General features: G+C 41.6%; 1 protein-coding gene, 1 long non-coding RNA gene and 1 pseudogene across 2 annotated transcripts; 2 read left to right on the top strand and 1 right to left on the bottom strand.

Annotated features, from left to right (window-relative positions):
• Positions 1-9,406: 9,406 nt before the first annotated feature.
• On the bottom strand, positions 9,407-10,751 carry LOC131833168 (N-acetyllactosaminide alpha-1,3-galactosyltransferase-like). Its single transcript, XM_059176350.1, is given in 1 exon segment — positions 9,407-10,751. A coding segment is annotated over 1 exon segment (1,161 nt). The 5' UTR covers positions 10,602-10,751; the 3' UTR covers positions 9,407-9,440.
• An 8,952-nt stretch (positions 10,752-19,703) lies between these two features.
• LOC131833167 (uncharacterized) lies at positions 19,704-43,510 on the top strand. Its single transcript, XR_009354347.1, has 3 exons — positions 19,704-19,783; positions 20,637-20,817; positions 43,140-43,510. It is a non-coding gene; the product is annotated as an uncharacterized LOC131833167 (long non-coding RNA).
• Positions 43,511-58,506: 14,996 nt separating this feature from the next.
• LOC131834606 (actin-related protein 2/3 complex subunit 2-like) lies at positions 58,507-59,391 on the top strand (annotated as a pseudogene).
• Positions 59,392-72,089: the final 12,698 nt, after the last annotated feature.

Genomic DNA, 72,089 nt, shown 5'->3' with positions numbered 1-72,089 from the left:
TCAACAGAAGATGAGAATACCCACTTCCATATTTCACATCTCTTTTCCCTGAGAGATTCTCAACAGGAGTGACTCATACACATAAATTAAAAAGGAGGGATTGATGAAAATGTGTAACTAAAATTTTGAGGAAAGAGAATTTAGAATTGGGGACAATTTACTGCACTGTGTATTAAGGGCAAATTCTATTATTTGAGAATCAATGAGTAGGTTTGACAATAAAGTTATTTTCCAACTAATCTTCTTTTTTTAAAAAAACATTTTATTTATTTATTTGAAAGAGACAGAGATAGCAATAGAGATCACAAGCGAGTGGGGAGGAGAAGCAGGCTTCCTGTGGGACTCGATCCCAGGACCCTGAGATCATGACCTGAGCGGAAGCAGTTGCTTAACTGACTGAACCACCCAGGTGCCCATTTTCTAACTAATCTAACATTTGTGTCTGGATGGCTGCCTACAGATAGAGCAGTGGATTATTCGTAGACAGAATCAACTTCTTTTCCTCCTTCAATTTTTTTCCCTTCCTTCTTTTCCTTCTTCCCTCCCTTCCCTCCATCCCCCATCACAAAACATTTCTAGATATTCTACAAAACAACGGGTAAAAAACCCCCACAAATTTCTGTGTCATCAAGGAAAACAACAGTAATTTCAGCGTGGAAAATACAATATTATGAACACCTAACTATGTATGGATTTGCACAAATAAACTGAAGAATACCTTATTTTTAAAAAGATTTTATTTATTTTGAGAGAGAGAGAGTAGGGATGGAGGGGCAAAGAGAGAGAAACTCAAGCAGACTTCACACGGAGCATGGAACCCATGGGAGGCCAGATCTCATGACCTTGAGACCATGACCTGAACTTAAGTCAAGAGTCAGATGCTTAATCAACTGAGCTACTCCGGCACCCTAAGAGTACTTAATTTTAAGCCATATTGTTTCATTCACATCAGCATAATCTATTTTATAGTGGAAGTTAAAACTTATTTCCTAACGTTAAAAGGAGAAAAAAGCTAAGTGAATTTTAAAATATTTTAGTAAATACATGCTTTGAAGTACATAGAACATGGCAATTTCCACTATCTCATCTATCTAGAACTTAATTTTATTTTTAAGGCATCAGAAATGTAAATTCTTTAAGCTTGTAGTTTTCTTAAAGTCAACAGTGAGAGCAAGTCCCCAAACATTGCTATCACTACTGTTCACTTTACAAACATTTAGTGCTTTATGAATATTTGTTTTACTATTTAGTGAGCGATGTCACTAAGCCCAAACAAAGAGTGGGTTACCAGAAATCTATATCGGGCTCAAAGAACTAAGAGGAGGAAGAGAGGCAGATGCAAGGAAGAGAACCCAGTGCTTCCAGAAACAAGCTGAATGTGTTGTCTTCTGGCTACTGAAGAATTTCTAATAGAGGGAAAGCATTGATGATTTGTCTTGAACACCTCACAGTTGCCCTTTTAGTTCTAGAGTGATCTGGAGTTGGGAGGGAAATATATGTACATTAATTAATTTAAACTCACTGATAGACTTAATCTTGAACATGAAACAACCTAAGGATCTGAAGGTAAAATTAGGGAGACTTTGCCCCCCGCCCTCCCGGTCTCTGAGATTCCCCAGGCAGGCGACAACCATGCAGAGAGAGGAGAAGACAAGCAGTCCATCGCTGAAGAACCAGAGACCGCAGGAGGCGATGTTCCCATCATACCAAATTGCTAACCTGGTATCAGACCAGGGTTTGGGAAGGAAAAATAAAACACTTTCTTGGCATGCTATGCTGGGAACTGTGTGTTATTCTTCTTTTGCGTGTTTACTGAATTTCCTCTAAAAGCACTTAGCTCCTTCTGGTCCTTAAACACGATCTGGGTTTTCATAACCATTAAGGTGAACAACAACAAAAGGGCTGCCAAAGTTGTTAGCCTCAGTGATCAACTATCCAGATGTCGGGGGATGTTTACCAGAAATCTTCCCTAATGAGCCAGACCATTTGGCACAGGTTATGGGCGTTGCTAGAAAGGCTTTCTTGGAAATTAGTTCAGGCATATCCTCTTTGACCAAAGGGCTGGACCTCAGGCCTGAGAAGTTAAAGATTTATTTCTAATTGAGACCTTTTCAAGATTAAAAGACAAACTAAAATTGAGTCCAGAGCAAGGTAGAGTTTGAAGGATTGGGTTTTCCTGCCAGCTCTAACATATAGTTTTAGGACACATAAGAGGACTTTTAATGCATTGAACAGACTAGGTCAGTAAATAAATATGCATTGATCTCTAGAATTCATACTTTCCCCTACACGCTAATTGCAATTACTCTGCTTACCTATAGTCCTATGAAAAATATTTTAACTAAAGAAAGGGGGAGGGTAGTATAATGATTTTTCCAAGCTTCTCTGTTTGATTTCCTCGAGGAAATCTGTGTTCTCTGAAGTTCGGTATTCACCAGAATCTGCCTGGCACTGCTTACGTCTCTACCCCGCAAAGACCAGCCATGGGGTCCAGCCCAGGTATGACAGACCCTGGAGTGCCACGGAAATCCTAGAGCTTCCACAGTTTGGGGTCTCCTGGGTGTTGCTATTGTAGTACTGGGCTGAAGAAGAATTGTAGGAGAGCCGTAAGAAGGTAGGCTTTAGGGGAGACACTGGGCCAATCCGGATGCCTGAGGGCTTTTTCTGAATGGGATTAAGTATAATGTGTTTGTACCCTGTGGGTATTGGAAATGGAGTTATTTCTCCTAGGATGAGGTAAGGTGGGATTTGCCTCTGTGAGAGAGGAGGTAAAAATTGAGATGACTTGTTTCAAAACAAGGATCCGAGAATGTTTTCTCCTGGGTCAGACATCGAATTTAAACTTACTGTCAGACAGTCGGACAGTTAACTTAATTTCGTGGTTGATTTACATCTTCCTGCCTTTCAGGTAACAGAGAAAATGAGTGTGAGGGTCGCAAAAGGAAGTTAAGTGGTGCTTCTCCAACTGGGTGCTGGAGAAGAGGACTATGGCTGAGGGGTGTGGTCAGGAGTGCTGGGAAGTCACAGAAGAGCCCTGCTCAGTGTTGGGGATGGGGGGTGGGGGTGGGGACTGTCCCTGTTCTGCGAGCTGGGCGGCAGCCTTGCATCTCTTCCAGTAACACCAACTGAGACAGACCTTCATCTCTGAGCCCTTCCCAAAAGTCTTCTCTTCAACCTTCCCAGATCTGATGTAAGACTCAGAAGAAAGGGCCAAAGATGTTTTCTTGTGAGAGGAGGGCTGGATCCAGGGGACACTTTGGGCCATCCTTAGAAAACTGTAATATTAAAAAAAGTCTGAGACCCACCGTGTCCAAATCATGTAATCTGTAAGGTATGCTCTGAAGTGACAAGGCCCAGAGAAGGAGTGGTTTTCCAAATGGAAGTACCCTGTCTTTCGAGAAGCATCATCACGAAACCTAATTTGATTTTTCTGCATGTTCCCTGTGTTCTTTTCATTTCTCAGAAACCAATTTTGGAGGCAAATAGCTGCCTGTCAACTTCGCAAATTAAACAAATATCATATAATTGTATAATTCTTCACTATTTCCCAATTCTTCTTCTTCTTATGCCTCAGACTGCTGGAGGAGAGATTTATCCATGATATTAGCTTGTTGATCTAAATCCTAGGCAAGCTAGTTTCCAAAGAAATTGACATTTATATTACTTTAATATGATACTGCAAATGGGAGGCTAGTATTTATTGTGGAAATAAGTATTTCAAACACATGGGTTTATTTCCAATATCCTTTCTTCTCATTATTTCTTATTTTTATTCTGATGTCTCCAGATCATTGCAGACTTTCTTTTAAAACTCTTCTCAAGTTTAAGTACGTTCTGTGATGATTTCTAATCTTGGTCAGAAACACCAGATGAAATAGGTTTCAGGCCTTGTTTGCTTACATCGTATTTAAATATGAAGACCAATGAACATATCTTTTTCTCCCAGTTCCAAACAAGCACTAATAAACTCAGCTTTAAAATGTATATTATTAGTTACAAACTCCTAAGATTTGAAAAATGTTGTTGAAATTATTAGGTGGATTGCACAGCTGAAATAACCTCTTTGCACGAATTCTTTCATTTAATCTTCACAATGCCTCATGAAGTAGGTGTTACAAATAAGGAAACCAATGTTTAGAAATTAAGCAGTTTATCTCAATCACTCAGCTAATAGGGAGCAGATTCAAAGTTTGAATTCAGGTTTTTGGTACCAATGGTTTATACTCCCAGGAAGTCTCCTTAGCCAGAGTTAGAATAATTCATAGAGAAAGACAGTCATACCTTTCCTTAAGATTCATTAGATTTTCTTGTTTGGTTTTCAAAATTTTTTGATTTATTTAAAATTTTGTCTATATGAATTACCATATATGATGATACTTAGCATCAAGAAATAGACAGATAGATGGTGTGAGTACTCAACCTGATATCCATAACTGTTTAAATAAGTTCATAAAGGGGCACCTGGATGGCTCAGTCGGAAGAGCACATGATTCTTGATCTCAGAGTCATGGGTTCGAGCCCCATGTTGGGTGTAGAGGTCGCTAAATAAATATATAAATAAATAAATAACTTAAAAAAAAGATTTTAAAGAAATTCATAAAATTTGTCTTCCCAGTATACCTAAGTTCTAACGTGTGATTGTAACAGCATGATTAGAAATGAAGCTACACTGTGTCTACTATCATCTCGCTATTGTTTTTTTTTTCTAACTCTGTATTTCCAGATGGTGTACATTTCTTTGTCTTATGCCTGAATTTTTCCTAGGTAATTTTATGCAAAAGCCCAGGCATTTTTCATGTCTTTGAAATCCGAGCTAGTTCAAAGCCCCCTGACCTTACTAGCTTATTCAGTGAATGACACACCCCGACTACTTACAGAAACACGCTCTCTCACTCGCTAGGTACCAGGCCTCCTGAATTCATTGTTGGCACAAACCGCCAATGGTAACACAGCTTTCTCACTCTTTTCTTTTCATGCCATTGTGTTATTCCATTCTGGGTGTGTATGTAACTTCTCTGGGATTAAACATTTGATTGTGCCATTCTTTAGTTTTATTTGTCAGCCACTGAATGATCTCATTTATGACAAATCATGATTCTAATTAGTTAATGGATAGTATATATTTTTATTTTATTTTTATATATTTTTTATTTCTAATTTTATTTTTTTTCTATTTTTATTTTTTATTTCTAATTTTGGCCCAGAAAGAGAATTTAATGTTCAGAAGAGTAAAATTACCTCAACCAATGTTCAGTGCACAACACATTAGCCATTACAGTTTCTTTGGCTGCTTTGAAGTTCTTTGGATTTGTACATAGTGGATTTTGCTTTCCCACTTGCCACGAAGATCTGGGCTCATGCTGTTGAATCAAATAACCATTGTAGAAATTTAAAAGATGACCCTTGGACTTTCTATTGTATTTTATGTTATCGTTGTGCAATAAAGTTTATTTAACAGAAAAGCTAATATAGAAAAGAACCCACAGGGGAGTATATCAGAATTAAATCTCATGTTCTTTGCAATTTCCCCAAGGCTAGTTTCCAACCTACATTGTTTTCACAATAAAGCAGCTGATTTCACATAATATCTGTCGCTATGGTGACAATAGGACAATGATAGCTGGAAAAGCTAATAGTGTTATTCTAACTTGCCTCCTGGAATGTGTAGCAGACATAAAAGCAGCAACAAAGTGATTCCTGCAGGGTGAGGTCAGCGATGAGCCCATCCAGTGAGACGTTGTCTCTTGTCCAAATCAAGGAGGACACGAGCCTTTGCCAACCAATCCTTTCACGTTTCTGCTCAAGTGTCCAGCATTTCACCTGTCCGCCTGAATTTCTTGAGAAGAAATCTACAGAATAACAGTAAACAATGCTAGGAAGTGCATGATGGAAGGATGGAAGGAAGGATGGAGAGATGAAAACCTAAGTAGCACAGTCATGGCTCCAAATGATCTGAAGTAAACTCCAGGAGAGGGGGAGAAAAAAGGGAGGGTCACATCAAAGGGTAAATGGGGAAGCAGAGAAGCAGGCATGGAAAGCAGTGGCAGTTACAGCCTGTGTGACTAACAAGTTTAAAAGCATTAGCTTTTTATATGGTAATCCACACGTGCCTCTGGCTGTGTCACGTTATCTGAGCACAGATGGAAATATGGAAGGATACATGGTTACGTGTGAACCATTAGCATGGGTTACCTTGGAGATGGGGTGCATGTGGTGGAAGGCGAGAAGAGAGGCCAGTGGGTGCCAAGAAAAAATAAGATGAAGCATGTATGTGATCACAGTGTTGAAGGTCTCTAAGATTATAAAAAGATGTAGGAAGAAATGAACTCTCCTTCAGATTCTGGAGGCGCTAACTTGGCATGGACGAATCCGTGGCACTTGGTGAAAGGTGTTTTGCCTGGCCATGTCAAGGGAGGGGCTGCTGTGGACTGAAAGACAGGATGTAGGCTGTTCTAAGGTGTTCCCGGTACTCAACTGTAGATTCCTTCCCCACAATATTCTTATGCTTTTTCTGGGGAACTGGGGTGTGGGGCTTGAAGGTAGGTAGGGAAACCTTGGTGAGGTAATTTTCTGGAAATGTAGCAGAGCCAGCTTGTATCTAAAATGAAAATAAAGAAACAAACAAACATCACTGAGTGATTTGAAGAACTTATAAAAGCACTCTATTTGATAATATCTTACTTATAAATGTCAAAAATATCACGTACAGTTAGGTTAGGGGTGGTGAGTAGGTTTCTGTTCAAGGGCATCTCCATTCCATTGGTCGTCTCCGTCTACTGTGGAGACATTATAATTATATATTGCTGTCTGTCAAGCCATCCCAGAACTCAGGGGCTTCAGATGAAAATAGACGTTTATTATGACTTGGTTTCTGTAGGTCAGGAATTCAGGAAGGGCTCATGTGAATGTCTCCTATGAAGGAAAATCAGACAGTGATGAGGGCAGAGGGGTCCTAAGCAGCTGAGGACTGGAATGGAATCTCTCTCTCTTTTTTTATATCTATCTAAGTCTATCAATTTATCAACTGATTTATCCATAGATAGTCTCTCTACAAGGCTTCCTCATAGCACAGTGGTCTCAGGGTAATCGCGTGACTGAAGGCTTCAAGGACATGTATCCCACCTTTAAGAGCGAGCATTTCTGCTGAGAAGACAGAAACTGTGTCATCTCTTATGACTTAAACTTGGATGACCACCAGAGTGGCTTCTGGTACATTCTGCAGATTACTAGTGAACCACAAGCCCACCCAGACTCACAAGGAGAGGGATTAGACTCCACCTCTTAGTTGGGAGGAAATAAGATGCTGGAAAGGTCATAGGAAGGAAAGACACAGCTGTAGCCATCTTTGAGAAGCACCATCTGCTAACGGTGCTTTATTGAGAAAGGTTTCAGGCCACACCCATGGTGCATGGAAGTGCTGGAGTGTTGTAGCGTGAGGCAGTGGGTGTGTGTAGCAGGTGCTGAGGAGCCAAAGCAGCCTGTGTCACGTACTTGCCCTCCTGGCATTATGTACTTTCTTCTCTCCAGGCCTTTTGTCAAACAAAAGTGCCCTTGCTAATAATATTCCCATATATTTTCTTTTTTTTTTATTATTATTTTTAATGTTTACATTTAAACAAACAAAAGGAAATCAAGATTCCCTTCCCCTAATCTTTTAAGATAGGGCATTTCTTTAGTGTAGGATGTAAATGCTCAACTGTCCCTACTCTAGAAGGGATCCCGAAAACTTAAATCCTGGAGAGGAGCACCCTGACGTGTGGCCTTCATTTTCTTTCACGAAGTCCGCTTCTTCAGGACTTTGTTGATTTGGTTTGGTTTTGCTGGGTTGTGAGATTTTTTGGCAAGGACTGAAGAGTAGGAGGCACAGTGAAATGGTTGGAAAAAAAAATGTGGGTTTTATTTGGATCACATAAGCCCACTGTGCCCACCATGGAGCCAGGGCAGTGGTTCTTCAAATCCATTACTTAAAAATGGAAACAAAATGACCCAAACTGGAACACATGCCAACTATAAATATTCCTGCCTATGTAGATGTTGCCTCCCAACTTCCTTGACACTGAATCACTTAACTTTAAGTAATACGTAGGATTTCAGAGCTTCTCTTAGAGAAGGGGACTGCATGTTAAGCTGTTCAGTCCTGAGGATGGGGTCTCCCACTGCCATCCCCTCTGCTTCTGATATGAAGCAGATTTTATTCACTGTTGTTATTCTGGTTGTTACACTGCTTTAGTGCAGATGGGGCAGAGGAAAACGAGAGGTTGCTTGATGGGAGGGTTTTTCCAATCCGGTCTACTCATGGATGTCAGCCCTCCACTCTGGGGCATGATGGGCTAGGGGGCCCTGAGGCTTTGAGCAGGCGGAGGCCGGGCATGTTGACGACTGGCTGTCATGCAGCCCAGGTTTGGGAAGTTGAACTCTTTGCCAGCCTCTTTAGTCCACTGTGGGCCTTTGCCTACTCTGTCACCATCTACTTCAAAGCTCTAGCCACAGTACTGAGGACACAAGCAGCAGAGTCCAGCAGGACTGAATGTGACTTGGGCCCAAAGAGAAGCATCTCCATGCAAGACCACCACCCTGGTTGCTGTGGGTCTGAGGAGGCTGGAGATGGCCTGCAGGGCCTCCCACACAGCCTCCCACACAGCACCTGGATCCGTGCTGTGTTTAAGCACCAGCCCCATGCCCTGTGCCCCTCAGAGGTGGCCCACAGTGACCAGCCTCTTTTCCCACCCTCTGCCACTTCACGGAAAACTCACTATGAGTCTGTTTCCACTCCATGCTGAGCCCCCACTGGCTCATTCACATATCCTGGGACTCCAAACCTTCACCAACATGCTATCCACTGGGAATTCTCCACCAATCTTCTGTACAGAAGCCAAATGACATTTTCCTGATGGGAAAAGTACAGGGACAGCCAATGGCCTGAAGCAGTCTGCTCCTGAAACCATCCGAGGATTGCCAACAGGGACTGACTGTGTCCTTCCTCAGAGTTCTGCTGCTGAGCAACTCAGCAAGACACCGAAGTCAAGGAGCTGACCCCTCACAATTGTATCTTGTGACTAAACACTTGTGACTAAATTGTACCTTGTAGCTAAACACTTCCTTAGAACCTTTTTTTCCAGTATGTTATCTGGCATGTGCAGAGGGTTTCTGGCTTTTTCTTTGCCTGTGTAAAAAAAAAATAAAAAAAAAAATAAAAAAATTTTTTTTTTTTGGTTATTTCCCCCAAACCCAGCATAAATAAGAAATCACTGGGAATTTACACCTGACTACCATAGGTTCATTCTCCCATACTGCGAAGTTCAAAGTCACAAGGGAGAAGAGTAAGTATTTGCAGTGTTGGTGTTTTGTTAGTATTGTTTAAAAGTTAAGTGTTACTCTTCTGAGAAAGTTGCGAGAATTATACTCTCTCAAATTCAGAAGCTTACCAGCACAGTTTAAAGTCAGATATTATTTCTAACCAAATTATACTCTTTTGTCTGCCAAGATATCTTGACAGTCTTAATATCCGAAGGCAGGCCTATGTGATAATCCCAGCAGTATTCTGGGGATAAGATTTTAGTGGATTTGTTGAGAAGGAAATACTTATTTAGGTGGCTTTCATCATGCCACTTGGCTTCTATGTCATTTTTCTTGTCCTGGAGGATTCCCTTTAAGCACTCCTGGGTGATGTTTAGGACCTGAATGGGTGTGCCTCCCAAAATGGCTGCGTGGTAATAAAAATCCCCTTGGCCGAATGGAATGTAGGCTGCAGACTCCTTCCGCCTCTCGTAGGTAAACTTGTCGGGGTCTGCCTTGTACCACCAGGCCTGCAGCTGAGCCACTGAGTGGCCCAGCGTCTCCACTCCAAAGCTACCTTGGAAGACCTGGTCCACGTCCATGCAGAAGAGGAAGTCCACTTCATGTTGGATGTGGGCCACAATGTGCTCCCCAATGGTTTTCATACACATCATGCTGATGTCCTGCCACCTCTTCTCAGGCTTGATCTCAAACACTTTGAAGGAACGCAGAGGACCCAGCTCCATCAAGGGCATCCTGGAGACGTCGTCCACCATGATGTAAACTATGACTTTGTGGCCAACCATGAAGTACCTATTGGCAGATACTAAGAACTCCTCCAAGTAATGCTCAATGTATCTTCCAACAGCAAAAACTGTCAAACCCACGGTAATTTTCTGCTTGGCATAATAATTTTCTAGGATGGTGCTGTTGTAAGTGCCTTCCTACACGACCAGCGCCTTCCATCTGGTCACCGTCACCACCTCTGGATGTTTCTGTGGGTTAAACCAGTCTGATAGCTGAAGCTCTCCGTTGTTTTCCTCTCGTTCATCTTCATCTGTGTCCTCCACTTCTTGGTAAATGTGGGTCCCATTGTTAAACCAACTCGGAAACCACCAGTGCTTCTGACTTATGCTGTTACCAACTTCTGGGTTTTGGTAGTACCACCGTGATGGGACCTTTTCCCTCTCTGAATCTTGGTTTTCTCCTTTTGAATGATATATCCACAAGAAAGAGCCTTCTGGGCTGTGGATATATTCCCAAAACACAACAATCACAGTGGAGACAACCAGCATTGACAGAATCACTTTTCCTTTGACATTCATTATTTTCTCCTCATCGTCTGCTTCTCTCCCCGCAGAGTAAAAGGCAAAACAACAAAGTTCTGTTGAGCTCCACTCTGCAGAAGGAGGCAGGGCTGGGAGGAAGGGAAGGTTCAGCCTTCCGAAGCCTGATCCGAAGAGCCCGGGCGCGCGGCGGGGCTGCACCGCACCTCGGCCCCTGGCCCGGCGGCGCCCTTGGCCACCCGCACAGTCATAGGAACCTACAGTTGTAAGGCTACGGAATGCAGAGAATACCTGTGTATTTTTCGGGTATGGATTTCAATGGAGTAAACTTCTTAGACAGGAAAAAAAGAATAAGTAATAAAATTTGAAGGAACTTTATACAGATATCGAAATCTTCAGTATGACAAAAAAACACATTAAAAAGTCAGAAGACAATCAGACTGGAGGAAAGAAATGATTGCAATACACATAACAAAGGATTATATTTCAAAGAACTTCTGGCAAATGTGCAGGCAAATTAAAAACAGCCCAATAAAAATATGGCCTAAGGATATCAAAAGGCAGTCCACAGAAAAGAAAGAGAAAATGTCCAATAAACATAAACTTTGTGACCTGGAAATACAAATTGAAACAAGATTGAGCTACCATTTTTTTAATGCTTTTTATATTCTTTTTTTTCCAATTTTTAATTTTTTTTTATAAACCTATAATGTATTATTAGCCCCAGGGGTACAGATCTGTGAATCGCCTGGTTTACACACTTCACAGTACTCACCAGAGCACATACCTTCCCCAATGTCCATAACCCCACCACTCTCTCCCTACACCCTTCCCCCCAGCAACCCTCAGTTTGTTTTGTGACATTAAGAGTCTCTTTTGGTTTGTCTCCCTCCTGTTTCATTTATTCTTTTTCTACCCACCCCCCCGGTTCCATGTCCACTTCTTCATATCAGGGAGATCCTATGATAGTTGTCTTTCTCCGACTGACTTATTTCACTAAGCATGATACGCTCTAGTTCCATCCATGTTGTCGCAAATGGCAAGATTTCATTTCTTTTGATGGCTGCATAGTATTCCATTGTGTATATATACTACATCTTCTTTATCCATTCATCTATTGATGGACATCTAGGTTCTTTCCATAGTTTGGCTATTGTAGACATTGCTGCTATAAACATTCAGGTGCATGTGCCCCTTAGGAGCACCACGTTTGTATCTTTAGGGTAAATACCCGGTAGTAAAGTTGCTGGGTCGTAAGGTATGAGCTACTGTTTTTAACCATTAGCTTCCAATATTAAAAACAATGATAATATTGGGGTACCTGGGTCACTCAGTCAGTTGAGCATCCAACTCTTGATTTCAGCTCGTGTTGTGGCCTCAGGGTCGTGGGTTCTAGCCCTGTGTCTGGCTCAGTGCAGGGCCTGCTTGAGAGTCTCTCTCTCCATCCCTCTCTCTTCCCTCCCCTTGCTCACTCTTGCTTTCAAATAAATAAATAAATAAATATTATCTTTAAAAAATCATGACAATATCAAGTGTTGGCTAGGGTATGAGGAACTCACTTGCATTGCTGGTGTGATTGTAAACTGCCAGAACTTACACAAAAGTAATGTGGTATTTTTATTAGAATTGAAAATTTGTATGTCTTTAACACAGCAATGTACACCTTTGAGAATATATTCAGCAGGAAAAAAATTTGCATTTCACATTTAATACATACATTAAAGAATGTTTATTATGACAGTTTTCTTATTTACAAAAGCCAGAAATAAAATTAAAGGCTTGTCAAGAAGGTAGTGACTGAATTTTTTTAATTATGGAATTTTAGTCTACAGAATGCTAGGCATCCAAGTAAAATATTGAGGTATATCTCTACATATGTCTTAAACATATATCTATATAGAGTAAAGTTAAAAAGTTACAGAGTAATATGTATTTATAGATTCTATAGTTCATAATATGCATAACATAAAGAAAATGATAAATATATGTACATACGATTAGTTAAATAAAGGAACTACAGAGGGACTCACTTGAAATTGTTAGTGGGATTAACAAAGGGTTGTTAATGCCCATTTGGGGAGACAGGAAGAGAAACAATTTTCCCTTATAAACATCTTGATCTTTGGAAATGTTTCTGGAAGCATGTATTGCTGTTTGATCCAAAAGACTAAACAAAAGGAATGACCATTACATGTGTAGGCTAGCTTAGCTCCAGTGCAAATAACTATCTGTTGAATGAATAAACAAATTTCTTGGATCTATCCTTTCATTTATGTAAGTCTGTTTTTTGCTTAGAGGGAGCCTGGGATCTCTACACTGACATTCCCCCTCTTTTTTTTTTTTTTTTTAATCGTATGAGGAACCTGCTTATCTCAGGCAGTTAAACATTTCCTTTGGCTGAGGTCATGATGTTGGGGTCCTTGGATCGAGCCCCAAGTTGGGCTTTCTGCTCAGTGGGAAGTCTGCTATTCCTGTTCTCTCTCTCTCAAATAAATAAATAAAATCTTAAAAAAAGCAATAAATCATAGTGATAATACCTTTTATTTTTCCTGTGTGGAAGGTTATTCCAGTAAATTAAGTTTCTATTTTGATAATTCAGGCCTACATCGTTTTGTCAAAATAATTCTAGCAAAACAAAAAATGCACAAAACAAATGTAAATGGCTCTGCTGCTCCTGTATTTAGAGGATCAAAGATTTGTGGCATAGATTTTTCCAACTTGATTCAGTCCTCTGCCCAAATTAACTAGAAAATGCTCATTTCATGCAATTATAGATCTTTATTGCTTTTCATTATAGAATGTTTTCCTTAAGGAATAGACCATTTTTGAGAAAGCCTAATTTTCTGCAGTGATTAAAAAAATTATAAAACCTCATCTTTTTGAGAATTGAATTTGAACTAAATCCAAGAACAGTTTAAAATTCAATTTCCTGCCTTAGAGAATCTATCAATACCTACCATGTACCCAGTAAAAGTCTATGTTTCTACTTATTGTGTTTTGATCACCTGATTACAACAATGGCTTAGTTTTTGATAAAAAAAAAATCTCATTTTTTTCTACCCACACAATTATCTCTATGTGAACCTGATGGTGACTACCTACACTTGTTCTTTAATGGTGGAGGGCTGGGGTGGTGCCTTCTTAAATATTATTGCCTCTTTCTTAGTTCCTATTACTAATGTCCCTGGATCAGGAGTTCTTTACCATTCACCCAGCAAGGAGCAAGATCTTCTCTGCAGATAATATACGGATCTGTGCCTCACCCCTAGGCTGCTCTGGGAAGGCAGAACAACCACCAGACACGCAAGCGTCCCGTAAGCTTCTGCCTCCCCAATTTCTAGGAACCTGGTCTGGATACACTGAGGAAAGCTGCATCTCTTCAGGGAGGGAGAATTCCCTTTATTCTCTGCCTGCACACAGGGTCGGAGGGCCCTGACAGTGTAACTCAGGTGGCTTTAGGAGTGATCGGTGGCAGAAAATGTGATAAAAATGCAAGGTGGTTATGTGTGTGTGTGTGTGTGTGTGTGTGTGTGTGTGTGTAAGGAATTTATCCAGGGAGAGGGGTTTAATTTAGGAGGTCTTCACAGCTGCCAGATTGAGGAGACACGCAGCCCTCCTGTGACAGTGACAGGCAGCCTGTAGGAGGCTCAGAGAGCCAAGGGGCAGACTGCGAGCTGCACATTTTTCTCTGGGGACAGACTTTTCTCAGAGAGATCGCGACTCAGAGGGAACTACTTCAATTCTGTGTAATTAGGGAGTGAGATGGAGCACAGAAATCCAACCGATGCCATTTCAGAGTATAAGACCCAGACTTGGAGCAACTATGGGAAGCCTGAAGATGTCAGGATGCTGGTATCAAGTGTCGTCTCATGAGGAAATGACCACTCCAATGAGGCCAGCATGAAATAGAAGACGCACAGGGCACAACGCAGGTACCTGACAAAGAAAAACAATCCAGGTCAGATCATGAAAAAGATAATTCCTTGAACCATATCTGACTAATGATTTTCCTGATTCCAAATGAGAAGGGATTAAAAGTTAATAGAAAAACCACAGGATATTTAAACTGTAGTTTTAATATATTAGCATATATCTTCATGCCTGAATTACTTTTTTAAAATAAGCTTTACATAATTCTCCATTTTTGATGTGGAATTATGCATTGGTATCTCCCTCGTCAGGTGTAGATAAAACAGAGACTGTCACAGTTGAGAAAGTCCCGTGGGTACTGAACTCCTAGAGGAATCACAGCATCATACACGTTTGTTCTACAACAGACTGCTGGTCTCACCCACACTGGGCCCTTGGCACTGCCCAGTGTTCCTCTCAAATCTGGTCACTATGAAGTCCCCTCGTCCATTCCTGACCTACGTGTACGGGCTGGAGAATATAGAGAAGTGATGAAATCACAGACAATTACTAGCCAGACCATACTGACTGATCCACTGAGGAAATAAGTCATAAAATTCAATTCGAATCACATTATACATTCTCTAAGGCCAGATTGCAAAGACCCACTCTTGGAAATTGCAGATTCCAATTCAGTAGTAATGGGAGTCTGCAGTGGGAAACAGAGATGAGCCTCTTACATAAGAATCTCGCGGGACTCTGATAGGGGTGGTCCATGGCCCATCATTTGAGAAATGCTGCCTGCAGGAAATTCTGCTTCCTGAGCTAAGCAATTTGCGTATCTATTAGTGAGCGAACAATTAAAATTTCATGGCAGCTATTTGCAGTGTATGTGTGTAGAAATGAGCTGAGATACAGGTGTTGGCAAGAAGCAGAGTATTTGGGTGCAGCTGGCCTGTCACTCTTCAGACTGCTGTAAGCATTTCCCATGCCCTATATTGCTTCCCTTCTTGGAGATGCTAAATCAGACTGCTATAAATACGGAAAAGAAGAAAAGGAAGTTTGTTCATGCACATGAAAAATAATGTCCCAAGTCGACTCCACCAAACCAAGTAAACCAATGAAAATAAAAGCTACAGTAGGCAGAAAAGTGTGTCACTGTATAGTAAAAAGAGGCTATGGGAATAATATGAATGTCAGCAAAAAATTCATGTAGAAAAAGAAGGGTTAGGCTTCCGGGCTTTGTGATAATCTGAAGCTCCACAGGAGTCCATTTTCTCTATGGGTAAATTCCTATTTTGGCCACTCAAGTTAACATCATATATAAGTACTTGTGTGTTAATTTTCTCCTGCATATATACTTAAAATTGAGAAAAAAAATTCTTGAGTGCGCTTGTAGAGGCCTGAAATCCTAGCTTTTCTGAAGAGACGATAAATGGACCCGAGGCAGGATACTTTTTGGAGATCGTGCTTCTCCTGGGGCCTCCCTACAATGGGAATGAAGGAGATGTATTCTCCTCGGCCTCTAGGTTTAAGACAAATATTTTTAAATTGGCATGTCCTTAAAACAAGGTGATTTAAAGCTGATTTTAAAGCTCTTCTCCCACCTTCCAATTTTGTTAGAGTAGGCAGTTAGTCATGAGCAGGAGGGGAAAAAGGAGGGTAACTCTGGGACAATCGCCAGTGACCACCCATCCCCCGTCCAGAGACCGTCCCTTCTCCCTCGGGCCAACCCTTTCTGCCTTTTAGCTGAGACAAAAAGCAGAGGCTACGGGCTACAGGGACTGGCCCAGCTTTGGAGCACATGCACTTAAGAAAGACTGTGTCTGCTAGAAACCCCAAGAATATTATAACATCATTTGCATTGCAGTTTGGGCCCTCAGTGGATTGTTCTTAGGCACGCATGGCAAGATGACTACCACAGACTTGCGCAAAGAGCTCGAGGGGAGGAAACCAAGGCTGACACAAGGGTGGGGTGATAAGAATAAGATGGGAGGAAGGGTACCCAATAAACCCCGATAAAAGAACACAATGAGAAACTCTGGGCTGCCGCGCATCCTCGGGTCAGCCACTCCTCTGTCTCCAAGTGAGCCTTCCCTTTGCAAAGAGAAGCCCTTTGCTGCTTTCACTCTGTGAAGTCGGTTGACCAGATTCTCTTCTTCAAGGCCCGAGGAGTTCCACAACCCACCAGCCAGGAACCTCATTCTTGGGAAGACCAACTCTTGACGGTTATGGGAACTGTGACCTGGCTTAGTGAAATCACAGAGCTGTGTTGATTTGTTACTGAAGGTGCTTCGTTGGAACTTCATCTTCTCTCTTCACTCTTCCATGAGGATGCTGGTAAGCCAAGAGGATCGAGGTACAACTAAAATGAGGTAGTGGAGCATTGGTGGAGAAGACACAAGAAATCCTAGTTCTGTTTTCTTTTTTTTTCTAAGATTTATTTATTTAATTGAGAAAGAGAGAGAGAGAGAGAGGGAGAGAATGGGGGAGGGGCAAAGGGAGAGAATCTTCAAGCAGACTCCCCCCCTGAGTTCAGAGCCCCAACAGGGCTTAATCTGAGCACCTGAGAGCATGATCTGAGCTGAAACCAAGAGTCTGATGTTTAATGGAGTGAGCCACCCAAAATCCTAGTTCTTGACCCTGAGGATCCTGATGCTGTGCCTAAGGTATCCCCCCATCCCCTCACTTCACATCTACATTGAGGGAGGTCATTGCTGGGTACTAACAGTAGACCCTTCCTAAATATTGCTTGGAAGTACTCAGCACATACTCTATGAGTAATAAGTAATAATAGAATTAATATCCATCTTTCCTTTTAATCTACCCCATCTTAGTTTGTGATCATTTCACATCACTTATTTTTTCTGAGCCTCAGTTTCCTTATCCATTAAATGGAAACAATGTCTACTTTGATGCTTGCCCTAGGATCACATGAAAAAGGGTTGCCAGATTTAGCAAATAAAAATAATGCCAAAAGGTGGTGCAATTGGTTAAGCATCTGACTCTTGGTTTTGGTTCAGGTCCTGACCTCAGGGTTGTGAGATTGAGCCCCGTGTCAGGCTCCACACTCAGTGGGGAGTCTGCTTGATTCTCTCCCTCTCCCCCAACTCTCCCCCACCCCCCACTAAAATAAATAAATCTTTTAAAAAATGTAGTGTTAATATAAGTGTGCCCCATGCAATATTTGGAACATACTAATACTGAAAAAATTATTTGTTATATATCTGAAATGAAAATTCACTTCGTGTCCTGGATTTTTCTGTCATTCTTAGAAATAATAGGTGATAATAGTAGCCACTTGTTCAGTGTCTGTCATGTGCCAGGCACTACTAGGTACTTCGATTACACTGGCTCTATGCTGACGGCTGTTGAAGGCAGTTATTACTAACCCCATTTTCCATCTAGGATGTGGAAGTTTTCCAAAATCAAATAGTCAGTAAATAACAGTGTTAAGATTCAAATCCACCATTTCCTGCTGCTTCTTTAGTTGATGAAAGCATTTTGAAATTGGAGAATACCCAAGTGTTTATTATTACAAATGGGCTCTGGTCATTACTTTATCCTGGGTACAGCAGAAGGGACTGGAGACAGTAATGGGACTATGGAGATTAAGAGATGCCATTGAGTGTAGGAAAAAGCCTGTATTTTTTTCTCAGCTTACAGGGTGATGGTCTTGTGCTGGGGAATCTGTGTTTCTAGGGATACCAAGGCAAGGGCGTAGGGGCTCTCTAACAACATCACAGTGCCTGATGCAACACGAGATTATCTACTGTCAAACCTATGCTAGAGCAGAGATTTATTGACTAACTGGACTTAAAATAAATTAGTTATGCAAGCAACCATATTGACATTTTTACCTTCTCAGTGACCTTTCATATAACCAGATTACCCAAAATAACAGCTACCTTTGTCTATTGCAAATGACAACAAAGCTGCCGTGAGGGATTTTCTCATTCCTCCCTTATCCTCCCCCACCAAGCTAATGATCTCCAATCTTTCAAGTACAGTCAGAACTTCATTCATTCATTCATTCAGCACTTACATAGCACTTTCCAGATACTATCCTGGATTTTTGAGGTGGGTCCAATGTAATCCTATTAGTCCTTAAAAGCAAAAAACTCTCTCTGACTGGAGACAAATAGACACAGAAGGAGAAATCAGGGACAAGAAGCATGAACGGGACTTGATGCACCACTGCGCTGCATGGTGAGTAGGACAGCCGGCCTTAGGTGGCTGACAGGGGCTCCCCATTGACAACTAGTGAGGAAACTAGAAACTCAGATCTGCACCTACGAGGAGCAGAGAGGTGCCAACTACCTGAGTGAGTTTGGAAGCAGATTCTCCTAGATATGGGAGCTTCAGGTGAGAGCTTCAGATGAGTGCTTCAGAGGAGAGCTTCAGATGAGAGCTTCAGATGAGATGGGCTGGCTTCCCGAGACACAGAGCAGAGAGAGCCGTTGAGCTCCTGTGACCTGGCTAAGAAAGGTGAGATAATACATTTGCATTGCTTAAGCCACTAAGTTTGTGGTAATTTTTACAACAGCAAAGAAAATTAATATAGAGGTATCATTTTAGGGTACAGCGTTTTACATTTTAATATGGTAGCCATATCATCCTCAGTTGACCAGAGTGTTTAATTAGTAGAATATTTCATTTGATAATGATTGTGCTAATCAAGTGTTCTTTGTATTGTGCAATTGAAGAGGCTTGGCTTACTCTTCCTCAGATAATGAATCCCTCCCCACCCATTTCTTGGACTCAGTCCCTGCATTATGGAATTGCTTAGAAGGGGAATTGAGTTCAGAAGAAACTCTATAGAATGGAAAAGGGAAATGTTCTTGAAATGTGGAATCAGGAATGACAGCAGAGTAAGGGAATTTAGAGCAGAGATTCTCATCCTGAGTCTGGCTTTAAACTCGGGCTTGATGACCTACTAGCTCTGTGACCTTGGGAAAGTTAGCTAACATCTCTGTGTTTGGGTTTATCTTCAAAATGTGGGTGACAAGAGTAGTACCTAGGGTTGTTCACAATTTAATGAGTTAATATATAGAGAGAGCTCTTGAAATAAGGCCTCAGAATACGCACAGATGATCTAGGGTTAGCTGTACCACGAATCTTTGTTGCAGAAGGCAAGGTGCAGTTGGAACTACACCAGATAAAGAAAAGCTCACAAAGATTTGTAACCAGAGAACTGGAAATCAAAATAACAGGGAGCTATCACTTTAAACAAATTAGACAAGCACAAATGAGAGAGCTGGCTAATGCCAGTGTTGGGGAGGATGTGGAACATGGGTACCACCCTCACCACTGCTGTTGGGAGTGAGATCTGTGCATCATTCTGGTGAACAACCAGCTACTACTTACTCAAGGTAAATAAACACACCCCCTATGTCTTAGCTGGGGTTCTTCCAGAAACAGACCCCAAGATGAGGATTGGAAGGGAGGTGATTTATTTGAGAGATGAATCCAGGAAACCCTGGGAGGAGAGAAGAAAAATAGAATAGAGAAGGAAAGGCAGTCCATAAAAGGCTTGATTTCAAGCAAGTTACCAATGCCGGTTCGTGGAGCTTGACTTGGGGAGTCCAGGAGCTCGTGTAGAACGAGAGCCTCACAGTTTGGCCACCAGAGGGATTTCACTTGGTTGAGGACTGCTGAGAAAGCCCACAGGCAAGGAGATGCAGAATCTGGCAGTGGGCAGTTGAGGAGGCCTGTGTCTGTGTACATGGGAGTGCACACACAGTAGGGAGACCAAGGAGATAGGGGTATGGCACCCAGAGAGACTCATGAGGATGGCTCAGAATTCCACTCCTGAGTGTAAGCGTAAAGGAACGATTACCAACCTCCATATGGGACATGGATGTTCCTTGCAGTATTACTTGTGTCGGAAAGTTCTAGACAAGCTGAGTCATCAAATAGACACAATGTGGAGAATGGGCACAGGGAGCATTATGCAGTAGTTAAAAGTAACCGATTGGGTTGACATAACAGCTTAATGAATCTTAAAAATAAGCTGAGGTCAGAAGATAAATAGAATGAGATCTGTAACACACACACACACACACACACATCAATGAGCATTTATAGCAACACACTTAATCAAAAAAATACACGCAGCATGTTACAACCGTTTTCTACAGGGGAGTTGAGGAAATGGAACTGGCCATGAGAACAAGATAGTAAATAAATAATTGATATAATTAATTTTTTTATAACACAAAAAAGGAACATTGTATAGATGGTGGATGATGGATGATAATGTGCTGTGGACCAAGGAATATGAATATTTCAACAACCAGCCCCGGACACCCAAAAGACAGAATGTACCTCAGCAATTTCTGATCATCTCCATTTCTCTGATCCGAAGTGCTTGTGTGTTGGTCTCCCGGACTCTGTCTCTTCAATGGTGAGTCCATGGCATGAGGACGGGGACCTGGGAGAGGACAACAGAGACCGCAGGGCTGAGGGGAAAGGGCAGGGAATCCTTGCAGCGACAGAAGTCAGTTTGGGGTGGAGGGTTGCCTGCACAGCCTAAAAGAACGTGAGTCAGGCTAAGCCTAAAGAAGCCAGAGGATAGGAGGGAGGCGGGTTGCCAAGGGGACGAGAGAGCCAGGAAGGAGCGGTGGGTGATAGGTGGGCAATGTGTTCACGAAGTGGAGTCCTAAGGCAGCGTCAGGTGGAAGACATCTCAAAGGCAACCTTTGCCGGCTTATATCTGCCACTGCCAGGTACTGCGACAGACTGTCCTCCCTAATGAAACTGTTAGGAGTATTGGAAGTTATGTAAAATACTAACTACAGTTTGAAGGGGCTTATGCGAAAGATGGTTCTGATTCAGTCGATTTTAATATCGTCTGTATACAAAGAGTGGGCTTGAGTTCCAGAAAGGGGATACTTTTTTCACTTTAAAAAATCTGTTTGTGGGGTGCCTGGGTGGCTCAGTGGGTTAAGCCTCTGCCTTCGGCTCAGGTCATGATCTGGGATTGAGGCCTTCTGCTTAGCGGAGGGCCTGCTTCCGCCTCTCTCTCTGCCTGCCTCTCTGCCTACTTGTGATCTCTCTCTCTCTCTGTCAAATAAATAAAATCTTAAAGAAAAAAAAAAAAAAACTGTTCGTATAAGTCAAGAACAACTCCCTCGTCTCTTGTGATCTCCAGCAATCACGGTGCAAATATTTAATAAATACGTACTATGAAGTAGACAGTTTTGCCCAGGATGCATGGGAAATTTGTGGACTTTAATTTGAAACCATAATGAATTTGAGGTATCATTCCCAATACCGTTGTGTAGATAAAGATGAAAAAAGTATGGTCTATCAATTCAATCTCTGTTGGAGGTACCTTATACTGTTGTAAGTCAGTGTTCTAGAATGAAGACGAATGAAATTTCCAAGAAGGTGGGTGTTTTTTATATCACACTTTAAAAGGAGTTTAGAAATAGGGCTTTTGCTCTAAATGGTTTGACTGAGGACTTGGAAAAATTAACCGTGTTTTCAGTTGGTACAAGTGCCTTATCTTCTATCACGGCCTGCTTAGCACTCTGGAGCTGAATTCATAAAGCGTTCTGGCTGATTTACTTAGCTAGATTGGGCGGTTAGATTATTTCTGCCTTCTTAGCCACGTGACAGTGGCTCTGATCGATTGAAATGGTCCGCTGTTGGTGGAATGCCTTCTTGTTGCCAATGCAAAGAATCCCATTTAACGGCAAATTATAAAATCTCTGAGTAGCTCCCAGCTAAAATAGTTTGTTTGTATTCTCCGTAATAAATGCTTCCTTTGGAGCAGCTGCTATTTCAGAGGCGATTGTAGGCATTTAAAAAATCTGGGTCACTCCTCATGCATTGCAGAAAGGAATATGTGATAGACTAAGGCCTAAGGACCCATCTGTAGTTATGCGGGAACTCTGCATGGTTGTAAATAAAGCTGGTGGGGGGCCCAGAGCAGCTTTCAAACCTTGACCCTCAGCCGTGAGATTGCCAAATACTGAAAAGTGCAGATGAGGAAAACAAAAAAAAAAAGGAAAAATGGAGTCTTTATGTAAACACATAATTAGAATGCTTATCATATTCACATTAATGATGAGGATTTTAATATTGAAAAAAGGACAGCAAAAGAATGGGATTACATGGGAGGATCACCAAAACTCAGCCCATAATGATATCTCTTTCCTGACCACTGGTCACTCTTAAAAGGAATAGTCTCCTTAACGTCTTTTTGGCTAAAAAAAAAAAAAAAGAAAAAAAAAAGTCACATTGATATTTGTTAGAGCTTCTGACAGGAACTTCTGGTTGGTAAAGAATTCAAGTGGCAGAAGGTAGGAGGTTTCCTTTCTAGTTTACCAAGGTCACACAAGCACACACACACACAGATACTCCTAGTACTTTGTACTTGTAAAAATGTTTTTTAAAGTATTTTCTAAATATCTTGTGATTGAAGCATTGTTTGGTGGGGCAGAGTGGAATAATGGGTAAGAAGGCAGATGTTGGAGCTAGACTCATAGTTTTAAGTCTACCAGTTACTGACTGTGTGACCTAGGGGAAATTATCTTGCCTCTCTGTGCCTCATCTATTTATCTGTGCAAGGGGTTTTATGTTGAGGATATAAGTAGAATGTAGTTTAGGGGCACCTGGGTGGCTCAGTCTTTAAGCGTCTGCCTTTGGCTCAGGTCATGATCCCAGGGTCTTGGGATTGAGCCCCGCATCGGGCTCCCTGCTCCATGGGAAGCCTGCTTCTCCCTCTCCCACTCCCCCTGGTTGTGTTCCCTCTGTTTTTCTCTCTCTGTCAAATAATACATAAAATCTTTTTTTTTTTTAAAGATGCTGTTTATAGTCACATTAACAATGCATACTTTAATATTTTAATATTGATAAGGTTGTCGGTGAGCAGTAGATCAGTTTACTATAGCAAGGTAACAACATCTAGCGTGTTAAAATCTTCAGTAGGTGTTGGCTATAGTGAATTCTTGCTTAGTAACGTGAAAAGAGAGTTGTGCTCTCTGTATCAGAAATGTTAGTATTGCTTGCTGATTATGATCATCAATGAGCATTGCCAAAGTCCTATCTATCATTCCATAGTTTCTAGAAGGTTATTTCCTTACCAACGTGGATAATAACTCCAGGGGTTTCTGAGCTCTGACCCTTTGTCTCATAAGCTCACAGGCCGGGTACAACTGGGTCAGTCTGACAATGCCCTGAACTTTGATGTTCCTGACTTAGATGTGTATTCGTTTGCTAGGGCTGCCGTAACAAACACCCAGATGGGTGGTTTAAGCAACAGAAACTTATTTCCTCATGGTTCTGGAGGCCAGTAGCCCAAGGTCAAGGTGTCCAGAGGGTTGATTTCTTCTAAGGGTCTTTTCCCGTGGCTTGTAGATGGATGTCTTCTGTGTCTTCACGCGGTTTACTCTCTATATTCATCTGTCCGTGTCCTAATTTCTTCTTTCGATTCTGTTGGATTAGGGCTTACCTGTATGACCTCATTTTACCTTCATGACCACTTTGAAGGCCCAAATACAGTCACGTTCTGACTTCAACACGTTAAGACTTCAACATAAGAATTTTCAGAGGAGGGAGCATGGTTCAGCTCATAACAAGGAGTTTTGCTCTCTAGCTGGAAAGTGGAAGAGAAAGATAAGGGAATTGCAGTCGCCTGCCAGACTCGGTTCAACCTTGCCTCAAGATTTGGCATCAATCTTGTTCTCCCTCAGAGGCTTTGATAAAGTTCTAGTTCAATAGCTCAAGTGATCACTGACCTCATATCACTCTTCCTATAAGTCATTCTCTGGCTTTCTAATCCTGTGCTCATAACAATAGCAACTGCCTCGTCTAGAGGACTTACTGAATGCCAGGCACCGCACTGCGTCTTTTACTTGTATTTTCATTTCCTTCTTAATGAGTCTCTGAGTCCCTAGACCCAGTCTTAAGGTAGTGTTACATGTATATACTGTATAATATGTATATAGAATATTACACTCCAACAGTGTCATCAGGGCTCTGTCATTGCCTCCCTCCGTGGGTGTCTCCATTTACCAGCCAAGATAGTTGTCTGTGTAAAACCCCAGACTAATATCCTACCCTATTCACAACAAAAATACAGTATTCCCCCCAAACTCTGAAACAGACCATTCTGGGAAGGAGTCTGTTGAGCTAGCCCTTGTCTGTGGTGGAAGAGGGTAGAGTACCGTAACAGACAGGTTCACTGGGCCCACCCACATGCTAAGTTGGGCATGTGAATGTCACAAGAAGAGTAGGGTGCTGCTACCAGAAGAAAGAAGTAGGGACACCTGACAGTCCAAACCAGGAGGTGTTTACCCAAAAAGCTTGTCTACCAACACAGGTGTTTTAAAGGAAGATCTACACTGGCAACCAGGTGGGGCTCTGGTGCTCCAAAGATGGTGCTCCCCATCTTCCTCTGGCTTCAACTCTGAGCGTCATTCAGCACGTGGGAATTTCACCCCTTCCCGACAAGCTGTCTCTTTGTGGGTCATGTCATCAGATTTGTCTGGTTTCCCCCGACCACTCATTTCCTCCTTCTCATTCTTCTTTGCCAGCTTTTTTTCTCTCAGCCCTGAGCCTTCATCTTTATTTATAATCTCGAATGAATAATCTAGGTCATCGTAATCTAGCTCCAGATAATAAATAATTTAATAGTAATAATAATGATAATGGTGATCATGGTGATAGTTGTGAAAGAAGATACCTTTCTACCACTATATGTTACGTACTCTTTGAGCACTCTGCCTATATTCAATAATTTAATCTACCACAGCCCCTATGAGGTAGGTGGGTTTTTTTCTTTCATTTTCTTTATTTTTATTTTTATTGAAGTACAGTTGGCACACAACATTATATTAGTTTCAGGTGTACAATATAGTGATTCTACAGTTTTATACATTCTACAGTTTTATGCCATGATAAACATAGTTACCACCTGTCACCATACAAAGTCATTACAATATTATTGACGAAGTTCTCCATGCTGTTCATCCCCATGATTTATTTTATAATTGGAAGTATGTACCTCTTAACCCCCTTCATGTGTTTCACCCATCCTCCACCCCCTTCCCTCCTGGCAACCTCCAGTTCTTCCTCTGTATTTATGAGTCTGTTTCTGTTCGTTTCTTCATTTGTTTTGCTTTTTAGATTCCACACATAAGTGTGATCATATGGCATTTGACTTTCTCTGTCTGGTTTATTTCACTTAGCGTAACACCCTCTAGGTTCACAATGTCATTGCAAATGGCAAGATACCATTCTTTTTTATGGCGGAGTGATACCCCATTATCCATCTACCACAACCTTCTTTATCAAATTCATTTGTCAGTGGACACTTTGCTTCCTTATCTTGACCATTGTAAATAATGCTGCAGTAGACAGGGGGTGCCTATATCTTTTTGAATTAGTGTTTTCATTTTCTTTGAGTAAATAAACTAAGAGTGGAATTATTGGTTCATAATGCTATTTCTATTTTTAACGTTTTGAGGAATGAAGCAGGTAGCGTTATGCTGAATTTTGTGTCAGCTGACTGGCCATGAAATGCCCTGATCGAACATTGTTTCTGGGCATGTCTGTTAACGTGTTTCTGGGTAAGATTAGCATTTGGATTGGTGGACTCAGTAAAGCAGATGGCCCTCCCCCATGTAGCCGGGCATCATCCAATTTGTTGAGGTCTTGAATAGAACAAAAGGAGGAGAAAAGAGAATTCACCCCATTTTTAATTCCTGCCTGCTTGCTTGAGCTGGGATATCAGTCTTCTCCCACCCTTGCACTAGGATTTGCACCCATTAGCACTCTGGTTCTCTGGCCTTTGGACTTGGACTGTATTACACCCCTAACTTCTCCTGGGGTCCCAGCTTGTAGCTGACTTTTTGTTCTCCATAATGGGAGCACATGCCTCATAATCTCTCTCTCTGTCTCTCATCTATGTATCTATGTATCTATCTATCTTATTGGTTCTGTTTTTCTGGACAACCCTGGATAATACAATCCCAATTTGACAAGTGAGGAAGCTAAGAGAGATTCAGTTACATGTGACCACTGGGATTCATGTGCAGATGCTCCAACTTTTATGGTCTTAAAAGGATGTTGCAGACATGGTCAGTGGCCCTCCCACATCCCTCAGATCTTCCAGGGAAGCTTGGTCAACTTCCATGTACCAGTACCTGCAACTCTGGGTCTTAAACCATGGAATCTTGTCCTCTTATGCATGGGGCAAGCCAGGAAGACATCCTTGACCAATGACTTTTGCAAATTAGCGTTGATGGGAGGATCCTCAATGCTGTATTTTGTACTTTTACCCAGACTTTCCTGGTCACCTCCTACTTGGGTAACTGGCTGCTACTGCCTCTTTAAGTGGTTACCTTCCCTTGCCTGAACCCCTTCCCATTTTCCCTGCTACTGTTTCCTGCACTTAGCTAAGTTCCTGCCTTAGTGTCTGTTTCTGGCAGAACCTACACGATGAAAAGTGGCAACTGTCCATGCAGGTCACTAATCAGTGTCTCCAGTCCAGACATCTCTCCTGAGCTCCGGATTCATACACCCAACTTCCTGCTTGAATGTGCATTTATTTATTTATTTTTTAAAGATTTTATTTATTTATTCGACAGAGAGAGGTCACAAGTAGGCAGAGAGGCAGGCAGAGAGAGAGAGGAGGAAGCAGGCTCCCCACCAAGGAGAGAGCCTGATGTGGGGCTTGATCCCAGAACCCTGGGATCATGACCTGAGCCGAAGGCAGACGTTTTAACCCTCTGAGCCACCCAGGCACCCCTTGAATGTGCATTTAAATGCTTGCAAACAGCCCAGTCTGAACAGGGAATATTAGAGTGCTGGGGATCTTCTTAACTGTTTCTTTCCAAGTTTTTCCGAGTGTATTCTTATGATGTGGAGTATAACATACAAGTCCTTGCTGTGATTTGAAGGGTCCTAGTCATCTCAGCTGCTCACCTCTCTGGACCACTGTGCTCCCTGGGCTCTAGGGCATTGGTATCTTTTGGGCTGCCTAACAGGTCATGCTTATTCTCTCCAGGGGCCCTGCACTTTGCACCCCGGCTCCCCTCGCCTGGAAGTGTTATCATGCTCTTCAGGGCCCAGCTTAGGAGCCTCCTCCTCTAAGATGCCTTCCCTGAACCCCCTCGCTGAAGGTGATTCTCTCCTAGTTTTGCCCCAAAACATCACTCTTTTATTTTCTCCATGGTCCTTAGCACCCCCTGAGGTGATCCTGCTTATTTGTTTATATGTATGTCTTCAGGCTTCCCCATGATTGAGCAGGAACTTGCTGTCCTGTCACCAGTCACTTCCCAAGAGTGATACTGGGCTGGCACAGAGTAGACAGACTGTCCATGAATACCTGTTTGCACTTACTGGAATGAGATTTTTAAACATATAACATCCAGAATTTCTGTGAATATATTTCACTTCCTATTACATTTCCTTTACTTTCAACACTGACCTGTCTTTATGGGAAATTTAACTGAAATGCTTTATGTTTTTACCTCAACTGTTTTAAAAGAGATTTGACCACCTGTTTTTTTTAAAACTCTTATTTGATTTTTCTCCTGTAAGAATTCCAAAGTGTTTTTCTTAAAATGCCCAAATGTGAGGACCTGAATATATATTTTTTAGTGTCACCAAACACATCTTTCTGAATTTGCCATTTTTTAAATAAGATAACCCTTGTGGTATACAAGAAATGATGCAGAATTATACAATCTATAACACTATAGAAGAATTAGACTGTAGATTTAGTGACTGTTATCCTGGATTCTCTACTTAAAATAGAACAAAATATATTAAATATGTTACAACTAAACTAAAAGGTACTAGTAGCCATTATTTTCAGTAGCAAGATGTATTACTGAAGATTTCAAAGTTTAATCCATTAGTTCAATTATAGAACTTAAACAAAGAAGGCACTGAGCACAATTCTGAAGCCCTTTATCTCATTCTGTCGCTACTTTTCTAAAGATGACTTTGATCTTTAAAGCACATAGTAGCTTCTTCTAAACTGGACACGGTGTAGGCGATAATATGAAATAAGTCTGAAGTAATCATTATCTGTGACTCAGTTTAGAAACAAGTCAGGGTCACTTAATAAACAACAGGATAATGATATTTCAGCAGCCTTCGCTCTGCTCAGGTAAAGGATGATTTTAGCCAGACAGTCTACAGAGCTGGGCACATGGCAGACACACAGCAGATCACAGAGATTTTGGTAAAGGGTGAGAAAGATAATTTATTGCATTTACTCTAACTGAAAAGGGGAAAGGGAGAGAGAAATCCAAACAGATGGCTTAGGCTGAGACTAGATTATGTGAAAAGGCCCACAATGGGGTTGAAAACATTTTGAAAACTTGTAGTAACTATTCTTCAACTTAAGGTTATTTATAAAGTGGTTTGACAAATTGGCTTTTTAAATGCTCAAAATGGGTCAAATCTTTTACTTCCAAGAGGATGGAATACACATAATTCCCCCCATTCCTCCTGCTAAGTGCAACTAAAAGTTCTGGACATTATCTATAAAACAAACATAAGCAGACCTGAGAGGTGGAGAGAAGGAAGCAGATTTCTCAAGACCTCAGATGGAGTGGGGAGTCTAGATTCCCAGCCTTATTAGGCTGTAACATCCCACCCCACACCAAGCCAAGATGGTGTCAGAAAATGCTGATTAGGGCAGCAAAACTGGGTGGTAGCAAGAACCACTTGTCCCCCGGGATCTGTGAAGACCACGTGGAGAGCCCAGTCTTCCACCCCAAACCAGCAGTGAAGAGGCATCCCGTGCTCTCCCTGCTAGAGTGATGGCAGAGGAGGCCTATGAAGAGGTGGGCCTTTTCTACCACCCAGCGATGACAGGACCACCCCTTTCCCCGTACAGTAAAGCCACCTGAGGAGCAATAACAAGGCACTCTGACCCTGCCAGCTAGAGGAAGTACTAGTAGAGACCTAGGGGGCAGCTGGATCTCTTAGCACTGGCCAGAAGTGAAGAGACTCCTCAGGTGTCAATGGAGGCCAAACAGAAAACTTAGACCTTTCCTCCCATCTGGCAGGAACAAGAGGGTACCTCCCTTTCCCATGCTGGGGTGGTGTCCTATGAAGGCCAGGTAAAGCAGAAAGTATATGTAGGGTCTGGAGTCTCGTAACAGGGGAGATAAATGCATATTAATACTTTAAGTTAATATTCACACATTATACCAAGAACTAGGAAGATCTCAAAATTAATGAAAAAAGACAACAGATGCTGTATTAGTTTGGTACTGCTGTCAGGACAAAATGTCAGAGAGTGGGTGGCTCACACAACCAAAATTCATTTCTCAAAGCTCTGAAGACTGGTAATTGGCAGATTTGGGTTTCCCTGAGGCCTCTCTTCTTGGCCTGTAGGTGGATACCTTCTCATTGTGTCCCCATACAGTCTTTCCTCTATGCCTATCCATCCCTGCTAGCTCTTCTGGTTCTTATAAGGACACCATATCCTGGACTAGGGACCCATCCTATTGGTCTTGTTTTGACTTAATCACCACTGGTTTGAAGGCTCCATGTCTAAATAGTCACATAATTCAGGGCCCACTCATATGACCCCATTTAACCTCAATTACCTCCTGCAAGGTTCTATTTCCAAATATGGTTACGTTCTGAGGTTTTGGAGGTTGGGACTTCAACAAATGAATTTGAGGGGGACACAATTCACCCCGTAACAAGTGCCAACATCAAGATGTCAGAAATTTTAGAATTATTGGCAAAAATTAAAATGTAGCCTCATAAAAATGCTTCAGTGAGAAATTATGAACACACTTGAAACAACTGAAAAAAAATAAAGTCTCAGCAAAGATATAAAAGGCTCAGCAGAACATGAGAAGGTATAAAGAAGAACCAGCTGGCAATCTTAGAACTGTGAAATATAATCAACAAAACAAAAAAACTCAGCGGATGAGTTCATCAGCAGAATGGAGGGGGCAGAGGAAAGAATCTTACAAACTGGAAGACAGAGCAATAGAAATTACCTAATCTGAACAACAGAGGAGAAAAAGCTTGAAAAAAAAACCCCAAAAATATCCCGCAGGGACCTGTGGGACTCGAACAGAAGACTTAACATTTGTTACCCTGGAAGTCTGGAAGAAGAGGAGAAAGGGGGCGGGGTCAGAAAAGTACCAAGAGAAATAATGGTGGAAAGGTCCCCAAATTTGGCCAAAGACATAAATCCATCAATTCCAGAAGCTGAGTAAACTTCAGACAGGCCAAAGAAATCCACACCAAGTCACAGTCAGACTTCTGAATGTACCACAGTTAGGAAATGGTGGACTGTGCCCTTTTGTACACTTTGTAGGAGGGCGGCAATGTAGTGTTTAGAAAACATGTAAACAAAGGTCAGAGGGACTTGCGTTTGAACCTGGGATCTGCTACAGCAACATATTCATTCTGGAGCAAATCTCCTCAAATTTCAGATTTCTCATTGAAAAAATGGAATATAACATGCCTCCCCCAGCCCCAGGGAACATTGTCCAGATTTAATGAGAAAATACATGTAAAGCCCTTAGCACACAGCAAGTGCTCAGATGTTATTGTCTGTCCTCTTCCATACCCCTGACCTCTCTCAACCAATGAGAAGTCGTGAGCACTAAAGACCTGGAATGCAAAAACTTCTGGACTAGATTAGCGGAGTTTGGCCCGAACTCCAGAAGATCCATTACGTTTTCTAATTTCCTTTCACTTAAAATGTGTTATTTTCCCTTCAGTTGCTTTTTCAGCAGATTTTTTTTTTTCTTTCTAGGGAGACAGTTTTAGCATCATGGTTAAGAAGCTAAGTTCTGGAGTTAGGCAGTGTAGGTCTAGACCCTTGGTCCACAATTAGATGGCAATTTACTTGGGTTCCTTGAGGCTCATTTTCCTCATTCGTGCCATCCTATAACCCCATTAGGGTTGCTCTCCTGGTGGATGATTTATTGTATGTAAAGAGCCTAGAACTGTGTCTCGCCTTTAAAAAGAACTCAGCAAGAACCATAACTGTTTGTTGGACATAGATGTATGGATTACCTTGTTGCGTGGGGGAGGTCCCTAGGGGCTCCCTCTTCTTAAGAAAATTCTCCTTGGTCTCTGATCCTCCAGCAGAATTTGCTGCTTTCAAATCTTGCCTTCCCCACTTTCTACCCCACACTCTTCCATTGGTACAGGGGTCTTCCTTAATGTCCTGACAGGCAGGACTCCTGGAGTATTAGTTCAAATTGAATTGGGTAGACTTACAGTGTATTTAGGGTTCTCCAGAGAAACAGAAGCAATAGTTGTGTGTGTGTGTGTGTGTGTGTGTCTATCTATCTCACAGCACTTCACATATGTATACACACATTATATATATGCACATTGTATTTATAAATTATATATAAAATACATTTTTTTACATATATATATGAGAAGTAGAGAGAAGGAGATCGGAGGGAGATTTATTTTCAGGAACTGGCTTGTGCTATTGTGGGAGCTGGCACGTCTGCAATCTGTAAAGCAAGCCAGCAGTTTGGAAATTCAAAGACTTGGGATTGCAGTCTCGAGTCTAAAATCTACAGGCTGGAAACTCAGTCAGGGTTTCTAAGCAATTCTTCCAAACCTGTCAACTCCCTGGGGGCATAGTAAATTGCCCCAAATTAGAATATTAATATTAGAGATTCACTTCCATGAATAGCATAGCATCGTCTACTATTATCTTTTAGAAGCTCAGCCATCCAGCTCTGTTGACCTCACTTGAAGGGTCAGTGGGCTGGCCTGGTGTGACCGTGGGGCCCACAGGGCGTGGCAGATACAGAGCAAGATTCCTCGGTGTGTGACTTTCTTTTTCCTCACATAAATGCATTGTCCACTTCAGTTCTGATGGAGCCAATTTTCGTCTCTCCAGGTATTCAAGGAGGGAATTGGGGAGCCTGAAGTGAAGGCATATTTAAATGGATTTGGAGATGATTTAAGGTTGTTGATAGATCAGTATCCTGGGCAGCTCCCAGGCTAACATGGCGGCAGTCTGACTCTGTTATAATATACTAGGTGGGCAAGTCTGGCTAAAATCCAGGGGGAAAGGTGACCATTGCCTGAGGGATGGCTGTGCAGTCCTCTCCTCTGAGGAGGAGTACCTCTGAACTCGAGTCATATCTGATCCCTTTCACACACATCCCGGCACCTGGCCTGGGCAGAGGGAAAGGCTTTTCCCTCCTTTCAGGAGACTCTGAGAACAATACTTTATGTTTTCCTCTTAGATACAGAAAAAACCTTTAACAAATCTGCGTTAAGTAATTTTAGTGCAAATTGACCCAGTGACAAAAACTTATAAGAAAACCAAATCATAAAATCATATAAATGGATCAATTTTTATGTGGCACACATCAGAGCGTTTTCATCGTTAATTAATAGACGTGGGAGCATGTCAGAGTCACCTAACCTGTTCTCTTTGTTCTTGGATGATGAAGCCAAGCCTAGAAAGGTACTGTGTTTGCCAATTAATTCATTAATTGCTAGACAGTGGCCAAATCAAGACAAAAACCAAGCATCATGGCTTCCTGCCCAGGACTCCTTCTACTACATGCAACGTGAAATTATTCTTCAATACTTTTAGCTTGTTTCTTTATTCCTGTAAGAATTCCCTTTATAAAAATTCAGTTTTGCTTCAAATTATAACTGTTGATGGAGGGCAGGAACGTACCAACAAAACTCAGATACTTGTATTTGTACATCACTGCCTTTCTCCACATGTTTTTGTCCTTGTGGTGGTCTGGGGGCTCCCACAAGATCCCTCCACCCTGTTAGTGCCCACCGAGCCTCTGCAGCCCCATCCCCAAACTCACTCAGCCAACCAAGTCTCAACCTTGTGCCAAGCAATATGCCTAGTACTGGGACCACAGAGACAAATAAGAAATGATTTTCCCTGAAGGGGGTTTCATTTAGCTGGAGAAAAGCACAGGCAATCAGACACAATACAAAGATGAGGCAGTAAGTGCTGGAATCGAAGGCCCTGGACTCTCAGTGAAACACCCGTAGCTTCAAGAGGGCCCGCTGGGGAGGTGTGCAGGGCGTGGTGGGTCGGGAGAGGAGAGGAAGGTGAGGTGGGAGAAGAAGGTAGAGAGGGAGACTGGGGTTAGCTCAGGAGGGATCTGAGGTCAGATGCTGAGGAGTGTTTCTGCCATGGAGGATTTCACCACAACACCACAAAGGTTAAAATACGTGTAATACAATGTCCCATCACAGAGATTTTCAAAAACAGAGAATGGGGTTTGACATAGATGTATTCTTCTGAGAGGGAATGCTGGTCTTCATTTACCTGACACAGGAACCAGAGGCACTGTTCCTGACATGGTGTGTGTTGTAAGAATCACATGGGGTGTGTGAAAGCGCTTGATAAATTGTGCCACAAGGTGTAGAGGTGAAATCATTTTTCATGTCACATGATGATAACGTCAGATGGTGAAACTCTTGTCAAGGCGAATGCTGGGCGGACAGCTCACTTCTGAGCCTCAGGGCCCTCCCAAGATTGAACCTTGAGGGTATTTCCAGCAGATTCTGCAGCATGCACTTCAGCACCAACACCTCTCTCAAAATCGCCTTCTCGAAATTGCATACTCATCTTCTACCCTTGGCTTTTGATGAGGGTCCCCATAAGAAGCAGCATCGAAACCCTCCTCAAGAACTTTGGTCATTAAATATCTCACTGTTGTCCATGAGTCAATTAATTAATTCATTATCCTACATCATGATCATAATTATTAAAGAATGAATGAATGAATGAATGCCAACTAAAGAAAATAAGAGAGGGTGCCCAGGAAGATTTCTATACTAGAATGTTCCCTCAAGTATTATTTATAATAAGAAAAAAAAAATCAGAAACGACTTTGAATTCTCTCGAAGGTGGGGAGAAGCAAATAAACTGTGGTCTGCCTCCAGGGTGCAGTATTTTGTAACCATCAAAAATGATTTCAAACATCATGATATGAAAAGGTGTTCATAATACTAAGTGAAAAAAATTGTAGGGCATACCATTTGCTCCCTATTTGGGGATGAAAAAAAAATAGTAGTCCTGCCCCAAAATGACTGAAAATAATAGATCAAATTGTAATACTCAGTTTTTTATGCATGAAATTATTACAAATATTTCTTTCTTTTTTTTTTTTTTAAGATTTGATTTATTTATTTGAAAGAGAACGGGCATGTGCATGTGTGAGAGAACACTATTGGCAGGAGGTGGGGCAGAGGGAGAGGGAAAGGGAGAAGCAAATTACCACTGAGCAGAGAGCCCGGACTCTGGGTTCAATCCTAGGACCCTGAGATCATGACCTGAGCCAAAGGCAGATGCTTAAGCTTAACCGACTAAGCCACACAGTGGCTTTTTAAACAGGAACTCTTTTCTTTTTAAACAGATTTCCAAAATTAAAAGAATTGCTACTTAATTCAATAGTGAGGAAAAACTAATGTTAAAAAAAAGATTTATATTAAGTAATCTTGTGCTAAGAAATTATTATCCTATGGCTTATGCTTTTATATTTTTGAAGGAATCTCTGGTCCAACTATTAGTACCAGTCTGAGAGATTTTGTTCTAATAACTAGAAGTTTCTGAGTTCCTCAACCTCCTTTTCTCTGAGAGAGATGGAAAACCACTTTACTTTCTCACCAGTCTATTTTTAATTGCTTTGTTAATAAAAAAAAAAAAGTAACTTTATTTCAAAAACATTTCCATCTGGCCAACCAAAATATTCTGAGTGATATAAAGCAAACATGCTAAGGACACAAAAGAAGTTTAAAGACTTATTTCTGTACAGAAACAGCTTATGATTTATGTGGGAGGACGAGACAAATGCAGCGAACAACTAAGACATAAGAATCATAGTGATTTCATAAGAGTAACAGTGATTTTCCAAGATTAGACCATCATTTTGATTTGATAGATGAAGCTAAGAGACAGTGGGTTTTCTAATGCCACACAAAGATCCAGGAATCCTGGTTCCACTGCACTGGAAAAATGCAGGATAATACTTGAAATCCAAGAGGAAACCAAGGTCAGCAGCCTCTATGAGAGAGTTAAAGAAAGAAGGGATTGGGGGTGGGAGGTAGTTAATAACCATCCCCTGGGCTTTGACTTCTTAAACAGGCATTGGGGCTATGGGCCTTCAACCACTGAGACTATCTCATTGACGATATCCTGTTGAGTAGATGGGCAGTTGTCTTCCCTTATCCATGGGGGATACATTCCAAGACTCCCAGAGGATGCCTGACACTGCAGATAGTACCAAACACTGTTGTGGTTTTTTCTGATACATATATACCTATGCTAAAGTTTAATTTATAAATTAAGCACAAGAAGAGTTTAACAGTTGCTCATAATAAATAGAACAATTATAACAATACACTATAATGGAAGTTAAGTCAATGTAGGTTCTCTCTCAAAATATCTTATCGTACTGTTCTCACCCTTCCTCTTCTTGTGAAGTTGTAAGATGATAAAATGCCTACAAGAAGAGAAGTGATGATCTAGGCATTGTTAAGTAGTATTAGGATACTGCTGACCTTATGACAATAAGTCTTCCATTGACCACGGGTATCTGAAAGTGGAAAATGAAATCATGGATGGAGGGGCCTACTGTGTTTCTATGGCATCACACACTAGACTTCTGATGTGTTTCACTTTCACAGAGATAAAAATCAAATGTTCAGTTGGGCTGCAAATTAGGATGCTTTTAATCGCAAATGACAGAAAATCAACTCTTTCTTTCTTTCGATTTTATGTATTCATTTGCCAGGGAGAGAGAGAGCACAAGCAAGGGGAGCAGAGGCAGAGTGAGAAGGAGAAGCAGGCTCCCTGCTGAGCAGGGAGTCCAATGTGGGCCTCAATCCCAGGACCCCAGGATAATGACCTGAGCCGAAGGCAGCCACTTAACCAACTGAGCCACCCAGGCATCCCTTGTTCACTCTTTCTATTTCACTTTGTCTCTGCTTGCATACATTCCTTAGGCAGGTGTTCCTCAGATCATTGGCAAGATGGCTGCCAGAAATCAAGGTTCACACATACTGTTTAGGAACGCCCTGAAGATGTTTCCCTCAAAAGCTCTAGTAGAAAAGTCCTTGGGAAGACACTTATTCCCCAGGCTTTGCCATGTGTCTGTCCCTAAGCCCATCACTGTTGTAAGGGGATCTGGTTTGTTAGAGATTCAGTCCCATCCTAACCACCGGACTATCACTCTCCTTAGTGAAGAGGTGTCCTGTTAATAGTTGACATGTTGGCAGAAGGGGAGGGATTGCCCATCACATGTCCACTGTGGAAGGTGGTGTCAATGATATGAGTATTAACTGTGTAATGTATATGACAAATACAGAGGGAGAGCAAGGAATAATAATGGGATTACTAGTGCAGTTTTCCCAGAGAAGATAGGTGATGACACATGCTAGGATAATATACAATTCTGTTCATAATAGACTAAATCAAGCCTAATTGGAAAGTAAATCTCCTCTTAAGAACACTCACACTATACTCATAGAGAAAAATATGTTTTTATGACATAGGCTTTTAGGAGTAATTGCAGTGACTAGAGCAGTCCAACATGCAGCTCTTAGGAATCAGATTATGCTTTTGAACAAACATTTAGTCTGGAGTCTAAAAGGTAGAATGGAAATAGCAATATCTCTTTAGGTAATGACTTCAGAGATTAATCACTCATACAGCTAATAGAGCTGTTCATTAGGCAGCCTAATTTCTGAAAACAATGGAGGAAGAGAACCCCAGCATTACCCGAATGCGAGAGTGAACTCTCCTCACCAGTGTGGTGGGTGCAGCGTTTATCACAATAATTCCTCCTGACATTTGTCTTCTGATTTATACTGCCATATATTAACTCAGTTGATCTTTATAACATTCCCGGGAAACAGGCACTACTGTAATCACCAACATTGTATAGATAAGAAAACCGAATTAATGAGAGGTGGACTCTGCTTCTCCCACCGTGTTTTTCCATAGCTCTTACCTGAGGAGAGCATGTTTGCTGACAGAGAATGGAGTTTGAATCTTGCCTCCACCACCCACTATCTCTGTTACTGTGCCCTTTTGTCCCTCATTGTCTCAGTTGTAAAGAAGTGATAATCATTATCTAATACAATGGTATAATGCTGAAGACTGTCTCTTTTCTTAGGTTCTCCTATGGGGTCCCTCCCCTGCTCTCCAGACACCATTCAGCTTAGCCTCGAGGTTGGAGCAGGGAAGAAGGAAGGGTCACTGCCTATTTCCAGGGTCACTGCCTATTTCCTGGGCCACGAGTCTCGTAAAAGAACCTACCCACAGGACGGGGAAGTAAAAATGCAGCCAGAAGCTTCTGGCTGGAGGGGTAAAAACAGTGAATGAAAGGGGAGGAAAAGGGCACCTTCTTCCTTTCACCTTCTCAGGCATGAATTCAAGGGGAAGGAATGTGGGTGGACCCAACAGAAGGTCTTCTGGCTCCATTTGTATTCATATGGGAAGGCAGGTCCGACTCGGTCCCTCATCTCACCCGGGTCTGTCCTGAGTAGTTTTATCAAAATCTTGCTGCATGGCGGCCTCATTAAACAGAACAACGGACCTAATTTAACAACCCTGAGTGGCCCTGGCAGGGTGAGGCCTGGCTGGGAATTTGCTAGTGTCCCCAAAACTGAGAGCTCCAGATGAACAGAAGGTACCCAGAAGATATAGGGAGTCCGAGTTGGAGATTTTGATTTGAAAATACTAAGTCTGACTGAATGCTTTTATTTTTTCCCTGTGAAAATACATTTCTGTTTTTATAGTGAATTTAGCAACTAAGGTTTTCTTTCACAAATGTACTTTGAGGCCATTATCTCTTCATTCTGAAAGCAAGGCATTTCGTAATGTCCTTCAGAAGTATTAATTAGCATGGAGCAAATACTAGGTTATAAGGCAGAATAAAGCTTCATGTTTTTAAGAGAAATACTGCATCTCATTTAATATTGCGACCTCATTTAAACGTGAAATTTAAAAAAAAAAAACTCATAGAAACAGAGAACAGATTGGTGGTTGTCAAAGGCAGGGAAGGGGGTGGGCAGGCAGGTGGTGGGTGGGTGAAATGGTTGGAAGTGGTCAAAAGGTACCAACTTCCAGTTATAAGATCAGTAAGTCCTGGAGATACAACATTCAACAAGGAATCTAGAGTTAACAATACTGTGTTTACATTAGGAAGTTGTTAAGAGAGTAGATTTTGAAAGTTCTCATTACAGGGGATGAAAGTGTGTAGCTATGTGTGGTGATGGATGGTGGCTATTTAGGTACTGTGGTGGTCATTCTGCAGTTTATACACACATCAAATCATTACGTTCTATACCTTCAACTATCACAATAGGTCAGTTACATCTCTGTGAAACTGGAATAACTGAATACGTGTTTTTAGAACCAGCTTTCGTGTTTATTTGCTTGTGGACGACGAAGGGCTGTTGTTTCAAATGAAACCCAGTCATCCTGCCACTACCGCGTGCTCCTGTGGCTCTGTGGTTCACTCTGAGGGCTGATGCACCCAGGTCTTGGAGGGCATGGTCTTCGGGGACTTTCAGAGTCACTGGCACAAAGATCCAGACCATTACCAGCAGCATTAATCTTGACACACCATGTAAGCATCGGCTGGCAGACAATATTGCGTGTGTGTATTTCTTTGCAGGCGTCCTCTTAACACAGAGTGGTCTCTGTCAGACATGGTCATTCACAGAAACAGAACACTCTCCTTCTTTTGGACATTTCTCTCCTCTTGCTACATGTTGAGGGAGGGCAGAGTTTCTCAACCTTTTATGATGGCCATTTGTGCCAGATGATCTTTCCTTGTAAGGAGCTCGTCTATACGTGGTGGGATGTTTAATAACATCGCTGGCCATACTCACTAGATACTTACTGGCAACAATCAAAGTATCTCCAGACATGGCCAAATGTCCCCTGGCCTGGGTTGGGTGGGTGGGGGAAAAAATCCCTTCTAGTCAAGAATCGTGATGTACAGGGTGACCCTTGCAGGCTCTTGGTAGAACATGTAGTTCACTGGCTATCATCTCTGCTGGGGGACTCACCGGGGTTAAGTGGGCTAGCTCCCTAGCATATAGCAAAGTCTATATTTGCTTCATTTTCTGCAGAATTTAGTTAATTCTTAGTAAAATTACTGTGATAATCAGGAACTTTCTTTTTACCTCAGTTAGCCTGAAAACATGATCCCATCTATGCTTGTTAATGTGCACCATGACATAAATAAGTTTAGGGAAATGCTATGATAGCAATTTACAAGGATGTTCCTAAAAACAGAGGAGCTCCCCTCAGGGGTTTCTCCACACGCTTCTAGTGGACCACTTGCTTATGAGAAGAAGGAAAATCATTTCCTAGTTCCTCCTCTGTCAGCTGGAGGGCTTCATTATTTCCTGATTAAAATCCCCAAAGATGGGGACTCCTACCCAGAAATGACATTTTGGTTATGCGACTGAATCCCCCCCTCCTCCCAGAATCAATGGAGGGAAATGAATGGAGGCCATCTCCATCTGCTGTATTCTTTTCCCCCTCGAAAATCCATGTGCTTGACCCAACTAATTAAAAGTGAGAACTAAAACAAACAGCTGGATTCATTTAATACGGTGCCTTTTCCTTTCAACTTGAAATAAACTTTTCAGCAGATTGCCTTTGTGGCAGTTGAAGGCCAACATAAATTTAAGCAGCGGGTCGCTTGCCTTTAAGAGTCCAGGACTCCCTGGCTCTTCGGCCAACAAAGCCTTGGCTGGGGGTTGGCAGGCAGCCTCGAGGCACCAGGCTGTCAGCTTCTCACGCAGAAGTGGGGGCATCTGCTCTAGGGGAAGATGTGCCCACTTCAAATACGACCTGGCAGGGGGACCCTGATGATGGGCTCACAAGTCGTCAACTGATATCATAGCCTGCTATTCAACAGGGTCCCCTGCCCAGGTCCTGGTCGATTCTCTCTGTGGCATCCCTCCCGCTCAGGCGGTAGAAGATTGCTAATTTTCCAAAGAGGGAAAAAGCGACAGCATGCTGTGAAAATCTCTGTTGACTGTGCGAAAGTAGTGTTTGTCCTCATTTCTCCAGCTTCAGCTTTTGTTCACGTTTGTCATTTCTCAGAGGGAACGGAGGCTGCTGATTACCAGAGGATTTTTTGCTCTGCATTGAATGCAGGTCTGCTGGGGGCATATGTATCGGTACCAACCAACAAAGGGGGATGAGACAGTAGGGATGGGCAAGGTCAGAGTTTCATTTGTTAACTCATTCAACAAATACGTGCACTGAGTATCAATTACATGCCATACTCTGCTGTGTGCGGGAGACACAACGGCAAACAGACTTCGTTGGGCTCATCTACATTATTTAGATAATCATTCAGGAAAGGAGGGGGTGGGAATGGAACTGTGGGAGGACTTGTTAGGGGTTTGGCCAGAGCGGGGCTCAGATTACGGAAGTTCACGTTTAGCGTTAGGCCTTTGTGTGTCTATGAGCATTGAGCATATCACCGATGGGTGGACTAGGTGTGTGATACAACCAATTTGTTTTAGATCGCTCTGCGCTTATGAACCGAAACCGAGGTCAACTTCACCACGTGGTATTGGGCACATATTTGAATGAAGAAGGTATTCTCATCAGTGCTTTAGTTAATTTACCTGTCTGGAGTTGAGAAAGTATGGCAAAAAATGCCCTTTAAAAAATAAAAATCAGGGTGCCTAGGTGGCTCACTGGGTTAAGCTGCTGCCTTCGGCTCAGGTCATGATCTCAGGGTCCTGGGATAGAGTCCCATATTGGGCTCTCTGCTCAGCAGGGAGCCTACTTCCCTTCCTCTCTCTCTGCCTGCCTCTCTGCCTACTTGTGATCTCTCTCTGTCAAATAAATAAATAAAATCTTTTAAATAAATAAATAAAAATAAAAATCAGAAATGCTGACAGCCAATAAGTGGAGTTCTCTTCTTAATCTCAGCAGACGAGTGAATTCAAGTTGTTAACTCAGATTCAGGAAATTGCTTGGATCTTGGCTTAATCACAACTAAACACACAAGCTAATGAAGTTGTTTCGTGGGCTGTAGAGGATGGAGGAGTGCCCTCCCAGCATTCATGTCTTCCCAACATTTTGGAATGTGACTTTATTGGAAATAGGATCTTTGTAGATGTAATTAACTAAGGATCTTCAGAGGAAATCATCCTGGGTTTAAGGTGGGCCTTAAATCCAGGGATTGGGATCTTTTAACAGAAAGGAAGGGAGATTCGAACACAGAGACACAGACCGAAGGGTACTAAAGACAGAGGCAGGGCACCTGGGTGGCTCAGTGGGTTAAGCCTCTGCCTTCGGCTCAGGTCATGATCCCAGGGTCCTGGGATCGAGCCCCACATCGGGCTCTCTGCTCAGCGGGGAGCCTGCTTCCCCCCCCTCTCTGCCTGCCTCTCTGCCTGCCTCTCTGTATGCTTGTGATCTCTCTCTCTCTGTCAAATGTGAATAAATAAAATCTTAAAAAAAAAAAAAAAAAAAAAAAGACAGAGGCAGAGATTATGTTGCCACAAGCCAGGGAACACCAAAAGGTACCAGAAGCTGACGGAGCTAAGGAAAGAGCTTCTTTTAGGAGGGGAGGCCTACCAAAACTTTGATTTCAAACTTCTGGACTCCAGAACTGTGAGTGAAAACATTTCTGCTGTTTTAAACCACCGAGTCTGTGGTAATTTGTTGTGACAGCCTTAGGAAATTAATACATGGGCGCTTACAGGCTTCCCACCCTCCCAAATCACACAGTAATGATTGAAGAATTATAAGCTGGCCCTGCCACATGATAAAATTGCTTTGTTGCACCAATTTTTGCACTTGTTTTCTTGTCTCATTTTTCAAAAAATGTAAACCAATGGGAAATTTCTCATGGTTCTTATTACCTGCTTTCGCAGCCTAAAAAAAACAGATTTTAATCTATTATAATCGATTCTTTAAAAAAAATAACTTGTTTATTCGTTGTAAACTTAAGTTATGGACAACTTTTGGTTCAAATTAGCGCAGGGTAAATTAAAATAAATTGCATTGCATTAACCGACATGAATGTTTTTCTGAAAGCTTGGTTATACTGATGTAAATCTTAGTAAAGAACAAAAGCACAACGAGTGAAAACAACAAAGGTCATTTGGGCTACCGTGGGAAGAACAGACTGAAAGGAGCCAGGACTGGAGAGGTAGCCCTTCACTGGAAGGGGCAGAAGTTTTCATGGTGTGCAGGTTAGGGGATGGGGGATTCTGGTTCCGTGTGCATGGAGAATCCCAGGTAGGGAGGCATGTGTCCTGAATACTGAGTCCTCAACCCGTCTGTGTATGTGAACAAGATCCTCACAGCCAGGGCCTGGAGGGAGCAGGGCTGCCCCATGTAAATGCACCAATGGGCTGGGACAGAGAGCTACCTCACGGGATCACGGTAGCCTGGAGACCAGAAAGTCTTTTTTGAGTTTTGTCAAACATTGTGTGAAGAGGGGTCTTGTGACAATGACAGATCTCAGGCACCATCCTTTAGGCTCAAGGGCCAATTTAGTTTAGAAAAAGAAAACAAAATGATTGGCACATATCCAACATTATAGAGCAAAATCATCCCTGCTACCCCAAGTTTCTTTGCAAAATTTACACTTTTTGGATGAGGTTCTGCATGAACTTTGTAGCACAGATGCACCTATAAGAGGATCCAAATCACACTTTGAGCCTCTGCGACATTGTCTATTTTGCTCCAGTCAGAAATACTTCTGTTTTGTTTTTGTTTTCCAGGTGCACATGACAGAATTCCTTCTGCTTGTCCTCACTTCACTTTCTCTGGGCTCCCTGGTGCTTTGTTGTAAATCTGCCGTGCCTCCAGATGGCCAGTTCCCTCAGAGCAAGTTGTAACATTGCTGATCACTGTCCTGGCAGTCACCTTTCTAAACCTGGAGTCTGCTAACAAGTTAAATCTGCACCGCCTAAACGCCCAGATGCCTGTCGTCACATGGCACACCCCAGAAGGGTACACCAGCAACCAGCAGCATCGCGTCTGAGCCGTCTGGCCGGAGACAAGGGCAAAATGGATGTCTTGTTTCACTCTGTCTCTTTTTGAATATTTAAAACGTTTCAATATATTTCTATTGCTATTACTCCAGAAAAAAAAAATTAAGCAAATAAAACTATCATTTAAGTGCAGAAATTAATTCCATTCTTCAATCAGGTGTTCCAAATTCTTGTAACTTTTCCATAAAGCATCACTTCCCAACCGTTGTATATACCTCCATTGCTTTAGTCCTTACAGCAACCGCATATGGTGAGTGTTATTTCTACTCCGGGTTTACAGATGAGGAAACTGAGGTACACAAAGATCACTTCACTTGCCGAAGGCTGCAGAGCTATTACGACAAGATGAGAGCTTGGAGGATGGCATCTAGACCCCACGTTTCCAGCCTGTGCACTGCCTTGCCCATGAGTGCTGTGGGTAGCATGCCCTCCTCCGGTGGCTTTCCTTTCTCCCTCCATTCCATCCTTGGGAATGTCTCCATAAGCCTGGTGGAGTGTATTTTACCGGAGGGACCACGGGTCTTCTTGAGAAAGATCACACAGTAGGGGAAGAAAGAACCAAGCCAGATCAAGGACAGCTTGACATCTCTCTCATCTGTCCTCCAGGCCAGTTCCTGCGGCACCAAGGCTGAGACCTAGGGTGAGCAGGGAGAAGGGTTGTGTGAGAAAAAGCACCAGTTGCAGGAGATGGTGACAGGTTAGGGAGATGGTGCCCTCAAGACAGGAGTCTCCCTGCTCGGCGCTGGCCCCGATTGCTTTGACTGGGGTGGGGTGGGCACCCACAGAGAAGCTGTGGTTGCGACTTTTCCTGTCAACAGTGACAAGCTCCTTCGCTGTTATGAAGTGGGACAGGCAGGAGGAAGGTGACAACTGTCATTGCTTAGAGAATTCAGCTTGGGAAACATATGAGATACTCCTGGAACCTTCTGGAAATATTTGGAAGGAATTCCAGGAGGACTGAAATGACTGCAGAACAAGCCACCATGCAATCAGGAAAACTCTCTTTTGGGTCTAATCTTTTTTTTTTTTTTTTAAAGATTTTATTTATTAGAGAGAGATCACAAGTAGACAGAGAGACAGGCAGAGAGAGAGAGAGAGGAAAGCAGGCTCCCTGCTGAGCAGAGAGCCCGATGCGGAACTCGATCCCAGGACCCTGAGATCATGACCTGAGCCGAAGGCAGCGGCTTAACCCACTGAGCCACCCAGGCGCCCTCTTTGGGGTCTAATCTTACTACCAAGCTGGTGTGGCCTGATTTACAGAGGTTCAATAGTCTGCATTGTCTAGTGTCTGCATATGAACCACGAGGAGGCCTTTTTCAAGGATCTGAAAGTTCAAATGCAAAATTAGCGCAGGGCCTTGGAAGAGGGTGTGGCCAATGGGTTTCCCGGGTTTTCGTCCCTTCTCTTCTGTTGGGAGGTGGGATGGGAAGAGTCAATAATACCCACATCTATCACACGTGATACCTTTCTCCACTTGCTTCACCCAGCTATGGCTTTTTAAAGGATCTCATTCTAAGATAGACACAATATACAAGAAAGCACAACTGAATTTAAGAGTTAAAGTTGCAAAGAGTGATCTCTGCCACGAAGCTTTCTTATGTTGGCTAATGGAAAGGATTATTAGCTTAACCACCAGCCCCAATAGAAATGTGTCTCTAATATCTTTCAGTTGAAAGTGTAGAAGTACTCTGCTATGTAGCAAATTGAAGGTCAGGCCAAGTAAAAACCAATTATCAAGTGTGAAATGCATTGCTATTTAACACCTTTGCAGACACAAAGCAAACGCCTCCTGAAAAGATACATTTACAATACGAAAAAGCACTTAAAAAAATGACTCTCTGTGGGTACCATAGACTTGAGCTTTCATCTCTAGCGGAAGAATCCAAAGTTGAAGAATCTATCCATTGAACAAAGGAGAACATAAGGGGAAGAATTCCAGTCTGGTAACAGTAGGTGCCACGGTAAGGGTGATGACAGGGACTGTTTGGTAATTGTCAGTTCGAATGTGTCTTTGATCAGATTTGTGTAAAAAAAGAGAAACTGTCAAACCTAATTTCAATATTTCTTCCTAACTAGCAGTTCCTCAATATTGCTATTAAATATTTATCTCTCCAAGTTTGGTTCCATCCATATTCCTGATCTAGAGAGAATACAAGGTAAGTTTCTGCTTAGGTTTTATTTTTGGACTCCTTGCGATCCTGTCTTCATTCTCATTGCCTCAGTAATTTCTACTTTACTACTACCCCCACTTAAACTCTGCTGGAAGCTCCTCCTCAAAGACAGAACGTGGTAAGAATCTTAGAATGGCAGGTAAGGACTTCCACATATGGCCATAACTTCCTGGGCAAACCCCCTCCCTCTGACAATCCCCTCTGGAACTCCACCCCAGCCTTGCTGAATGACCTACATAGAGCTCCCCTGGCCCTCCAGCAGCTACTCCCTGGAGCCCAGAATGCCCTTTCCCAGCTCCTGGTAAACAATTGCTTTCCTTGTAGATTAGTTCCAGTGACACTTTCTCTGAAGCTTTGGCAGAGGAGAGATCAGATTGTCTGTATTCACTCTCTCCCATGGACCTCTGCCCAAACACACAAAACTTCTCAGAGAATTTTCTACTTGTCAATCTTCCCCTTCTAGTCTATAAACTCAAAGGCAGAGGAAATCCAAGAGCATACTTTACATCACATTCCTTTTTGCGTTGTTCGGTGCTGGGTACATAGTGCACGCTTAATCAACATTTGAGGAATCATTAAGAAATAAATTGGATGATGGGCATTAAGGAGGGCATGTGATGTGAGGAGCACTGGGTGTTATATGTAACTGATAAATTATTGAACATCACATCTGAAACTAGTGATGTACTATATGTTGGCTAATTGAATTTAAACAAACAAAAAGAAGTGGAGCATAACTTTGAAATGAACTGTCTCTCCCTCCAAATGTCCAAATATCCTTCTTTCGGTTGTCTGCTCAAATGTCACCTTATATAAAATTACACCTGTCCTCCCTGCTCCTGGCACTTTCATACCCTGCTTTACTTTTTTCCGTAACAGGCCATCTGTTCTTGTTTCCTTACTGATTGTCTCTGTGTGCCTCAGCTCATCCCCAGAATGTAAATACTCTGAGATAAAACCCAACCCAACCCCCAAAAGTTCTTGGTTTCTAGAGCTGCCTGCACTCCTTGGCTCATGGCCCACTTTCTCTGTCTTCAAAGTCAGCTACATTGAGTACTTCCTGGGCTTTGCTTCTCTGACTTCCACTTTTGCTTCACCTCTCCTGTCTCTTCAGCTGCTCAAGGGATGAGGTTGGCCCTTACTTCTGTATTCCAAGATAATCTCCTTATTTTAGGCCTCATGACCTTAACTGCCTCTGCCATGTCCATTTTGCTATGTAATAAAACATACTTACAGATACAGGGGGCGAAGACCCTAGGGGCCAAAATTCTGCTTGCCATAGCTACCTGCGGCCTCAGAAAATGAGGACAAATACACATATTTGCATAAAAAAACACTTGAAGGATGCACAAAATGTGGTTAGCTACAGTTGGTGGCTGTGATGATGAAAAAGCTTGGATTATTGAGATTTTCCAGTGCAAAGTGTTTGATATCATTTTGATTTTTGAACCAAGTGAATATATTACTTGGTTTAAAAATAAAGATCCTTAAACAATTAAAAATAGTTACCATATTGGTCCAGCAACTCTATTATGTCATATATAACTAAAATTATGGCGAACAGCCTCTCAACCCATGTTCATAGCAGCATTATGCACAGGAGCCAAGAGGGGGAGAAATATAAATGCCATGTGGTGTTTATATACAAGAGAATATTCTTTAGCCTTAAAGGAAGGAATTTCTGACATATGCCAGAATGACCTTGAGGTTATTACGCTAAGACAAATAAGACAGTTGCAAAAAGATGAATACCGTATGATTCCACTTACATGAGGTATCTAGAGTAGTTATATTCCTATAAACAGAAAGCAGAATGGTGGTTACTAGGGGCGGACGGGACAGAGGAATGGGGAGTTGTTTATGGGCACAGAATTTCAGTTTTACCAAATAAAAAGAACCCGAGGATTGGTTGTACAACAATATGAATATACTTAATACTACTGAATCACACACTTAAAATGGCTATAATAGTAAATTTTATGTTATATGATTTTATCACAGACAAAAAAAAGAAAAGAAAAAAATAAATAAAACTGTTGCTTTATAAAGTGGATGAAAATCAAGCAATGGGCTTGGTATCCCTATGGTCCAGGACCCTTCACCCCTGCTCATCCCAAGCCAGCAACTGGACAAATGTGGGTGGTGAATATTAATTCTACTGTTGTAGAACTCTTTTTACCAGTGGTGTAACCAGCAAAAATGCTACATGGTTTCGTCCTTGTAAGTCTGTGTCTATGTCTTGGACATCAGACCCATTTCTCCTGAGATTCTCCTAGTCTATGGTTTCTTCCCTGGGTTCTATTCCTGTTCTACAAAAAGCACATTCCCAGATGACTGACAGTGAGAATGTTCAAACCCTTCAGGTGAACCCCCATCCTTCGCCCACAGCAACATCTTCTTGCTCAACAGAAATACTTCAAAATGCAGTGATCTAACATCAGTACATTTTGGTCATGAGTAACATCACCATTTATAGGATGGGAATACCAATTACCTGTCTCATTGTTTTGATTAAGATGTCAGGAGTGTAGTCCAATTCATTAGTGTTCTTTCTTCCTACATATATCAGGTGATGTTAGGGGCTGAATTGTGTCTTCCCAAAATTCACGCCTTGAAGTCCTAGCCTTCGAATGTCACTGTATTTGGAGCTAGAGCTTTCAGAGAGTAAATTAATTTAAAATGAAGTCATGAAGGTGGGCCCTAATTCCAATATCACTTGTGTCCTTATAAAAAGAGGAAATTAGGGGACCTTTAGGTAGTTGGTTAAGCATCTGCTTTTGATCTCAATTCAGGTCTTGATCTCAGCGTTGTGAGCTCAAGCCCTGCGTTGGGCTCCATGCTGGTGTGAGTCCTACCTAATAAAAAAAAAAAAAAAATAAAAAGGAAATTAGGACACAGACGCACAGAGAGGAAAGACTGGAAAGACCACATGAAAAAAAGGAAATGGCCATTTGTAAACCAACAAGAGAGGCCTCAGAAGAAATCACCCTGCCAATACAGTAGTCCTCCCTTACGTGTCGACAATACGTTCCAAGACCCCCAGCGGATGCCTGGAACAATGAATAGTAAAGCACCCTATATATACTGTTTTTTCCTAGTCATACATACCTATGAGAAAGTTTAATTCAGAAATTAGGCACAGGAAAAGATTAACAGTAACTAATAATAAAATAGAATGATTATAAGAGTATGCTGTAATAAAAAAATGAATGTGGTCCCTCTCAAAATATCTTATTATACTGTACTCACCTCTCTTCTTCTTGTGAGGGTGTGAGATGACAGAATGCCCTTGGGACTCGGTGAGATGGTCCGAGGTGAATGACATAGGCGAGGGCTGTAGCTTTAGGCTACTACTCACCTCACAGCAGGGGATCATCTGCTTCTGCGGTTTGACCTTGGGTAACTGAAACCACAGAAAGTGAAATGTGGCCAAGGGTGTGCGTGTGTGTGTGTGTGTGTGTGTGTGTGTGTGTGGCGGAGGGTGGCTACTGTTCGTGACCTTGAATGTCTAGCTTCCAGAACTGTAAGAAAATACATTTCCGTTGTTTATAGCACCCAGTCTGCGATGCTGTGTTATGGCCGCCCCAGCAAAGTAATACAGGGGAACAATTGACTCTCCCCAGGAATGAGTGATAATTCCACACAGAGAGAACAATTATGTTCCTGGAGATGCAGAACACAAAATCTGCTCAGAATTAGCTCTGGCCACACATACACACAAATATACTCTACCACAACTGAATACTTCTTTTCAGGCGATAACATCTGTTCTAGTTGTTTAACAATTTTCTTGAGGACCCATGTGTCCTACTTTAATTTTGTTTAATTAAAGGGGTAAGGTGTGGGGGGGAGCAGGAAGGAACCCCCACCCAGCACACTGGGGAGAGGGGTTGCCCCAGCTGTTGCTCTAGCTGAACCCTGTTGGGGCTCAGCCTTGGCCAGTGGCCTCCCAAGCCCATAACATGGGACTTCTGGAATTCTCCATGGGACCCAGAGTATTGCTCAGCCGACTTCAAACTCAATTCATTGCTACCCTTTATTCTGCCTTCCATTTCCTGCTGCCTCCTACTCCCATCCCTCTAAACAGCATGTGTGTGCACACACGCGTGGAGGCTTAAATCACTCCTGCGGCTGTGCAGAGGGAAAGGAAGCATTGCCAACAGCTACAAAACACACCTGCTCCGAGAGTCTAAGGAGAGACAGGAGGATGGCATGCCTTCCTGGAATGGCACAATTTTCCCGGTGAAACTCAGTGCACAGAAGTGATGTTTCAGGTCCTCTTTAACTTTGAAATATTACGTTTCTGCATACAACTGTGGGAATATTCGTTTGGTTTGCTCCCCTCCTCGCTGGTACAGAGTGAGAAGGAACCAGGTGGATGGCAGGCCAGGAAACTGGGAGACACTCTCACTGGTATTGCTGGAAGGGAAGAAGGGTACTTGAAGCCTCAAGCAGACCTGCAGGCTCCTAGTCCTGAGCTGCCAGGGTGTAGAGGACAGGGAGGACAGCGCTGGTGAACAAATGGCTGCCCTCCTTGACCCTGGGAGTGAAATTAGTGATTGGGGGTGTGGCTGCGCCAGATGCCCCTCGTTAGATTCTCTGCAGCGGGTCCATTCCTGCCAGGGCAGCACCTGGAGAGGCCCAAAAGCTCGACCAGTTTCTTTATAAATGTGTTTAGACCCCGATAAAAGGCTGAACACTGAACAGGGTATAAAATGGCTGATTTTCTTTCCAGCAATAGCAGCTTTTTGCTACAGTTTCCTCCGCTGAGCTGAAAAGGGAGCAGGAAGTCTGAGGATTTATTTCTGAAGACACACACACACACGCACGCACTCCAGGGCTCTAATTTATTTATAAATATGCAGGCTTTGTGACATATTTCTGAGGAAACTCGAGTCCTCTTCTCCTGTTTGGAGCTGAAAGACAAGCCTAAGTTATTTTGAATGTAAAACTCTTTGATTTTTCATAGATAAGAACCTTTCAATTTGACTTTATTGATCAAAAAGCCAAAGTGTTACTAAACAGTGATTAGATAATGTAAACTAGAAGGTAAAAGTATAGAGAATTGCCAAGTGTTAAATATATATATATATATATATATATATATATAAAAATCACATTGTTTTAAAAAAAAAATCATTGATAAAACCCAGAAAACCGAAATCATCAAAGTCATTGAGATCCGCTGGAACAGAGGATGGCTGTGAATTAAAACAGGTGAATCTTAAGACCTCCAAGGCGCTGTTCAGCTCTGCAGAGACACACGTAATAAAAACAAACAGATCTCTTGTTTCGTCAACTTGGTCTGGGACAGTTCTGTCTGTTTATACAGATACAACAGGGGGTCCGAAGCTCACATTTCAAACACTGAATTGTTAACCACAGAAAGTGACCCTCCGAAGGCCAACTGTGTAGCCAGGCTGTGTGGACTACCCAAGCCTCTCAGCATCTGGCCCTGGCCCCACCCATTGGAGCGGGGATGCAGGGCAGCCCCGCCCCCAGGATGTGTCCCATCACAGCGGAGCTGAAGCTGCTTGTCACCCATGGAGTTGAAAAATCAGAGAAGCTACACTCTGGTAGCTACCTCCGGTTCTTATGTGTAAAACAAGGGAATTGGAACAGATGGGTATTTCCTAAACTATGAGCCAGAAAAATTGGATTCTATGGATAAGTTTAGAAAAGTCTGGGCTCGGTAAGTTAAATAGGATTCTTTATTTAACATATTTAGACTTATTTAATATATTCAACCTTATTTCTTAGATTTAATGTATTAATGATATTGTGAATCTCCCCCCCCCCCGCGCCCCCGCTGCTTCCTGCAAATGGGGATAAGATAAATGATACATTCCTAAGGTGCTTGAACACAAAATCCTTTGGGAAATGCTGAACTAGCAGGTCTACTGCTCCATAATTCCAGGGAAAGAATGAGGCCATGAGATACAGGAGTGGGGAAAGAGACACTAGGCTCCTGCTTCCAGAATCCCCTCATACCTACCCAAAAATGGAGAGAGCTTGGTAGGCCTCTTGGAGTACTCACGACAGTGTCAGGGGTTATAATTTTGAAAAAAAAAAAAAAAAAAAAATTTTTTTTTTTTTTTTGCATCAGCACTTTTTAATTAAGATGAAACATGCTTAGGTGGAGTAAGCACGGACCTGTGATGTGTTGGCTTGAGTACTAAAAAGTTAACTCCATCCCCTCAAAATCCTTGAGCCACAAGTAATGAATTCCTTAATTTCAGTCATGTTCTTTGTGTCATGTTAAAATGTCACTGCCCCAGGAGGGAGACCCTTAAGCCTCCTATGTCGTAAATGTGTATGAGGCTGAAGCTGTCAGATCTTTTCCTGAGGGAACATTTTGATTTAAAAAGAAAAAAAAGAAAATGTGCAAAACGTGAACACTGGTTGGCAGAGAGGAAAGGGACAGATAGGGGAGTGTAGAAATGACGTCTGAGCGTCCCGTTTTATTTAGTTGCGCCGTCTTAGGTCGGCTTTTTTTTTTTTTTTTTTTTTTTTTTTTAGAGAGAGAGAAAGCGAGCACAGGCAGACAGAGTGGAAGGCAGAGGCAGAGGGAGAAGCAGGCTCCCTGCGGAGCAAGGAGCCCGATGTGGGACTCGATCCCAGGACGCTGGGATCATGACCTGAGCCGAAGGCAGCTGCTTAACCAACTGAGCCACCCAGGCGTCCCTTAGGTCGGCTTTTTGAGACGCAGAGCCTCAGCCAAGATTCTCGGGGAAGAGGTTTGTTGAGGGAATGCTCTCTGGAGAAAGAAAGTTGGGACAGCAAGATGACTGACAGAGGAGAAAAGCTAAGAAAGGGTGAGCTCTAGTCTGGCTAAAGCCAGGCCCCATAGGGGACCCACTGGGCCACAACTGTGCCACAGGATTTGTTTCCCTCCCAGGAGAGGCCAGCCTTTTGGAATCTGTGTCAGGCAGTGAGTGAGTGCCAGCTGTTCCCTCTGCCCTCCCCGGGGCAGGGCATAATGTCGCAGGCAGGAGACGCTCAGACAGCTGAGGGTGCAGCTCTTGGGTCAGGGCCAGGTGTGAGCCATCGAGGCCAACACTCCTACCAACTGGGGCATGGTCCCCGTGGCCAGATGACAGGGATCTGGGGGTTGGGGAGGCACCAGATGTACCCATAACCCACATGTTCAGAATTGGCTCGGTTTGCCTGACAAAATTTAGTAACTGGAACGGCTTATGAAATTCCTCATGTCTCACTATACCTTGGAGTCCTAGATGTTGATAAAAGTCTTCTCTGCTGACAAGAGTTTGATATTTCCTTGGGGGAACGTTAACCCTACTCTAAGCTGCTCTCTCAGTTCCAGTAATTATTAAGAGTTAAAGGAATTCTGGGAATTTCCTGTCTGTCTAGATTATTTTTTTCTTTCTTTCTATCAAAAGAATTTTGTAAAGCCCCCCTGACGTGCCCATATCTTTTTGAGCAATACCAAAGTTCTATATTAAAAAAAAAAAAAAAGGTAGGGGAGGGGAGGGTCTGTCTTTTGAAAAGAAGTAGCTGGTTTCATAGCATTAATTTTAATTTTTATTTTTTATAAATCTTCCTGAAAGAAAGAAAGAGAGAGAGAAAGAAAGAAAGATAGATCTGCCTTTCAGGTAGTCTTTATCATAAAGCAATTCTAGACCAATGTCAAGGAGATTTCAAGGTAATCCTCTGCAGTGCTTAGTGTAAAGTAAGACTAGTAAGCTTCTTATTGTAAAGGTAATTTAATTTGCCTAATAATTATTATTTAGTTATAAAGTCTTTTCTAAGGTGTGCCTTGGAGAACTGTTAAAGGGCTTAGATTTTCTCTTAAAAGCCTCCAGTTCTTTTTTCTAAGGGTTCATCAAATGATGGAGGGAGAGAGAGGGCATTTGCTTAATCCATTCACCTATTTTTGCTGGTGTTCGGTAGCTCATTTAAATGACCTCAACATCCTGTGTATTTTGTAAAGTGGCATTTCTAGTTCTTTTGGAAATTCATCGGGGAAAGGTCCACAAACATTTCTAGAAGATCTTATCAAAAGCTGTATGCTCGGGCGCCTGGGTGGCTCAGTGGGTTAAGCCGCTGCCTTCGGCTCAGGTCATGATCTCAGGGTCCTAGGATCGAGTCCCGCATCGACCTCTTTGCTCAGCAGGGAGTCGGCTTCCTCCTCTCTCTCTCTCTCTGCCTGCCTCTCTGCCTACTTGTGATCTCTCTCTGTCAAATAAATAAATAAAATCTTAAAAAAAAAAAAAAAAAAGCTGTATGCTCTCTGGAAGCACAAGCATAAGAGGCAGGAACCGTGGCACGGTCTAGGTCGTATGAAGACAAAGAACATTCCTCACGCATGTGTCTCTGTCAGGAGGATTTGTCCATCGCCGTCATCCAGTTATATAACCCCTTCTTAAAAATGAATTTTCTTTTACTTTCCAAGAGCTTTGTACAAAAGAGACTCTTAAAGTAAATTACAAAATTCCACATCTTCCTGCCTGCTGGTCAGACTCTGTTCCTTTTGATGGGTTGGGGCGGGGGAGGGGAAGGGATGATGTCATGTGACAAAAACAGCTATTTTATAATCTTTCCCTTCTCTGGCTTATTTACAAAGTCTATGCTTTTAATTTTCCAGGCTTTGGCTCTATAGTCAACTTCAACCTTTAAAATTCTCAAAATAATAGCCCCCGTCCCTCCACCCACAAAAACCCTCCTATTTTCCTTGTCAAACAAGTCTGGCTTACGTAAATAATCATTGCCATGGCTATGCTTCTAAGCCATTGGGTCTGCTATGAATTTACAAAATCCATGCAGCAATTCGTTTGACTTCAGGCTCCCTGCCTTGGGAAGCAGTGTGCATTTGAGTGTTCTTGTGAAAGCCAAACTCTCTCTTGAATTATGGAAACGTGCAAGAAAGAACAGGGAACGGCAGTTTCCTAACGCAGCCAAACGTCAGTCCTAATACATTAGTATCTTTAGTACCCGTTTGTAGAATTCAATTGAATGCCGTGGGCATAGCTAGAGGTTTACAGCAGGTAAACCGAAACCGGGGAACTGAAACCATCCTGACCAGCTGGCAGCATGTCCAGTCCTCCCCGGAAGACTGCACAGCGGCGTGACTCATCCTTCGTCCATCTCTGGCATCAGAGCCAAAACAGAGGTCCTCAGATAAAATTGCCATCAATCCCTGCCTACTCCCGAACTAACCTCGGGGGGTGCCCATTTATTTTTCCCCTCCTGACTCAAACAATGCATCATTCCTATTTCCCTCTAATGCAAGTTCTGGAAAATGTCTAATTGTCTGTTAAGACATGGGATCGATGTCCTCTTTCCTGGGACTTCTTGACTGATTCAGCATCTGTCACATCTGTCACTTCCCCTTTGTGCTCCTCTAGTTGGCTCTGCTTTCTTGGTTCTGTATCTCTAGATGCACGTTTGTGTCCCACCAGATTGTGAGCTGCTCAAGCGTGGAGACTGTGCCTTATTTGTGTTTACCTTTGGAACATACTGGTTGCATGTGAATGCACTCCTTATAAGGTTATAGAATGAGTGACAGAGTGTCACAGGCTTCAAGGAAATTAATGTGGGAATAGTGCATAAAAAGGGTGGAAGAATGAAAAAAATTGGTGATGAGGATGACTTTGAGAAAGGTATTATAATAATCTAGTTGATAGACCACGAGTGCCTGGCTCGCCAAGTGTGGCAGGTAGAAGGGCTGTGAGCAGACTAGTAAGGAGGAGACTAGAGTAAGAGAAGATTCCAGTTTGCAAGCCATTATCAAATCTTGATAATCACTCATTTATTCATTCATTCAGTATATAGTGTCCCTTTTCATGCCAGGCACTAGTCTAGGGGGTGGAGATACAGAGCAAAATAAACAAATCAAACCAAAACAAGAACATAAACTCAGAAGAACCAGATTTAAGCGGGAAATGAAAGTAAAACAGTCAGTTGTTTTTAGTTTGTCAAGTTTAACAGGTAGTGGGCAGTTGGAAATCTAGGACTGGAGCTTTGGAGAAAGTTCAGGTATTTAGATAAGTATTTGGGAAGCATTATGCAAAAGGAATAATCACTTTAGGATTCCCAAGGGTAATGATTAAAGAAAGAATTAATGAGAAGATACAGTTTTGTGAGAGCCTTGAAATACATATTCTGAAACCATAGAGAAAAAAATCCTACAAACATTTGGACAAGAGAAACAGAGGTTACCTCTCTCGAGGGAGCACAGACTAAGACATATTAAGTCAGAAGCTGAGAGAGAGACTTTAGGACGAGTCACACATATTCTTGTTTTCTCTTTCTGCTGGAAACATAGTAAGATTATCTGTTCTTAATCCTCTTTGAATTAGGTGAGGAGGCTGACTTGCACTGTGAGTGTAGTGTGCCTGATTTCCATCTGGAAGCTTCAGACAGAACACGGTTTGCCAAGAGCCCTTCTCACTTATGTGCTCATTAAGGAATATATTTAAATGAAGCCCTCCATTAGGCTGGATCCCTGAGTGACCACATGAGCAGACCCACCTTACTGACCTGTGCTGCACGTGCAGCATGCGTGAAAAAGAAACCTTACCCGTGTTAAGCCACTATGCTTTAAGGGTTGTTTGTTACCGCAGTGTAACCCAGATGAAGCTGATGGATACATAAACTGCTATAATTAGAAACTCAAACATCTAGGGTGGCTGGGTGGCTCAGACAGTTAAGCATCTGCCTTCAGCTCAGGTCATGATCCCAGGGTCCTGAGATCAAGCCCTGCATGGGACTCCCTGCTCAGCGGGAAGCCTGCTTCTCCCTCTGCCTACTGCTCTATCTGCTTGTGCTCTGTCTCTTTCTTTCTGTCACATCAATAAGCAAAATCTTAAAAAAAAACAAAAAAAAAACCAAAGGACTCAGATATCTGTGTACCATATCATTATTGAGGGTCACAGGTTCCTTCCATTTTCCAGTCTTCCCATCCTCCTGGTGGATTTCCCCATTCATTCGGTCAAAGGTTGTTCACCAGCTCCAGCCCTAGGGAAGGAACAAAGGGCAATCAACTTATTTCTAAGGAAGTGAAGTTAAAGTTGCACATATCACCTTTCCACACCTTCCGTTCCTGAAAGCCAGGTCACAGAGTCACACCTAATAGCCTGGGAAGCTAGTAAAAGTAGTAACCAGGAAAAAAAAAAAAGTAGTGACTACCAATTTTGTGTCCTACTGAATCTGGAGTGCAGTCAGTTCTATTACTAAGAGAAGACAATAGATACTGGGGCCAATTTACAGTGTCTGCCACGGGGTTCCTAGCATGTCCAAGGAACTAAATGTAGTCTAGCTATGATCGGAGAACATAGTCAGACATGGAGGGTGGTTAAGAAGAGGTGGCAAAGAGGAGTGGGGTCCAAGTTCAGGGAGGACCTTCTAAGGCTTATACAAATGCAATGGAAATCCACTGAAGAGTTTTTTTTTTTTTTTTAAGATTTTTTTATTTATCCTTTTGAGATAGAGCAAGTGAGCCAGAGAGAGAGAGAGAGAGAGAGAGAGAGCGAGAGCGAGCGCACAAGTGGAGGGGGGAGGGGCAGAGGAGAAGGGAGAAGCAGGCTCCCCATTGAGCAGGAAGCCCGATGCAGGACTCAATCCCAGTCTACCCCTCGACTGTATCACTCAGGCATCCCAACTGAAGGGTTTTAAGTGGAGGAGCAACACACTCAGATTTGTATTTAAAAGATTCTCCTGTTTGCAGGACGGAGAATAGATCAAAAATGATTAATTAGACAACCTTCGCAGGGTCCAAGTAAGAGCACGTAGTCACTTGTCTCCATAGCAGAGGCTCTGTAGATAGAGAGATGATGAATTCCACCACTACATGGAATCCAGAAGCAAGAATACTGAAAGATGTGGGTGAGAAATATGGGGGTTTAGGGAAATAGGGGAGTTAAATATCTTCCCAGATTTTCTGGCTTTAGGATTGAGGTGGATAGGGCTGTCATTTTTTGGAGGGAAGATTCTGGTAGAGGAGAAGTTTACTTACTGGGAAAGAAATGAGTGTCATTTTGAGTACTTTGTATTTAATATGCCTGGGGGACATCCAAATGGGGATATCTGGTAGTTAGTTAGATGTCTATGGGCTTGGGTTCAGGAGAGGGATCTAGGATAGATCTAAAAGACTGAGAATTTTAGTCTTTTAGTGTATAGATGATAATTAAATCCAAGGAATGGGATGAAATGGTCTGGGGAAAGGGGGTTGGAAAGAAAAAGGGAGTTCTGAAGAGCACGACATTTGAGGAATGAGGGGGAGGGCAGCCAAACATCAACATAGAGAAGAAAGTGCCAGAGGGAAGACCAAAACTCAGGAAATACACAGCTTCATGAATGCTGAAGGAAGTTAAGAGTGTCAAGGAGAGAGTGAGCAAAGTATAAAACTTAATGAGAAGTAAAACAAAGTGCAGAAAACATGTTTAGGTAAGATACAGTCCACATAGTACAAGGCAGAAAGCCAATGAAACTGCAAATCATTAAAAAAAAAAAATAGGAAACATGCAATAAAAGAGTTGATGTTTGATCAAAAAGAACAGTTATGTCATAAAAGGAAAAGGACAAAGCAATAATTTTCAGATTATTTTTAAAATCAGAATTCAAATACGTATTGCTTACAAGATGCTTGGCAGAAACACAAGATGTCTCTAATGGTTTTTGAAGGAAGAGGCAAACACCACCCAGGAAATTTGAATAGTATGGTGAATAAATACAGAATGGCTAAACTGTTCTGGAAATCATATAATGATTAAATTTGAAAGCCTGGAAGGTGAAAAATATTCTGAAAAAATCACCAGGGTAAATTCAAAGGCAGTTAAAAAAAAAAACACAAAACAGCAGTAAACCAATCAGCACAGGTCGGTGAGGTGGCAATGGTGGAAGCGGCAGGTGGGTGCGGCATGGGAGGGGCGTGGGGGGGCTGGGTAGGCTCTGCTGAGATCCTGCTCAAGGTGAACAACCTGAACAACTGCATCATCGAGGGATGCTCAAGATCAAGGTGGAGAACATCGCTGCTGATAACAAATCAGAAGTAGTAGAAGTAACATTTGTAGATTTTGATGTTGTCCTCTAACATATTTCAAACTCTAATGGAGACAAAACAAAAGTGATGGTCAGTCTTTCCTTGAAATTCAACAAGGAACATCAGGCACATGGTGCGGATGAGTTATAGCAGATAGTATATGGAAATTTCTTGGTAAATCCCAAATCAGGACACAATGTCTCTGCTATATGACCTTGAAAATCCACCAACATCCAAGGATTCCATTGTGCATCAAGGCTGGTGTGTTGAAACGAAATTGTTTTGCTTGAAAGACTTCCAATTCCAAGCAGAGGGCAGTTACCCATTGGAGGGATGATGAGACCATGTATGTTGAGTCTAAAAGGACCAAGTCACGGTCATCTTCAGCACAGTGTTTAAGGATGACAATGATGCAGTCATTGGAAAAGTGTTCATGCAAGAGTTCAAAGAAGGACGCAGAACCAGGTATGCAGCCCTACGTGTCCTGTTTAGCCACAGGGAAGCTCCTCTGGAGTTGAAAGACATGGGTGCTGCCATGACACCCAAGACATGGGTGACAGCAATGGCTATACACCTCCCTGCCATTTCCTTGAGGCATACCAACTCCAGTGCTTGAGACAACACCATCCACCTGATCCACTCGTTCTGGAACAATCCACACTAACACATCAAGTGCCCTAAGGCTGATATTCACACACATGTGTGGGCAAAAACAGCCAACTTCCTCAAGGTGCTGAACCATGCATGCCCAGTTGTTAAGAAAAAAGAAAGGAAAACAGTCAAGGGGAAGAAGGTTTCATCCCACTAACTCTGGGGAAGAGGAAGAGGAGATGGCTGGCAGCTGAAGGCTGGAATTCTTACTACTGGGTAATAGTAGCTTTAAATATTGCACTTCTTCAGGTTCTTAAGGGATTCTCCATTTTGGTTCCATTTTTTACACCTTTGGAAAATAATCTACAGAAACGAGCTGTGCTTGCAAGGAAGGACTTCATAGTTCTCTAGAATTAAAAAAAGAAAAAAAAATGGTGCACCTGGGTGGCTTAGTCAACTAAGCCTTGGACTTTTGATTTTTGGCTTGGGTGGTGATCCCAGGGTTGTGCAATCAAGCCCCACACTGGACTCTGTGCTGGGCATGGAGCCTGCTTAAGATTCTCTTTCCCTCTCCCCCTCCCCCATCTCACCCACCCTCCCCACAAAATAACAACAACAAAAATACTTTTGAGCATCAAAAGGCCCCATCAAGAAGTAAAACAAAACAAAATAAACCAAAAAACAGCCCATGGATTGGGAGAGAATATTTGCAAATCATATACTTCATAAGAGTTTAGTATGTTTAGTATCCAGACTATATAAAGGATGCTTGCAACTTGACAATAAAAAGACAAATAACCCAATTTAAAAATAAGCAAAAGTTTGCACAGACACTTCTCGAAGGAAATAAAGATAGCCAATAATACCCTGAAACGTTGCTCAGTGTATTAGTCATTAGGAAAATGCAAATGAAAAACACAGTGAGTTAACACTTTATACCCACATGGATGATTGGAATTGCTGACTATAACAAGTTTTGACGAAGGTGTGGAGAAACCAGAATCCTCACACGTTGCTGGTGGGCTTGTAAAATGGTGAAGCTATTTGGAAAATAGCTTGACAGTTCTTCAAAAAGTTAAGGAGTTACCATATGCCCTAGCAATTTTACTACCCAAGAAAGTTGTAAACATATGCCCACACACAAAAACTTGTGCATAAATTTTCATAGCAGCATAATTTATAGTAGCCAAACAGTGGAAACAAACACAATGTCCATCAAGTGGTGAAGGGATACACAAAGGTGGTATATCCATACAATGGAATATTATTTAGCTATAAAGAGAAATAAAGTACTGATAACGTACTACAATGTGGATGAACCTTGAAAACATCCTAACTGACAGAAGCCAGTCACAAAAGCTACATATTTCATGACTCCGTTTACGTTAAATTGTCAAGAATAGACACAGGGACAGAAAGTAGATTAGTGGTTGCCAAGGCCTGGAGGTAAAAGGGAGTGGAGAGATTATTAGCAGATATGGGTCTTTTTGGGGGGATGAAAATATTCTAAAAATTGATAGTGGCAATAATTACACAATTCTTAATATACTTTAAACCACTGAATTTGTACACTTTAAAAGATTAGATTATTTTGGTATGTGAATCTAACTTCAATATTTCAATAAAAATGTATCATGCTTTTATATTTACCCACGTAGTTACCTTTACTGATACTCTTCATTTCTTTGTATGAATTCAAATTATTGTCTACTGTCCTTTCTTTTCGGTCTTAGTGACTCCCTTTAAGAGTTTTTTGGAGGATAAGACTGCTAAGTAACAAATTCTCTCAGTTTTGGTTTATCTGGAAATGTATTTATTTCTCCTTAGTTTTTTAAATGGGAGTTTGGGTCAACAGTCTTTTTCTTTCAGCACTTTGAATATGTCATCCGTGGCCTTCTGGCTTCCCTGGCCTCTGATGAGAAGTCAGCTATAAACGTATTGTGGATTTCTTGTATGTGATGAGTTAATTTCTCTTGTTGCTGTCATATTTTCTTTGATTTGGCTTTTAACAGTTGACTACAGTGTATCTATGTGTGGATCTCTTTGTGTCTATCTTATTCCTGGATCATTTAACTTCTTGGATGTGTAGATCAGTGTTTTTTATTACCTTCAGATGGTTTTCAGGTACTGAGTTTTCTATTGTTCTTTCTACTGCTTCCTCTTCTCCTTTCTTTTTGGGACTCCCATTATGCCTATGTTGACAAATTTGCATATGATGGTGTCCCACAGATCTCTGAGGCTCTGTTCTTTTTTTGTACCTCAGACTAGATCATCTTAATTGACATATATTCAAGCCTACTGACTCTTTATTCTGCTAATTCAGATTTGCTGTTGAGCCTCTCTAAGTAAATTAATTTCTGTTATTGTTATTTTAAACTCTGGAAGCTCTAATTAATTGTTTTTTTTTAAAGATTTTATTTATTTATCTGACAGACAGAGATCACAAGTAGGCAGAGAGGCAGGCAGAGAGAGAGGAAGGGAAGCAGGCTCCCTGCTGAGCAGAGAGCCTGATGCAGGGCTAGATCCCAGGACCCTCGGATTATGAACCAAACCAAAGGCAGAGGCTTTAACCCACTGAGCCACCCAGGCACCCTAATTAATTGTTTTTATAATTTCTTTTACTATTCTGTATTTGAGGAGACATCAGTCTCATAATTACCTTAAATATTTAGATATGTTTTCCTTTAGTTCTTTGAACATATTTATAATCTCTGATTTAAAATCTTTGTTACGTAAGTCCAACATCTTGGTTTCATCAGGAGAGTTTCCATTGACTGCTTTTCTCCCCTGTGTTTTTCCAGATGGGCCATGTTTTCATGCTTCTTTGCATGTTTCATACTTCTTTTGTTTCACACAAAAACAATGCATTTAAAATAAGTGAATAAAATCTGGCAGCTCTGAAAATCAGATCCCCTTCCCCTAGCTTGGAGTTATTTTGTGACTGTTTGTTATCGTTTTTGTACGGCTGCTGTTTGTTTTAGTCTTTCCTGGGTAACCCTAAAAAGTCTGTATCCTCAGAAGATAAAGTGTGTACCCCCAGAAGCCTCTGCAGATAGCTTTATGGCCAGATAATTGTTGGACAGAGATTTACTTAAATGCTTTAAACCAATAAGTCAACCAGACTTTGCTTGGTGGTTCTGCATGTTTATAAAGGTGAGCTTCCAATGACCTGGCAGGCAGTTTACAATTTTACTTTAACTGTTACTTCCTGCTCATTCAGAGCTTCAAGGTCAGCCTGGAGGTGATTAGGGCCTTCTCTGTTCTTCTCTGGGCGTGCACCCTACCCCATGCATGTACAGGGCCTTTTAGACTTCTGGAAGGATATTGAAGGTTTTTAAGTCCCTTTATGACCATCTCATTCCCCATTCTTCCTTTTAAGTGTTTTTGTTCATTTGTTTTGTTTTGTTTGGGTCAGCCTGGTGTTAGCCCCAAATGTCATCATTGCTTCAGATAGTGGTGATGTTAAACAATTACTGGTCATCATTTTTGATAAATGCTTTGGTAATATATTGTTTGCACAGAGCATGCTCTGAGTGAGGTCAAATAATGCTTCATTTTCAGAGCTTTTCCAAGGAGCTTCCAGATTAGTCAAATGGTGAAAACGCTCTGGAAATGGAGCATTTTGAGAAGCTCCAAACCCTTTCTTACTCCTCCAGGAGTTGCTTGGCTGCTGATCTTCACAGCTACTGTGCTTACAAGGCTATTGGCTTCTAAAGCTACGATGGAGTTAGGTAATGGGGGACGGGAAGACAGCAAGTTAAAACTGTACAACGGTCACTGTTACTGAAACTCACGTGATTTTCTTGAAAAAAGAATCCTCAGATTGTTGTAGACCTTTGATCAATTTCTAGAATTCTGAATTTTGATAACTTTTGCTGCAAATGTTCTCATTGCTTTTACAGAGCAGGGAATTTTTGGAGGTCTTCACTCCCATCATTTCATGGGTACTTCTCCTAGGAAACATTTTGAACTGAATAAAAATGAAAACACAACACATTGATGTTTGTGGGATGTTGCTAAAGCAATAATTAGGGCAAAATAGCACTAAGTATGTATATTAAAAAAGAAAAAAGATTCGAAACCATGAGCTTGACTTTCACTTTAGGAAACTAGAAAATAAAAAGAGCAAATGAAACACAAAGTAAGCAAAAGAAAGGAAATAATAATAACAATCAGAGCAGAAATCAATGAAATAGAGACAGGAAAACATATATAAAATGAACGCAACATAAAACTGATGTGTTGATAAGATTAATAAAATTGATATACCTCTAGGTAGATTAACCAGGAGGGATACAGGGATGGAGAGAGAGAGAGTGGGGCAAGAGGCAAATACCCAACATGAGGAATGAGAGAAGAGGCATGACCACACATTTTGCACATATTAAAAGGATAGTAAGGGGATAGTATGAACAACTTCATGCCAGTAATTTGCAACCTTCTGTGAAATGAATGAATCACATGAAAAACAAACTTACCAAATGTCACTCAAGAGAAGTAGATAAACTACATCGTTTTTAAAAAACTGAATTTGTAGTAAAATTTTAACCACAAGGACTCTGATGAAAGAAATCAAAGATCTAAATAAACAGAGAGCTGTTGTGTAGACATGAATAGGAAAGTTCAATACCATTAAGATGCCAGTTCTTTCCAACTTGATCTATAGGCTCAATGTAATATAAATCAAAATCCTAGCAAGTTGTTTTGTGGATATTGACAAACGGATTCTACAGTTTGTATGGAAAGATAAAAGACCCAGAACAGGGGCACCTGGGTGGTTCAGTGGGTTAAGCCTCTGCCTTCAGCTCAGGTCATAATCTCAGGGTCCTGGGATCAAGCCCCACATCAGGCTCTCTGCTCGGCGGGGAGCCTACTTCCTTCTCTCTCTCTGTCTGCCTCTCTGCCTACTTGTGATCTCTGTCAAATAAATAAGTAAATAAATCTTAAAGAAAAAAAAAGACTGATAAAAAAATCTTTTATCTTTGGCCTCCTTTTTAAAAAGAAATTTATTTATTAATGTTAAGGAAAGAGAGAGCGAGAGAGAGAGAAAGTAGGGGAACGAGTGGCGGGGGTAGAAGGAGAGAATCTTCAAGCAGACTCTGGGCTGAGCACAGAGTCTGAGATGGCTGAATCTCAAGACCCTGAGATCACTGAGCCACCCAGGTGTCCCTAAAAGATTTCTTTTTTTCCCCTTTTTTTGTCTATGAAGTTGCTTCTTATTTATTTATTTTGGCTTGTGTGACGTATGTGTGAAACAATGTTGTCCAACAATAAACCAGAATTTTATTCCACTGAGCTGTTCTTAAAAAAAAAAAAATTAACTCAAATGGATTATAGATTGAAATATAAAATATGAAACTATAAAACTTCTAAAAGGCAACATAGGAGATAATCTAGGTGATCTTGGGGTTGGTAATGAGGCTTTAGATTCATCACCAAAAGCATAATCCAAAAAAGAAAAATACTAATAAGTCAGATTTTATTAAAATTAAAAGCCTCTGCTCTGTGAAAGATGCTGACATTTTAAAGAGGGGTCTATTCTATACATAACCTAAGATTTAAAAACACTGTCCTAGAGAACAACTATGATTTTTATCTTTAGAAAAGTTCAAAATCAGTGTTAACAGGTGCCATTAAAAAAATCCCCAACAAAGTACTTTCAGAGGTTAAAATTTAATTAATATAACTTTTTATTAGATACTTTTGGTACTTGTAAAATGCATCCATAGTTAACTGAATGAGTTGCATTCTTAAAACATTAAAAGTCATTTTCCAAAACTTACAGCTTTTACTTTGAAAACATGAGCTTTAGCTTTCATTTATAATGGTACTATAAATAACAGGGCCAGGCTCTGTTAAGATGATTACTGTCGTGTGAAAATGAATCATGTTGTCTGCACATGGAAGAATGCTTATTGTTTTATTCTTTATGCATTCAGCTCATCAGAAAGTGATCTCAAATCCTTTGGATCCAGGGGGCCAGGGCACACCCCTTATAATCCCAGTAAACATTGTTATCAGACTCAGGGGAAGAATGTTCCCACAGGCCCTGACATTTGTACTGATAAGGAGCTAGTTCTCTATTAAAATCAATGACTGGGGTTTTATTTCAATTCGAAGAGCTTAGTTCATAACAGTACTTGATACCAGCTTATGGTGTCAAAGGCTGAGTAAAGATCAGCAAAAAGGTACAAACTTACTCCCTTAGCTGAGTTTTCTATGAGATGTTACCAACAGAATAGCCACAGCTATTAGTTTAAGCACAGATTTACAATTTATTAAGAAGGAAATTGATGTAGACTTTACCTGGAGGTCCAATGTGTTATTGGTTAAAATATGGAGGCAGTAGAGATTTATCCATTTTTTAAAAAAGAGCCTAGATCATACTATGTTCAAGTACATGATGATGTTAGTACATGTATGTTCTTCTACTTCTCCTCCCTCTCCTCCTCCCTCTCCCCTACCTCCTCTTCCTCCTTCTTCTTTTTTGAATAGATGTATGTTCTTAAAAAGGTCTGAAGGCAGAAAATACTTCCTGGGTACTTAATTATTCTAGAGGTTTCTATACAAACTTGGGAGAATTTCTGAATCTAGTCAGAATGAAATCTAGTCTGAATGAAATCTTAGGTTTTTAAAAACAACATTTCAAGTTTTAGACAATAAACAGATTGATCAAACAAATATCATGTTATCAGTATCATTTTAGTTCAGCCTCCCTCAGTTGAATGTATATGGGATTTTGACCTGAAAAAAAGCTGAAAATATTTTACAAACTTTGACTGTGTGAAGAGTGGCAGCAAGAGCCATATTTATTCCTGACATCATGAAGGCTGGTGCTTACTGATGGCTACCCATGGGCCTGGTGCTAGTCTGAGTATCCTTGCATACTTCTCTCATTTAATCCTCAGATCACTGTGGGGTCTGTGCTGTTGTCATCCCCATTTTACAGATGAAGTTGAGAGTCTTAGAGGTTGAAGATCCCACTGCTGAATCCAGAGCCTGGCCTCTTCACCAATCCTATCAATGAACAAATACACAAATGCAACATGTCTATCTGTGTAAGATGATGGATTTAAGGGTGACAGGAGAAATTTACCTTCTATCAGTCCTGTGGTAGCATAGTTGACTCCTTGAAAGGAGATCAAGGTGGTCTGGAAGATTTGACAGTCTCTACTCTTTCTTTTCCAGATTTCCCATCTGTGTCTGACTATGAGCAATCAGTTAACACCCAGCTCCTTAGGAAACATTCTTTAGGCTCTCATCAATCACTACCATCCCTTTGTGGTTCTAGTCATTGGTCTACCAAATAATTCAGCAAACACATTGGATTATGACTCTAGATGAAGGAGCAGTAGATAAACAAGGATGCCTGTCCACTGGGAGATACTATATATTAGTAAGAGAAGTAATACATTCGAATACAATCTAATGGTGGTGCAGAGTTTTCTCCTTCCTAAACATACTTGGTGCTCATTTGGAGTTTGTATCTGCCTTGTGACAGATCATGATGTATTTATATTTTCAAGCGTGTGAATCTCTTATTCTCTTAGATGCTGTAAACCTCTTCATGTTTAAACAACGTGATGCTTTATTCTAGGAGATGCTTTCTCCAAAGATATTCACCTTCTCAGACCTGACTAATGTGGAATTGTATTTGTAGTTATTATAGCAAAGTCTAGAGATGAGGGACACCTGAGGAGCTTTGTCAGTCAAGCCTCTAACTCAAACTCAGTTCAGGTCTTCATCTCAGGGTCATAAGTTTAAGACCCATGCTAGGGCTTAAAAAAAAAAAAAAAAGTCTGAAAAAAAAAGTCTGGAAATGAAAAGAATTTACTTTAGATTTTTAAAAAATTATATACCAGCTTTTGATATTTGCAATATTTAAAAGAACTCTATGTGACAAGAGACAACCACAAATCCAAAATATGATGTTAAAATAGAAAAGCACATAAATTTTCACTGTTACAAATCTAAACTAATGTAATGATTTCATCATATGTGTGAAAGAATGAAAATTTTGATATTTTTATCTCAAGAATTACTGTAATTGTTTATAAGTGACATTTTAAAAACAAGACAGGTGTATGAATCTTCACTATTAGACACAGAAATTTAAGATCCTTAGCAATCAGCATTTCTTTTTCTATGAAACAGTCCTAAGGAGAAAATCAAATATGGGCACAAAAATGTAAGTATAAGCATATTCAACACACTATTACTTATATAATAATAAAAAATACTTTGGGATAAAAACAAAATAACCAACAAGAGAAGAATGGGCTATTAGGTAGACCTATGCATATAAAATGTTTTCAATAAATAGTTAATAATACAGAAAAATGTTCAGTTAAGGAGAAAAGATAAGGACTAATAGACAATGATGATATTGATCTCAATTCTGTAATAACCATAACCCTTCCCACATGAGATGCCCTCCAGCAGTGATTTCTGTTTTCTGTGACTCTGACCCCTTATCCATTGGATTTAGGATTAGGGTTGGCCACAAATGTAGCAATGTGAACATGGAGGTGGAGAGAGAGAATGAGAGAGAGAGAGAAAGACAGAGACAGAGAATTAGTAGATGCCTGGATTCCCAATGACCTCAAGTGCTGTGCCCAGTCCCTTACTGGTACCACTTTGGTTCTTTCCATTTCCACCTAAGCTGATGTCTTTGCATTGAAAAATTACTCACATTCCAATTAGATAAGTAAAAAATGTAGATATTTTTCATCTTGAAAATAGACCTCATCTTCCTTATAAGCTCCCCTGGGTATTGGGAAAACTGTAGTTTAGACATACGCAGTAAATGCAGTGCAATCCAATTTCTGTCAGTGCACAGGTCTACACGAGTGCCTGGCTCCAGGACTCCCAAACAGACTAGGTTCGGCCACTTGCCACTGACAAAGTCCAAAGGCAGAGAGAGGAGGGGGGTGAAACAAAAAAACAATGTGTTTTAGTGAGGCCAACTCCAGGAAAACATCAGACTAGCATCTCTGACTGTTTCCAAAGTGCTGAAAATACTTCCAGGTTTCTATAAGGAAAATGTGGGGCAAAGATGGGTGGGTGTGGGCAAGTAGGCAGTGAAGGTTTAATCCATTCTTGTCATGGAGTCCATCACGGTGGGGTCTTGCTGGCTCAGGGCAGCCCTTGAGGGATAGTTTTGATGCCTATGGAGAGATGCTTTCCCCTCAGAGTCTTTTTTTTTTTTTTTAATTTTTTAAAATTTATTTTCAGCATAACAGTTTTCATTGTTTTTGCACCACACCCAGTGCTCCATGCAATCCGTGCCCTCTCTAATACCCACCACCTGGTTCCCCCATCCTCCAACCCCCCACCCCTTCAAAACCCTCAGGTTGTTTTTCAGAGTCCATAGTCTCTCATGGTTCACCTCCCCTTCCAATTTCCCTCAACTCCCTTCTCCTCTCCATCTCCCCTTGTCTTCCATGCTATTTGTTATGCTCCACAAATAAGTGAAACCATATGATAATTGACTCTCTCTGCCTGACTTATTTCACTCAGCATAATCTCTTCCAGTCCCGTCCATGTTGCTACAAAAGTTGGGTATCCATCCTTTCTGATGGAGGCATAATACTCCATAGTGCATATGGACCATATCTTCCTTATCCATTCGTCCGTTGAAGGGCATCTTGGTTCTTTCCACAGTTTGGCAACTGCGGCCATTGCTGCTATAAACATTGGGGTACAGATGGCCCTTCTTTTCACTACATCTGTATCTTGCCCTCAGAGTCTTTTGACTGAGGTAAGAGAACATCTGGAAAGAAGAACCCAGCTAAAAAGTCTGAGGTCAAATGGAAGCAGCCAAGTCCTCTTTCACAATGATTTAAAGAGTCTCTGCAGATAGTTCATATACTGTGGATGACTTAGTATTTTATATTTTGAATCAGCTCCCATTTACTGTTTTCTCCAAAATGGGAATCTGGAGAATTCGGAGGGCTTACAGCAGTTCGGTGTCCCTTCAGGCATCCATTGTTGAAACATAGAGCTAGCACAGCTTCGTCTGTTCTGTCATTGTTTAGTTAACCTAGTAAGCCCTTCCTACTGGTCCATCTCTTCTTGAGATTTGTTCTTGCTGTGGGTCCATGATATTGACAGTCTCTTTTCTAGTGGAGATTCCTTAGTTTCAGGGTCTCTTTGTCCTAAAGATGGTGATCTCTTCCAGCAAATGTCTAGCCAACTGCTAGCTCATTTCTGAATAGCTGCAGGTGAATTCAAGATCCCATTCTATGCCATATAGAAACTGATGAAGGCTTGAGAGAGTCAAATGCAGGCCCCTGTCTGCTTATCTCCATAGGTGGTGGGGGTCACCTGTGAGATGTCCTCTCTAAATGGAAAGTAGAGCAATGGCTCCTGCCCTTCCTATCCTCTCTGCTAGCCCTTCCTTCTAGAACTTTGGCCAGATGGGAGGCGTAGTAGTATGTCTCACCATGGACTTGCTTCCCTTTTCCATTCTTCCTCTTCTCACAAGTCACCAGAATCAGAAAGGGTGGGCTACCTCTCCTTCCTCCTTCTCAGCATCTTCTTCCATCATGTGCACTGCCTTCCAGTGCTTGCAATCAACCTGTTCCCTTACCTGGGACTATGGGAGCTGATGAGACATGGGTGAGGAAGAGATCAGCCTCCTGATAAGGGAAGTATCAGGATCAAAAAGTATACATCAGAATGAATGAAGTGGGTTTTTTTTTTCTTTCTTTCTTTCTTTTTTTAAGATTTGATTTATCTGACAGAGTGAGAGAACACAAGCAGGGGGATCGGCAGAGAGAGAGGGAGAAGCAGGTCCCTCACTGAGCAGGGAACCCAAAGTGATGCTCATCCTAGGAGCACAGGATCATGACCTAAGGTAGATGCTTAATGAGTGAGCCACCTAGGAGCCCCTGAATGGGTTCTTGTGGCTGGAAAACCAAAACGCTAAGATGCCAGGATGCCCAACAGTATGCAGAAGATTAGATCCGTAAGCACACACATTCACATTCAAAGCCTCTTTAGATCACTATCTCTGCTTTATTTAGATTTGAAGTGTGGCTGTGCTTCTTGTTAACTAGAGTATTTGTTATAAGAAGTTCAACTAAAAAGACCATAAGGTGAAGTTTCTCCACACTTTGAAATGTGCATTTACTCTTCTGAGACCAGCCCTATACATCAGTCTTGGCTGGGCTTTCTGCCAGGGCTTTGTTGCAATTACTTGATTCCTGTAGATTGGATAATGGCCTCAGCTTCTTCAGGGAAGAGAGACAAAAGATTCAGAGATATGCTCTGAAAGGTCTTTATAGCTGTGTTGCCCTGTGATCCTACAAAGACTGAATCTAGGGAGAAGTGGGAGGAAGAGGAAACTGTCTTTTGACTCTTGCTTTCATCTTCTCCACAGTTCTTCTGAATGAATCTGGTCACCCATCCACTAACTCACAAGGTCTTTAAATGTTTTTCTCAGTTTCCCTTTCTGTCACATTAAAGGAGTTTTTTTTTTAACCCCTCAAGTGTAAAATGATGACTGTAATATTGTATATGGCAAAGGGTTGTTTTGAAGGTTTGACCAGAAATAGAAAAGCCTTCAAAACCCTAAGGTTTGAAGGCACTTGAGGCACCACTGGGGAAGTGTTCAGGGAAGGCTTTATTGCCAGAATCCCAAACTGAACCTTGTTGGAGCTCCTCACTTTGCTTCCTTCATGAGCATCTTAAATCACCTTCTCTGATCAGGAAGTCAAGAGTGGAAATATGAAAAGGGTTGAAATCTGTTGATCAGTGTCTTGAGAAGCACAAGTTAGGAAAGAGAGATGATTTTAATTGGGATATGGAGGATGAAGTCCTTCCTGGGGTTATCACCAGTGTTGTGAGCTAGAGCAGGTCGCTCGGCCTCTCTGAGCTCTTGTTTCCTAAGTGCAAGTGATAACCTTGCTCTTCCTGGGGAGATCACTGCAAGGGAATAGCTTTCAGGGGGAAAAAAAATGCAAACCCAGAACCACCTGAATGGTGAATGAACATGCCAGGCAATAACTAACTGTATTAATAAGCAGGAAATGCACAGTAAAACAAGATATGCCTCCAACTGGCAAAGATTTTGAAGTGTGACAATATTGAATATTGGTCAACATATGAGGAGGCAGAAATTTATAGTCACTGTTACAGAGTTTCATTGATATGGTTCCCATGGGGATACACTGGTTTGTATTGAGGAAATTTTAAAATGTATCCCCTAACCATGTGTACTCTAGAAGTATCTCTTACATCCAAGCACAAAGAAACATGTATGAGCATATTTATTTGAGTAGTTCCCATGATAACAAAATTTTGAAACTCCGCCTATATGGAAAGAAGAATAGATAATGTAAATATTCTTAAGACTGAATTCTACACAGAAAGAATGAAGGAATGAATAAGATTATATATAGTATATATAAAATAATGCACTTTGACATGCACAGATAAATGTTTAAAACCAAATGTTATTGCCAAGTTACAGGCATACATTATTAGAAATACTCTTTCAGGGGCACCTGGGTGGCTCAGTGGGTTAAGCCTCTGCCTTCGGCTCAGTTCATGATCTCAGGGTCCTGGGATAGAGTCCCACATTGGGCTCTCTGCTCAGCGGGGAGCCTGCTTCCCCCCCACCCCCGCCTGCCTCTCTGCCTACTTGTGATCTCTCTCTCTGTCAAATAAATAAATAAAATCTTAAAAAAAAAAGAAATACTCCTTCATACAAAACAATACCATATATTATTTATGCTGTTAATGGATATATATGTGTATGTATACATATATATACACACGTAGCTATCTATTTATCCATCTATAGATACATGTATCTGTTAAAGAACAGACTGCTAATATATATAAATGAAGTGATAATGGTAATGGTTGCCTTTGGGGAGAGAGTGGGAAATGGGACTGGAAATGGAGATA

Source organism: Mustela lutreola, chromosome 6, assembly GCF_030435805.1.
Source record: "Mustela lutreola isolate mMusLut2 chromosome 6, mMusLut2.pri, whole genome shotgun sequence".
In the NCBI taxonomy this organism is placed as follows: Eukaryota; Metazoa; Chordata; class Mammalia; order Carnivora; family Mustelidae; genus Mustela; species Mustela lutreola.
This window is presented reverse-complemented; position numbering and strand designations above follow the sequence as displayed.